Source organism: Cinclus cinclus, chromosome 8, assembly GCF_963662255.1.
Source record: "Cinclus cinclus chromosome 8, bCinCin1.1, whole genome shotgun sequence".
NCBI lineage: Eukaryota > Metazoa > Chordata > Aves > Passeriformes > Cinclidae > Cinclus > Cinclus cinclus.
This window is the reverse complement of record NC_085053.1, coordinates 30,225,581-30,286,528: the sequence shown is the minus strand read 5'-3', so window position 1 is coordinate 30,286,528 and position 60,948 is coordinate 30,225,581. Positions and strand designations below refer to the sequence as shown.

The window sequence follows — 60,948 nt, the reverse complement described above, 5'->3', positions numbered from 1 at the left end:
CGTGGTCCTTGAGTACAAATTCTAATGAAAATAGAGACAGGGGTTTTCATTTCTTCTTCCTGAGCGTACGTAGAATTTTAACACAAGCATTTTATTAAAAATCAGAGTTGTGAATCATTCGTGGCCAACAAGTGACTCCCACTCGTTGGCAGAATGACCCGAGCTTGGCTTTTCACTGACAACAAATAAAGCAGCACTTAATGAACACAGACAGGTTGTTCTGAAGGCACTGAAGAAGCAAAATCAGGTGGATTTTTAGGATTCAAAAAAAATTATATATTTTGTCAGCATCTCACTGGGTTGGTTTTCTTCCCCCCTTTTTTGAATAATGAATGGAGTTGTTTTAAGGCAGTGTTAATGGCAGCAGCGCTGGGTAAGGGATCCAATTGAGAGGCTGTCACGGGGCTCTGTTGTTTCCCTGACAAGGCTTGTCATGTCCCTGTGACACCTGACGTGCACAGCCCTGGCTGATAAACGGCTCAGAGATGGAGCTGTCACTCTGCATTACCTGGCACCAGCAATTACCTGGCTGGGCTCTCCGGGGGGACAGCCAGGGTGGGAGGTGTGGGTGCACCCAGGGAGCCACTTCAGGGCCTGGCACAGAGGGATGGATCCCAGCTGTGCTGGAAATGGGAATTCTGGGGAGGGTTTGTGTGGGGGAGAGGAGAGGAGAGGAGAGGAGAGGAGAGGAGAGGAGAGGAGAGGAGAGGAGAGGAGAGGAGAGGAGAGGAGAGGAGAGGAGAGGAGAGGAGAGGAGAGGAGAGGAGAGGAGAGGAGAGGAGAGGAGAGGAGAGGAGAGGAGAGGAGAGGAGAGGAGAGGAGAGGAGAGGAGAGGAGAGGAGAGGAGAGGACACAGTCCAGGCTGGGTGGGACTGGCACCCTGGGCTGTGGGAGCTGCCCCTGCCCATGTCCCTGCCATGGAAGCAGACGAGCCTTAATGTCCCTCCCAACCCAAACCATTCCAGGATTCCCTGATCCCTGGGTGCCTCCAGCTGCGATGGGGAGCAGTGCCCGTGCCTGTGGAAAGGAGCCCTGAGTGCTGGGCTGGATCCCTCCTGGGAGGTAATTTAGATGGAAGAGTTTCCAGCTGCCAGTGGATTTTCCGTTCCTTAGAGCCCGGCGGTGACACTTCCCTGCTCCCGCTCCTGTTGCTGTTCCTGGCAGCAGCAGGAACAGCTGAACCCCCCGTGCTCCTGGGGATTGCTGCCAGTATCCCTGGATTTGTCTCGTTCTTCAGGGGGGCTCTGGGAACGGCTCTGCCATAACCATGGCAACGTGCAGAGTGTGCAGGCGCTCCGAATCCCTGCTGGTACCTAAAGCAGAGCTGTGACACAGGAGGAATGGCAGTCACACCCTGCCTGGCCTTGGGAGGGACCCTGGAGGCTGCTGGGGATGCCCTGGGGCTCTGTGTGGGAGCCAGACAAAGCCTTGGTGACCCAATCCCCACTGGGGACAGAACTGCCTCACCTGGACGCCTCCACAACCCCCGAGCTCCCTCCTGCCTCCCCTGACACCTCCCAGGATCCCTCCTGCCTCACCTGGACACCTCCCAGGATCCCTCCTGCCTCACCTGGACACCTCCCAGGATCCCTCCTGCCTCACCTGGACACCTCCCGGGATCCCTCCTGCCTCCCCTGACACCTGCCAGGATCCCTCCTGCCTCACCTGGACACCTCCCAGGATCCCTCCTGCCCTCCCTGACACCTGCCAGGATCCCTCCTGCCTCACCTGGGCACCTCCCAGGATCCCTCCTGCCTCCCCTGACACCTGCCAGGATCCCTCCTGCACCCACCTCTACCTCAGCATCGTCCCCTTGCCTGCAGTTTGGACTTGGGATGTGATCCAACCTCGGGGCAAAGTGTGATTGATAGATCTCAGAAAGGTTTGGGGGAAGTTCTGTCCTGAGGAGGGGCTGAGATGCCAGCCCCCAAACCCTCCCGAGCTGGAGACTCTGCAGGGTGGGCTCTGGCTCTGGAGCCGCTGAACTCCTTTGCTTGGGAGTCACACATTGGTTCGAGCATGGACTGAGCTGAAACTGCGGCTTGAACACCTTGTTCTATTTAAAATGAGGAAAAACAAAGTGTCCCACGGGTTTTCTTTGCACAAAAAGAGAAGAGGTGGGAAAAGGAATTCTGCCACTCCTCTGTGTGTAAACAACACTCAGGGTGACTCTGGGAGTTGGTGTCACTGTGACAGGACACTCAGGGTAACTCCGGGTGTTGGTGTCGCTGTGACACTCAGGACACTCAGGGTGACTCCGGGTGTTGGTGTCGCTGTGACACTCAGGACACTCAGGGTGACTCTGGGAGTTGGTGTCGCTGTGACAGGACACTCAGGGTGACTCCGGGTGTTGGTGTCACTGTGACAGGACACTCAGGGTGACTCCGGGTGTTGCTGTCGCTGTGACACTCAGGACACTCAGGGTGACTCCGGGTGTTGGTGTCGCTGTGACACTCAGGACACTCAGGGTGACTCTGGGAGTTGGTGTCGCTGTGACAGGACACTCAGGGTGACTCCGGGTGTTGGTGTCACTGTGACAGGACACTCAGGGTGACTCCGGGTGTTGCTGTCGCTGTGACACTCAGGACACTCAGGGTGACTCCGGGTGTTGGTGTCGCTGTGACACTCAGGACACTCAGGGTGACTCCGGGTGTTGGTGTCGCTGTGACACTCAGGACACTCAGGGTGACTCCGGGTGTTGGTGTTGCTGTGACACTCAGGACACTCAGGGTGACTCCGGGTGTTGCTGTCGCTGTGACACTCAGGACACTCAGGGTGACTCCGGGTGTTGGTGTCACTGTGACAGGACACTCAGGGTGACTCCGGGTGTTGCTGTCGCTGTGACACTCAGGACACTCAGGGTGACTCCGGGTGTTGCTGTCGCTGTGACACTCAGGACACTCAGGGTGACTCCGGGTGTTGGTGTCACTGTGACAGGACACTCAGGGTGACTCCGGGTGTTGGTGTTGCTGTGACACTCAGGACACTCAGGGTGACTCCGGGTGTTGCTGTCACTGGAACACAGAGCCCTGCAGGAACAGGGACTGCTTGCCCTGCACTGTGCACAGCTGTGGCTGAATTGCCTGTGAAATCCAGGACATGGAATTGCTTTTGCTGGTTCACTGCCTTGTGTGGGATCCCCAAATTCTCCAGGAGCTGAGGAGGACTCGGGGATGTCCTTGGTCATCCAGAGGGTCAGGTCACAGGGATTCACCTCTAGGAGTGACCCAGCAAACCACAGAGGACCCTCTGGGCCGTCCCCTCTTCGGGGCTGTTCAGTTCCTTCAGCCTCTTTGGTTGGTTGTTTGGTTGTTGTTTTATTTTGTTAAAACACAATTTGGAGAAGCCAAATATTTCCTGTCAGGGAGATGGAAAAAGCAGAGAACAGCAGTGAACTCCAGGTGTGAGAAGTCACTTCAGCACCCAGAGGAGCCAAATCCTGCCCTCGGAGTTTGGTGAGATTCAATGCCTTCAACAAGAACAGGGCTCGGAGTAATAATATTTCAGTTAAAATTAGTGCAAAAACTTGTCGGTGCAGTTTCTTTTGGAAGTGTTCCTTACCCTTTAAATGTTCAACTGGCACATTCCCATGGACTGGGATCCGTGTGAACAGACTGTAGCACTTGTTTGTGGAGGCAGATTGCCAGAGGAAGAGATACTTTGGCAAATACATTTCATTTACAAGAACAAAGTAGAAAATTGTGGTTCAAACCGACTGCTGTGAAGGGGTTAATTATTTCTGTGTTACACTTTTGTCGACTTCACACCAAATTTCAAGGAGTAAACTTGAAATTTGCAGGAGTGGCTGGATCTGCAGAGCCTTGCTGCTGGTTCTGCCATGGGCAGGAGGTGGAAAGGAAAAGAGGAAGGTTTGAAAGCAAAGAAACCTCCCCAGGAAGAGCTGCAGCCTCCAGGGAGGGGCACATGGCAGCAGGAGCGGCTCAGATGCCAGGGATGGAATTCCTGGAGAGGATGAGCCAGGAATTTCAGGAATTCAGGGAAGGACATTCCTGGAGAGGATGGGCCAGGAATTTCAGGAATTCAGGGAAGGACATTCCTGGAGAGGATGGGCCAGGAATTTCAGGAATTCAGGGATGGACATTCCTGGAGAGGATGAGCCTTGAATTTCAGGAATTCAGGGAAGGACATTCCTGGAGAGGATGGGCCAGGAACTGCAGGAATTCAAGGATGGACATTCCTGGAGAGGATGGACCAGGAATTTCAGGAATTCAGGGATGGAAATTCCTGGAGAGGATGGGCCAGGAATTTCAGGAATTCAGGGATGGACATTCCTGGAGAGGATGAGCCTTGAATTTCAGGAATTCCTCCTTAGGAATTAGGTTAATCACATCTTGTTTTCCTGAGCAGGACACACTGATCCCAGAGCAGTGCCCGGCACAGCCCCACATCCCACATTCCTGTTTATCCCACTGACCCCAGAGCAGCCCAGACCCCCCTGCTCAGTGCAATTACAGCAGCTCAGAGCAGGCCCACAGCAGCCAGATCACTCTGCTGGAAGCACTGCACTCCTTTAACTCCCAGAGCTGAAATTATTATTATTATTGTGTCTTGGAAGGCATCAACAACGTATTAAGTGCTTTAAAGTGATGCTTAAGAACCTGGGAGCCCTGAGCTGCTGAGTGGAGAGCGTGGCACGAGCAGCACCCCAGGAAGGGCTGGGAAGGGCTGCAGGCACAACCTTCCTTTAATCACCTGCCTTTGATCTTCCCAGCCTTTGTACCATTTAGTTTTTCTTCAGGAAACTGATTTTCAGGGCTCGTTGGTAGGAATTGGCTGTCTAGAACTGGGCCAATTAAACAGTTTTGTGCACATTGATTCATTCTCAACTGCTCGCTTTCATTACGGTAAAATGATGGCTGATGTATTTCTCATTTACCGGGTTATTATCAATTCCTCACCCTCGTCTGAAGGCCAAATGTGCTGTGATAGAAACAGGAATCCAATAAAAGTGTTCACAAGCTATTGGGATATGGGGGGAAGATATTTAAATGGAGCTTTGTGGGAAGAACACAGGAAAAGAGGAGCAGCACAACAGAAATCCATGAGCAAAGCTGCTCTTTCAGTAAAAGGAATGTCCTGGACAGTCCCAGGATTGTGTCTGGGGACTCCAGGTCACCCCTTGTCCACCTGGACTTTGCTTTAGCCATAAATTTAAAGTTTGGGACTATTTTTCAGTTCCCAGTTGGATTTTCAGGTTTTAATCAGAGCTGTGGCTGCCCCTGGATCCCTGGCAGTGTCCCAGGCCAGGTTGGACACTGGGGTTGGAGCAGCCTGGGACAGGGGCAGGTGTCCCTGCCTTGGCAGGGGTGGCACTGGGTGGGATTTAATGTCCTTCCCAACCCAAACTACTCTGGGATTCCATTAAATTCCCTAAATATTAAATGAGTTCAGCTCTCAGATTTCCTCCCAGTGTTTTTTGATACAGAGGACATCACAGCAGAAGAATCCCTTCCATCACTCATTCATTTACTCCCTGGCCCCGCTGGTTCTCCCTCCCTGGAATGACACTTTCTGATGGATAATCCCACTTTTATGAAAGGTTTTTTTGCTGAAGGCACCCAGGAATGAATCAGCTCCAGGTTGTTCCCTCCCCGGAACCCTCGGGAGCAGCTGGGTGGTTCCTGTTGGTCAGGAGCAGGCAGGGAATATTGGGAATATCCTGCTGTCCACAGGAAAATCCAAAGTTTTGTTGCATTTCTTTTATAGGAAAGAGCTTTTATTAAAAGAGGCGATTAAAATGGGTCAATGGCTTGCACTGGTATGGTAAAAAGTATATTTTATACAATTGGCTTAAAATGAGATGGTTTTTAGCCAACTGTAAGGCAGCTCCTTTTCTGTAGATGCCTTTTTTGTTAATTAGGATTTTCAGCTGCGTTGCATGAGTAAAATTAATAGTTTTGCAGAATAAAAGTAATAGTTTTGCTGCTCCTGCTGCAACCAACAGCCCCGTGTCCTGCGCCAGGAGCGGCCCGAGGACAATCCCTGCTCCCAGGGCCAGCCCCACACGGTGACACCGGTGGTATTTCTTATTGATACATCGAGATTTAAAATATTCCAGGGAAAAGCAGGTGGTTTGGGTTTTTTTGTTTTTTTGTTTTTTGTTTTTTTTTTTTTTCCCATGGAAAACACACGTTCCTCAAGTGCCACCTGCTGTACTGACTGCACCAGGGCATGGCAGTGATGAATCCTTCCGGGAGCCTGTAGCTTCCTCATTCCAAATTCCAGCCCAGACCTTCCCCGGCAGCAGGAAAACACAGCTTTGTCCTTCCTCATTACTGGGGACATTCCCTAAGTGGGAATTTGCACGGCCCCCTGTGTAGAGCGGGTGCCCCAGCACTGCTTCACACTTTTATAAATAAACAGCAATAGCGCTGTCATCTCCTCATCACCCTGAGAGGGGAGTGATAAAAACCAGCTCCAGAACCAGAGCCCAGATGATTTTTCCACAGGATGGGACTACAAGAAGGAGAGAGAGAGTAAAAGCTGCCAAGAAGGCAACATCTGCTATAAACTATAAACAAACAAATTGCATGGACATGATTTGGGAATGCTGGGCCACCTAAGCACTGCAGATCTTGGCAGATCATCCCCAGTCCAAAAAATTAAATAAATAAAAAAAAAAAAGAAAAAGGCAGGGAAGGGGGAATCAGAGGTGCTTTGGAAGGAGCTCTGTGCATGGGCACAGCAGGGAACGGAGGACAGTGTCCCAGTGATGGCACAAACCCACCCAAAACCATGGCATGGGCCATTAATCCTAATTAAAAATATTTATTTAAATAACAGATTGCCTCCAACATTGATTGTTATCCCAAAGTATCCTTCAGATTTTGGGATATTTTGGGCACTGCCCAGATCACCAGGGAATGGTCCCGGCCCCGAGGCTGCCAGAGCAGCTCCAGGAGAGTTTGGACAGCGCTTCCAGGGAAGCACAGGGTGGGATTTTGGGATTGTCCCGTGCAGGACCAGGATCTGGATCCACGATCCCTGTGGGTCCCTCCCAGCTCAGGATATTCCATGATTCTGTGACTCTGTGATGGCTGAACGCTCTCTCAGTTCCCGTCGGGATTTCACTGGGACCGTGGTGAAGGAAAAACAGCCCCAGCCCGGAGTGTTTCCATCTGTGACAGCCAGGGCTTGTGGACGGCTCCTTGTGATCTGTCAGCAGCTGGGGCATTCTGGTCTGCCTTCCTGGGGAATAACTGGGAATATTCCTGTAAGGAATAACTGGGATCTTCCCGTGAGGAATAACTGGGGATTTTCTCGTGAGGAGTAACTGGGGATTTTCCCGTGAGGGAATAATGGGGGAGTTCCCATGAAGGAATAACAGGAGAGTTCCTGTGAGGGGCTGGGCAGGTGTGCCTGGGGGTGCAGGATGAGATGGGCAGAGACAGAGTCACGGGATGGGCTGGGTGGGAAAGGAGATTAAATCCCATGGAGTGCCACCCTGCCATGGCAGGGACACCTCACACCGTCCCAGGCTGCTCCCGCCTGGCCTGGGACACTCCAGGGATCCAGGGGCAGCCACAGCTGCTACGGGCACCAGTGCCAGGAATTCTGCCCTCTTTTAAAGGGTCCCATCCTGCCCCCTTCCTGTTCCCTTTTCCCTTTTTCCATTCCCCATTCCCCATTCCCCATTCCCCATTCCCCATTCCCATTCATTTCCCCATTCCCATTCATTTCCCCATTCCCCCATATCCCCATTCCCCATTTCCCCATTCCCATTCCCCATTCCCCATTCCCATTCATTTCCCCATTCCCATTCATTTCCCCATTCCCCCATATCCCCATTCCCCATTTCCCCATTCCCATTCCCATTCCCCATTCCCCATTCCCCATCCCCATTCCCCATTCCCCATTCCCCATTCCCCATTCCCATTCATTTCCCCATTCCCATTCATTTCCCCATTCCCCCATATCCCCATTCCCCATTCCCCATTCCCATTCATTTCCCCATTCCCATTCATTTCCCCATTCCCCATTCCCCATTTCCCCATTCCCCATTCCCCATTCCCCATTCCCCATTCCCCATTCCCCATTCCCATTCATTTCCCCATTTCCCCATTTCCCCATTTCTCCATTCCCCATTCCCATTCATTTCCCCATTCCCATTCATTTCCCCATTCCCCCATATCCCCATTCCCCATTCCCATTCATTTCCCCATTCCCATTCATTTCCCCATTTCCCCATATCCCCATTCCCCATTTCCCCATTCCCATTCCCCATTCCCCATTTCCCATTCCCCATTCCCCATTCCCCATTCCCCATTCCCCATTCCCATTCATTTCCCCATTTCCTCATTTCCCCATTTCTCCATTCCCCATTCCCCGGATCCCCCTCACTCCCCCTCTCTCCGTCAGGGGGCGCTCGAGGCCCGCTCCGCCCCCAGGGCCCGCGGCTGAGGCGTCCTCGGCGCTGCCTGAGCGAAGGGCGGGGCGGGGCAGGCCGCAGGCGCGCGGCGGGCAGCCCGCGCGGCGCAGGCCCCGGGTCCTGCGTGTGGCGGCGGCGCTCGGCCCGGCCCGGCTCGGCCCGAGATGGCGACCAAGAACTTCCGCGTGAGCGACGGGGACTGGATCTGCCCCGACAAGAAGTGAGGGCACGGCCGGCAGCCGGGCGGGGCGCGGGCCGGGAGCGGGGCAGGGAGCGCAGCGCACCGGGAATGGGGAGCGAGGCCGGGAACGGGACCGGGAACGGGGCAGCGCGGGCGCACCGGGAGCCGCGGCCGCCGGCTCGGGGGGCGACGCGGCCCGGCCTCGGGGAGGTGGCTTTGGGCGCGGGACAAAGTGGGGTTAAACTGGGTGAATCCGCAGCGCTGGAGCCCGGCGCTGGGCGGGTTCCAGCTCTGGGTGATCCCGGCCCGCGTGCTCTGCTCCGTGCCCAGGTGCGGGAACGTGAACTTCGCCAGGAGGACGAGCTGTAACAGATGTGGCAGAGGTGAGTTCCCACCAGCACGCGCCTTGCCCCCTCGTCTCCTTCTGCCCCGTAAAACGGCGTCAAAAATTCCTATCGAAACCGAAGCTGTTCGAGAAGTCCCAGTGTTTTTGTTTAAAAAACCCTTAAATGTTTCTCCTAAGTTCTGAGGCTGCTGTTTCAGACGCTCTTGTGTCTCTCCCCGCAGAGAAGACGACGGAGGCCAAGATGATGAAGGCGGGGGGGACGGAGATCGGGAAGACGCTGGCGGAGAAGAGCCGGGGGCTGTTCAGCGCCAACGACTGGCAGTGCAAAACGTAGGCTCCAAGCACACAGCTCCTGCCTTTCCCTGGAAATTCCCTGTGCTGCTGAGACAGCAGGGCTCAGGGCTGTGCTCTGGGGTTTGCGCTCGTTTGCTGCACAGCACTTCATTAATAGGGCAGCAGAAAGGTTTGAAACTGCAGCACTGCCCAGGTAAAAGGGCATGTTTGATAAGCTGAGACTCTTGCCACGTTTGGAGAGAGTGTGGAGGTGGAAGTGCCCCCTTCATGGCATGGGCAGGTGCTGCCTTCCCTGTGAGGGTGGGCAGGCCCTGCCCCAGAGCAGCTGTGGCTGCCCCTGGATCCCTGGCAGTGCCCCAGGCCAGCTTGTGAAAGCCTGTGACAGTGGGAGGTGTCCCTGCCATGGCACGGCTGGCACTGGATGGGCTCTGAGCTCCCTTCCCACCCAAACCAGCCATGACTCTGTGATTCTTGGATATGGCAATTCCAGCGAGCTCCTGGCCTGGCAGGTTACTTCCAGGGAAGGGAATGGAACTGGGAAGGGGGCTGGAGCCTCAGGAGAGGCTGAGGGAGCTGGGAAGGGGCCCTTGCTTTGCAGTTGTGCTCCTGCTCCTGCACACTGATTTGACATCTTCCCCAGATTTGTCCAGTGCTGCCACCTTTCCAAGTGCTGTGTCCCCACCCTTTTATCCTCAGTCTGAAGGGTGGTGCTTTATCTCCCTTTCTGAAGGAAAACCTTTTGTCCCCAGTCTGAAGGATAACATTTTTATTTCCAGTCTGAGTTATCCCCAGTGTGAAGGATAATATTTTATTTCCAGCCTGAATGAGAACCTTTTATCCCCAGTCTGAAGGGTAACATTTTATTCCCAATCTCAAGGGTGACCTTTTATCCCCATCTGGAAGGTCAGCTTTTATCCCCATCTGGAGGGTCACCCTTTACCCCCAGTCTGAGTGGTCACCCTTTGTCCCCCGTGTGAAGGATGAGCTCTCCCATGTCTGTTCTGCCCCTGCAGCTGTGGCAATGTGAACTGGGCGCGGCGGTCCGAGTGTAACATGTGCAACACCCCCAAGTACGCCAAGCTGGAGGAGAGGACAGGTGAGCTGGGGGTCCCTGGGGTGCTGGCACTGCTGCCAGAAAGGGCTCTGGAAGTCAGAGTGCACGCTCTGGTCTCCCAGCAGAGCTGGCACAGTTCTCACACGGTGAAGGTTCTTGGCCTCGGCGAGTTTCGGTGCTGTGGGAAGTGGGGGAATTCATGTGGGAAATGGGGGAACATTCAGCCTGAGCTGCCCCTGTGTTGGACTGGGATGTCAGGACTTTGGAAGCAATGTTTTATTAATCTGCAGAGGCCTCCTGTGGGCTGTCCAAGTGCAGAGGGCTGTGCAGATAAGGCTGTTATCTGCTCAGGAGGGCTGGGGCTCAGTTTCAGCTCTCCTGAGGGAACTGGAGCAGGATCTCCTTACAGCTCCTGCACTGCCCTCTGCACCCACCATCAGGCAGGGAACTGACTGCAGGACTGGGAGTTTAGAGCACAAAGGCACAAGAAATAAAGGAGCCTAGAGGAGAGCACAGAGCTCATTATTCAAAAGGAGAAACACTATTTCAGTATTGGATATTGTAAAGATGGTAAAGGATATTAAATAATATAATCGTATTTCATATAATTGTTATAATTGCAAATAATATATCCACGTATTTATTATTTAAATAATTTATTGAAGTGCTCAGTAATTAATTAAGTTGATACATACTCTTAGTGGTCCTAATCCATTATTTTAATTGGATTTCTGAGAAACTGCATTTCATAAACGTGTGTGGGAACAATTCATGTTCCTCCTGAGATCCTGTTACATCCTTATGGCAGATCTATAATTCCATGAGGGTTTCCAGAGCCCCTGTGGAAGTTTCTGTGCTCAAAGCAGCTGTATGTGCTGCAGCTGAAGGGAATGTGTTCTTCTGTCCCTTTTCAAGGCTATGGAGGAGGATTCAATGAACGGGAGAACGTGGAATACATAGAGCGGGAGGAGTCTGATGGGGAGTATGATGAGGTAAGGGAGGGGCAGGGATTGCTCTGGAGGGACTCTTGTTGTTTTTTAAGGATATCCCATCAAATTGAAATGTTCATATTCCCATCCATCACTGTGGAGTCTCATTGTCCCCAAGACCAGCATCTCTTTGAAAGTTCCTTGTTGCTAATTGACATTCTGTAGTGCTTCCCTTTCCCTTTGGGAAAGATCTTTTTGAAAATTGATGATTCTTTATTTCCTTATAGAAGTGTTATCAAAAGTACAGTTGGTGATTGTTTTTGATTAAATCCTGTTCTAATCCTGGTACAAAATTCCTCAGTTTGGGCGCAAAAAGAAAAAGTACCGGGGGAAGCCGGTGGGCCCTGCCTCTATCCTGAAGGAAGTGGAAGATAAGGAGTCTGAGGGGGAGGATGAGGAGGATGAGGATGAAGATCTCTCCAAGTATAAATTGGATGAGGTAGGCTGGTTTGTTGTTTGGAAGCAGTTTTTAATCATGATTTCAGTGCTGCCCGGGAGCAGGGGAAGGGCTGGTCAGTGTTTGCAGCTGCCTTTAGAGCAGAGCTCTGGCAATAACCGTGCCCAAAGCTGCTGGAAGAAGATTGCACAAGCTCTGCTTTGTTCCAAATACCTGCCCTCAGAAATGGGCAGCTTCTTAAGTCATAAATTACAAGCTTATCTGAGATCAGAACCCAAAACTCCGAGATCTTTATTTGTAAGCTGGGTGTGTGGTTACCATATATAGCAAGTGCTCTTGGGTTCTCTTCCTAGGGTTTTAAAACCACATCAGATTGATTTTTATAAAATATTTTGAGGGGTGGTTTTTTTCATCTTTTCTGAACTATATGAGCATCACTTATTGAATTTTCCACATCTTTGGGCAGCAGCCCTGCAGAGACACGTGCAGATGGTCATGTTTTACACAGCAGCCACCAAACTTTGCATATGAGATCAGTCTCTGCAGAGCTGGGCTTTGCTTAGAGATTCTGGGGGTGAAAATTCATTTAGAGTAAGTGGTAAAAATGTGGCTGTGTGCTCATTAACTCCACTAAATTACAAGGGGGGGGTTGCAGGGTTTTTATTTCTTTGGTCCAAAACACCAATTTTCAGTCATACAACTGTGGGCTGTCCTTAACTTCCGTTCCATTCTCAAAGGCTGGGAAAGAGCACGAGGTAAACGCTAGAATAAGTAAAAAACTGGAGGGAATCTAAAAGCACTGCCTGAGTTTGCTGTGTCGTGCTGTCCCAGGATGAGGATGAAGACGACGCTGACCTGTCCAAGTACAACCTGGATGCCAGTGAGGAGGAGGACACCAACAAGAAGAAGAAGGCGCCGAGGCGCAGCCGCTCCAAGTCCCGCTCCTCCCGCTCGCGCTCGTCCTCGCGCTCATCCTCTCACTCGAGCTCAAGGTCTAGGTCCAGGTAAACGGGTACAGGTTAACGCCAGGCAAAATGTCAGTATCTGACTTCCTTATTTACTTTGTCTTGATTGCCTTGCAGTTGTGTAATGATGTGAATAACTCTCCATTTACAGAGGTGGTGATGCTCTGCCCGAGCTGCGGCAGGGAGGCTCCGTGGGGCCTGGGGGTTGTTTGTAATGGTTTAAGTAGATGTTTGGTGAAATCCTCCGAAGAAATTGAATAATGCGATTTATTTCCAGGTTTTTCAGGCTCGTTGGCCGCATGTGGTTCTGTTGTTGAACGGAGGGGGGCACTGCTGGAGTGGGAAGGGGTGGCAGAAGAGGCAGTGGTGATGCAGCCCAAGGATTTGGGGAAAGGACACACTGGGAATATCCTGGGAATAAAGACTAGAAACTTGAACTTGAGTTAATGGCAAGTGACAAAACTTTAAATGCAGTGGCAGTGTTATCAGAATAATCCTATCAATGTTGTCAGAACCTTCCCATCCCTGGAAGTGTCCAAGGCCAGGCTGGACTTGGCTGGGAGCGGCCTGGTCTAGTGAAAAGTGTGCCTGCCCATGGAACAGTGAAATGAGATGAGCTTTAAGGTCCCTCCCAGCCCAAACCAGTCTGGAATTCTCTAATAACACTGAAGGTTTATATGGGACCTCACAAAGGTCCACTGGGCAGGCTTGAGCTCTCTCATCCCTGTTTAAATTTAGTAGTAAATGAACAGTTCAGTCAATGCTTTGAAATTGGGTGATGTCAGTAACACTGGAGCTTTTCAGCTGCCTTACAGCTCATGCAAGGAGGATCCTGATTAATCAGAACAAGCTCCCAGGATCATTTATTTAATTCGGATTTATAGAGTTGAAATTTCTTCTGATCTTCCCAGCTTCATCATTGCCCCTCTGTGCTCTCAGTGCCCAAATTCTGCAGCCCCTCGTGGTAACCAGGGGCCAGCCCCAGTCTCTGCCTTGGCTTCTCCCCATCACTGTTGGATCTTGCTGCTGCTGCCTCTTCTGTTCCTCAGCCTGCCCTCCTTCCCACTCCTCAGAGCAGTTTGAGTGCAGTGCTTGGCCAAGGACACTCAACAACCTCACCTGCCCATGACTTTGATCATGGATTCACAGATATTAACAGTGAAGTAGAAAGTAACCTGTGCTAACTGAGATTTCAACTTCCTCGTGAACTTTTTGCTTCTAGCTACAGATAATTGGAAATATCAGTTGCCATTTGTTTTGGTTGGTTATTTTTTGGTGGGTTTTAAAGAGGTTTAAATATATTTCTTAGCTAGGGAGTTTTCACACTACTGTGTCCTGCCCAGTAAAATGAGAAAGTCGTGGTAACAATATAAACTGAGAGGCTGACAGCAAGTAGAATATATTTTACCTGAAAATATTATTAGAATTTGTTTTCAATGCTTTTGTTTCCAGTGGTTGCTGGAGCCTGCTGCAATTGTTAATTTTTTCCTGTGGTTTGTGCTTTAGATAAAATCCATCAGTGAAAAATTGGGAAATAATTCTGGCCGGTTACAAGTTGTGTTGGATATGGCTGTATTTTAGCCCCAAATTAGCCACTTAATTTATAATGCAGGGGAAAATCTTTATGAAAATGTGAAGCCGATTACAAAGTGCTCGTGAGAGCTGGCTGGGGGGAAATGGAGTTGACCAATCCTAATGCCCTCATCTGCTCTGCCTGGCAGGGAAACTGATGGGTTTCCAGTTAAGGCACAAATTAAAGCATTGATTCCATGAAATGGTTAATAGATGGGAAGTTATTTCTATTTGCCAGGTAACTGCAATCCTGTTTCATTGTTGTGCTTTGTTTTAGGAGCCATAATCTCAAGATGACTTTACAATGTTTTTAATGCAAGATCTTGCCGTGTCCAAGTGTCTGGTTTAAAGTTGCTGTGGTGATGCTGGGGGGGCAGGAGGGGATTGGCATTTTAGGACTCAGACTGTGTTGCTGCCTCGTGTCTGCTGCTCTCAGGAGCAGTAACTCTTCTAAATGCCAGTCAGACACTGGAAAAAGATCTCCCATGTTGTTGCAGGTCCCATTCCAGGAGTTCTTCCAGTTCCAGATCGAGATCCCGCTCGAGCTCCAGGGAACAGTCCCGCTCCCGTGGGTCCAAATCCAGGTGAATGAGGTACCAGCCTGTCCTGCACTGGCAGGGCAGGGCTCCACTGCTCTGCTCCCACCCTAAGCTGTGCTGCTCAGACCAACATTAACTGCTTTTTATCTTGGAAGTCAGACTGGCTGGGTCTCTGCAGCAGTGCTGCCACCACAGATGTGTTCACTGAGGAGCAGAGGTTTTGGTGCAAGAGGTTAAGCCTGGCCTAAGCCGGGCGAGCGGACACCACCGAGCTGCAGTGGAGGAAGAAGGATGTGTGCATGGTTCCCTGCTGCAGGCATTTGGGTGCTTTTCCTGTTTCCACTGGGGCTGCTTGAGCTGGATGAACATTAGAAATGCCATTGTACTTCTGGTTTTGTGTTCAGTGAGAATTCTGCATCTTCCACGAGACAGGGCAGCTGTTCTGTGTAAACCTGGGAGACTGTAGGAAAATGTTGGTAGCAAAGGGTGGGAGAGGCTGGGAGCAGTCAGAGTGATCTGTGTGGAGCATCACTGAGCTGGGCAGGGCACAGGAACAAAAGCACGTTTGAGGTGTCCTTGCACAGGCATTCCACTGGCAGAACATTCCCTCTGTGATGGAGTGAAGGGCTGTCCCTTCTCCACGCGTGCAGAGAGTCCCAGAATTCTAAATCAGGAAGCTTGGTTTGGGAAAACAAGCCCAAATGGTGCCAGCACCCCTTGGGGGCAGGAACATGCTGTGGACTGTTCCGTGAGGGTCAGCACGGGATGGAATCCGTGCTTTTGGGAAGAGGAAAAGGGTCCCTGTCCCCCACCAGAGGGGCACTGTGTCCCAAGAGACGTTTTCAAATATTCTGACTCCATTCTGAGAGGCTTTTTGCAGTATTTTGGTTGAGGAAGGTTTTAGTCTCTTCACAAACTTGAGTTTGAGATGTGTAAATGTAACAGCTGGATTGGTCACTGTCTGGTCAGATGAACATGCAGTGTGCAGTGTCCATTAGGATAAAGTGAACCATGGTAAATCAGCTTTAGCTCTCTGGGTTCCAGGTTATTCTGATGTCTGAATTTAACTGCTGAGGAAGGTCCTTACAGAGCAAACTTCCCAGCAGTCTCCCAGTGCTTTTTTTTTTTTTTTTTTTTTTTTTTTTGCCAAAACGGCTCATTTTTGGTGAATGCTGGGAAGAGCTTTCCAAGCCATTGGTGGTCCATCTATCAGGAAACACTGCTTAGCAGTATTTCTTAGGAAAGCTGCCCTGGCAGTAGCAGAGTAAGTATGGAAGCCCCTCGTGTTTATTTTCCACACCCCTGGAGTAAACAGAGTAGTGAATTTTTCGTGAAAACTGTCTATGCTTGTTCTGTCTTTGTGCCTCCTCCACGATCCCAGAATTAAATGTGATTTATTTCTCAATCGATAAAGATCCAGCTCCAGGTCCTACAGGGGGTCTTCCACCCCAAGGAAAAGATCTTACTCCAGCTCTCGCTCCTCGTCTTCCCCCGAGAGAGGCAAGAAGCGAAGCCGCTCTAGATCCTCTTCCTCTGGTGATCGCAAAAAAAGGCGCTCGAGATCACGGTCACCCGAAAGGTTTGGGTTTATGTAGAATAAGAATGGCTGTATTGACATGTGTGATGGTTTATTGTAGTTATCCAAGGACTGAGATTCACTGGGAAGCAATTGAATCTGAGCAGTTATTCTCATAGTAAAAGTAGTTTCCTGACTTGTCCTACTCTAACTTTTGTTAACCCCTCTGTAATTGGTTTGTGGTTTTTTTTTAATAATATTCCTCCCTGCAATGAAATTCTTCCTGGTAGGAGCATGTTCCTTATAAAGACGTGGCTCACCCTTCTTTCAGTGTGTGACAGTGTTAATGTGTTCATTATTGAATTATTTTCTTAAGTAAATACTGCATCGAATTAAAAAAACTGCATTCTGCTCTCAGTATTAAACTTAGACATTCTTTATTAAATTAGTGGCTTAAAGTTACTTGTATACTCTTGTAAGGCCCCCATGAGAAATACTTGGCTTCCAGCTATGGTAGGATGCTGCTCAAAGTGGGTGCCAGGATGAATCTGAGCTCATTTCTGTGCATGCTTTCTCCATTTGTATCTTGCAGACGCCGCAGATCTTCCTCCGGATCCTCCCATTCTGGTTCCCGTACGAGTTCTAAAAAGAAATAATGTCTAAAAGCTCACACTTAACAAAAACCCACCAAAATTCCAGTCAGTGCATGAGACATTTTTAAGAAGTTGGTGTCTTACTTGGTCAGAAGTGCTCAATCTTCTAGTAGAGGTGCATGTCTGTCCTGGCTTTCTGGCAAGCTGCAGCTTTGTTCATCCATCACCCAAACCCGCAGTAGCATTTTAAGCCATAAACTCCCCAGCACAGGGGGAAGTTCTGTGCTCTGGGGTAGTGTGGGGAGGGTTGTTTATTATTTTTCAAGATTAGTTCCTCCGTTCCTGGCTCCCTCAGCTGGAGGAGCAGGTTGGGAATGCCCTGGCACAGCTCTCTGTGTGAGTTTTCCAGAGCAGGATGGAGCTCCCGTGGGACCAGAGCAGGGGCAGGGCCGGGGGCAGCCAGGGCCAGCAGTTGTTCTTTTGCCACGTAGCAGTGCCAGTGCAGATGGACACCCCTGTGTAGCAGCTCAGACCCCCTGGTCCATCATGATTCCAGAGGGAATGAGCTTCATTCCTGGCGAGGGAGGACGGTGCTGTGGCTGTGCTGGTTTCCAGAGCCTGGACTCCAGGATCCCTCCTTACAAACGGAGCAGTTGGGATCTGCTCTTGGGCTGGAGGAGTATGGAACTGGCTCCTTGGAATCAAGGGAAGCTTCTGCAGGCCGCCTGTAAAATTTCCTTTGGGGCTGACTAAAATTTTCAAGGTATCTTAATTTTATTTTTCTTTAAAAATGAGAATGAATAAACTGCGTAGAAAGTTCTGGCATCTTCAACGTCTTCTTCATGGATCATTGTTTTGCTCTTCAACATAATTTATGGCTTAAAATGCTTTATGGAATCCATTTGAATATAAAACTCGCTCTCTCTTGAGCTCCGTTTGGTTAAGAAAGGTTTAAGTTTCTTCAGTGCCATCACAAGGTAAGTATGGTAAGGAAAGTTCTTTTTAAGCAAGCAAAGAACAATATACCTTCTTTTATTTCAGTAATAAAACTGCCAGATTTGCTGCTTGTTTTGATAAACTGTGCAGAAACAAACGGAGCAAAATTGAAAAACTCCATTCTGCTTTTTTTTTCCTCTATTTTCTCTTTTTTTTTCTTTTTTTTTCTTTTTTTTTGAGCCACGTCTTACAGACTGGTCTAGAAGCAACATGTTTTTGGTGTAGAGGTATTTTGATAAATCTCTTTGCAGAAAAAATGCAGTTTCTTCTTTAATGCTTTCTTTTCTCTCTAATTTCCATGCAAAATGTGTGTAGGTTGCACAAGGGCAGGTTAGTCTGTAACTGTGCCTCTGACTTCAACGTCCAACTAAACTGTAAAACCAGATCAAGTAGACGCTCTGTTGTTAGCCTTGGGTTTTCTTGTGCTTTGTACTCCAATTGTTGCTGTACTTAACAGATGAGAGGTTTTAAATTTAGCGACTGATAGGCCACAGGCAAGGGAGGAGGATGCTTCATTTGGCTTAGAGAACGTGTAAGGAAAAATGACGCTGTAGACAAATGTAAATAAAACCTGTGAGTCACCTGTGCTCGAGTGCTTTGTCCTGGGGACACTGGGATTGCTGTGCAGACCCTGACCCTGTCACCTGTACTGATCCTGTCACCTGCACAGACCCTCACCCTGACCCTGTCACCTGCACAGACTCTGATCCTGATGCTGTTACCTGCAGAGACCCTGATCTGTCACCTGCACTGATCCTGTCACCTGGCTCATGGATTCCACGTGTTCGCAGCGTTGCAGTCCCTTAAGTTTTAATTTTTTTTTATTATTATTTCAACAGCAAATGAGCTTTTACAAAACTCCAAGGTGTTTTCACAGGATCATGGAATAGCTTGGGCTGGATGGGACCCACAGGGATCATTGATCCAGACACCCCAAACATTCCCACCCTGTGCATCCCTGGGAGCGGGCTCCAAACGCTCCTGGAGGTCTGGGAGCCTCAGGGCCAGGACCATTCCCTGGAGAGCCTGGAGAGAGCCGAGCACCCTCTGGGGGAGGAACCTTCTCCAAAATCCATCCTGAGGCTGTTCCCTCTGCTCCTGTCCCTGTTCCCTGGGAGCAGATCCCAAATCCCCCCGGCTGTCCCCTCTTCTCAGGGAGTTGTGCAGAGCCACAAGGTCCCCCTGAGCCTCCTTTTCTCCAGGCTGAGCCCCTTCCCAGCTCCCTCAGGAATTCTCCAGCCCCTTCCCACCTCCCTCAGGAATTCTCCATCCCTTTCCCATTTCTCTCAGGAATTCTCCATCCCTTTCCCATTTCTCTCAGGAATTCTCCAGCCCCTTCCCAGCTCCCTCAGGAATTCTCCAGCCCTTTCCCACCTCCCTCAGGCATTCTCCATCCCTTTCCCAGCTCCCTCAGGCATTCTCCATCCCTTTCCCAGCTCCCTCAGGCATTCTCCATCCCTTTCCCAGCTCCCTCAGGCATTCTCCATCCCTTTCCCATTTCTCTCAGGAATTCTTCAACCCCTTCCCAGCTCCCTCAGGAATTCTCCATCCCCTTCCCAGCTCTCTCAGGAATTCTCCAGCCCCTTCCCAGCTCCCTCAGGGATTCTCCAGCCCTGTCCCCGCTCCGTCAGCCTCTCTCCAGGCTCCGCTCCCTTCCCCGGGCCCTGCCCGCTCTCGCTCCCGCCCCGGGGCGGGTCTCTCCCGTCTCTCCCATAAAGCGGCCGCGCGGTGAAGCCGCGGCGCTGCCGGCTCCGTGCCGGGGTTCGTGCCGGGCTCTCTCCCGGGTCGTGCCCGCTCCGTGCGGGTTCTCCCCGCTCCGGGATGAGCCCCTGGCAGCAGCGCCCGCCCAACGGCAGCGCCGCCGGCGGGCCGGGCCCGCGGGGGAACGGCACGGGCCGGGCGGCCGAGCGCGGCAGCGCCGCGTCCGCGGCCATCCCGCTGACCATGATGCTGACCGGCATCGTGGGCAATGCCCTGGCCATGCTGCTCGTGTCCCGCAGCTACCGCGCCAAGGGCAGCCGCAGGAAGCGCTCGTTCCTGCTGTGCATCGGCTCCCTGGCGCTCACCGACATGCTGGGCCAGCTGCTCACCAGCCCCGTCGTCATCTCCGTGTACCTGTCGGGCCGGCCCTGGGCGGCCATGGACCCCTCGGGCCGCCTCTGCGACTTCTTCGGCTTCAGCATGACGGTGTTCGGGCTGTGCCCGCTGCTGATCGCCAGCGCCATGGCCGCGGAGCGGGCCCTGGCCATCCGCGCCCCGCACTGGTACGCGAGCCACATGAGCCCGCGGGCCGCCGAGCGAGGCCTGCTCGCCATCTGGGCCGCCGGCCTGGCCTTCGCGCTGCTGCCGCTGGCCGGGCTGGGCCGCTACGCGCTGCAGTGGCCCGGCACCTGGTGCTTCATCAGCGCGGCCGGCGGCAGCGCCTTCGCCGCGGCCTTCGCCGCGCTGGGGCTGCTGTCCCTCGTGGTCACCGGCGCCTGTAACCTGGCGACCATCGAGGCGCTGGTGGCTCGCTGCCGGGCCAAGGCCCGCGCGGCTCAGCCCGGATCGCGCTGGGGCCGCATCGCCACCGAGACTCTGCTGCAGCTGCTGGGCATCATGTGTGTGCTGTCCGCCTGCTGGTCACCGCTGCTGGTAGGTGCAGAGCCCCGGGCTGCTCCAGGAACCCTCCGGGGCAGGGACAGGGATACAGGGATATGGGGACGGGGGGATCCCTGCTGCTTGGGGACGTCATGGACAGCGGGGACAGCGACAGGAGGATCGCTGTTCATTGGGTTCATCTGTGGACATCCAGGAATAACAGGGACAGGGGATCTCTGCTCCTTGGGGATATGGACAGCAGGGACAGGGGAGAGACAGAGATAGGGACGGGGGGATCCCTGCTCCTTGGGGACATCCATGGACAGCAGGGACAGGGATAGAGGGATCCCTGCTCCATGGGTTCATCCATGGACAGCAGGGATTGGGGCAGGGGATCCCTGTTCCTTGGGTTCATCCATAGACAGCAGGGATAGGGACAGGGGGATCCCTACTCCTTGGGTTCATCCATGGACAGCAGAGATTGGGGCAGGGGATCCCTGCTCCTTGGGGACATCCATGGACATCAGGGACAGGGGGATCCCTGTTCCTTGGGTTCATCCATGGACAGCAGGGATAGGGACAGGGGGATCCCTACTCCTTGGGTTCATCCATGGACAGCAGGGATAGGGACAGGGGGATCCCTACTCCTTGGCTTCATCCATGGACAGCAGGGATAGGGACAGGGGATCCCTGCTCCTTGGGGACATCCATGGACATCAGGGACAGGGGCGGGAAGGTTGTAGGACAGGATCTGGGAGTAGAGGAGAGCAGAGTGCAGGGAAATGGGAACCAGAGTTAAAAGGAGGAGAAAAAGTGGGATGTGAGGAGTGGCTCTGGGAGCAGGACACTGCAGTCAGATGGGATTTAGGGGCTTTTATTTGCTCCCACCTTGCAGCAAAACGTCCTTCAGTGTTTTACGATGAGAAAAAGCACAACCCGTGACTGTGAGTGCCTTGTGGCTGGCAGCCTGCTGGGTTTGATTTACAGCAGCCTTCTGGGCTTGGCCAGGCCAGTTTTTTAAGGATCTTTGTATTACTTTCCACTATTTTATTATTCCTTCCTTAAGAACCCCTCCTGGTGATGGAGGAGTCAGGGAGGCAGAATCCACATCTTTGTGTGGGACTGGGGCACACCCGAGGGTCTGGAATGCTGTCCCAAATTCTATCTTACTCTATCAAGGAGTAGTAGGATTTTTGGAAAATTTGTGCTTGGGGTCTCTGAGCACAATGGGCTGAAGCTGGCTGAGGAAATGCTGAGGTTATGTGAAGGGTTCTTTGTGGCTGGAGAAGGATTTTTCTTCTTGTCCTGTCACCTCTGAGGGTTTCCCCAGCTTTGCAGCATGAGAGGAGATCCCTGAGATGGGGGAGGCATTTCTTCCTCATCACCAGGGCTCTCAGATGTATCAGTGAGGAATCAGGGATTTCTGTGGATTCAGAGGCAAAAGTCAACCCACAAGCACAAGGGAATTCAACAGCCCTTCCCTGCAGCAGCAACATCTGGAAGTGTGGGACTTCTTCTGTGGGGGGTCTCAAAATCCAGACTCGTGGCTGCAGGGCTATTTTTATAAATACACCTCCACTTTTATATCTGCATCCCAGCTTTTTCTGCACAGCTCTGAAGTGCAGGTCAGGAATTAGAGACCGGATTTTTGGAGAATGCAAATGCCTTTTCAGTGAAAGGCAGCTCGTAGCAATTATTTAACCTGTAGCTGCCGCACTCAGCAGTTGTAAGAAACAGAGCTGAAATAGAAATCCAGGGCTTTACAGAGGAGGTTTTTTTTTGTTTCTATGAGTTTTTTAAAGACGTCTGAGTTTTGTAACTGAGAAGTAATGGATCCTGGCAGCTGCTGCTGTGAGGTAAACAACGCCCTAGCCACACACGGTATTTTTAGAGCTGATTTGTTGATGTAAACGACAAAATCAAATGTGATTTAGCAGCAGAGGGAGAGCTCTGACATCGTGGCTGTGCTCTGGAGGGCTCCTTGGAGTGTCCTGCACGTCTGGCAGGGTGCTGGCTCGGGAAGGAGGGAGGAGAGCAGACAGGGCAGGAATTGTTTCCTTTCTCCAAGCACACAGGATGTTGTTGGGCTCAGCAGGGAGCACCTGGGAGAACGCTGCACTCCGGTGTGGCATTGCTGGTTTCCAGTTCCCACTGGTCTTCTGGTTATTGTGGAGCACGTGCTGACAGGACACAGGGAATGGCTTCCCACAGGGCAGGGATGGACGGGATCTTGGGCAGAATTCCTGCAGAATTCCAGAGCAGCTGTGGCTGCCCCTGGATCCCTGGAGTGTCCCAGGCCAGGTTGGACATTGGGGTTGGAGCACCTGGGACAGTGGGAGGGGTCCCTGCCGTGGCTGGGGTGGGATGGGTGGGATTTAAGGTCCCTCCCAGCCCAAACCAGTCTGGGATTCTGGGATAACCCCCGAGCTGGATGGCAGCAGACAAACGACTCTGAGGTTGAAATGGAAGAAGCTGTTCCTTGATTCACAGAAACACCACTGCAGCACAAACTGGAATTCTCACAGTGATAATTTTGGAGTTCCAGGCAACAAAATCATCCCTTCCCGGAGCTGTTTCAAAGTTATTTAAAGCCAAAATGCTCAGAAATTCTGCTGCTTCTCCTGTTAAAATTCTTCTGCTCCTTATCCCCCCTGGCAGACAGAAAGTAAAGACGTATAAAACCACACTCATGATAACAGCAAAGTTTTAGCTGCTCTTGTTGAATAAATCCAATCCCCAGCCATATTTCTATATGCATTTTGAGCCAGATTTTGAATGACATAAATTATGTTGACTTTATTCCACCTAATGCTGTTTCTCTGCCTTGTGCAGCCTTTTAATCCATTTAGAAGACCAATACAGGCCATGATAAGCAACCTCTAATGATATCAAACAAACAAAATTTCTAGTAGAGCAGCTGTTGGCCCAGCAAATACTCCAGTCAAGGGATACTATGTAATAAAACCAGAAAGGAGCAGCAGTTGTGTGCTTGGGAAATGTATTTTATTAGCCTGGTGGTTTTGGAGCTCCACCAAACAAAGAGATGGGAGAGTCTGGACAGGGACAGGGACAAGGACAGGGTGTGAAGAGCCAGGGAAGTAGTCAGGTCAGGTTCTGGCTTGTGGGTCTGGTATCCCAGTGGCTCATGATGTTCTTTGGGTCTTTATCTGTATTTTCACTAGGCAGCTGTATCCATATTTTCACAAAGCTCTATATCCATGTTTTCACTAGGCTCTATATCCATATTTTCACTAAGTGCTTTATCCATATTTTCACAAAGTTCTGTCCATGGCCACTTATGTCAATGAAAGGTCGTGGGTGGAATCCTCAGCTGCTTCTGTTTAAAGAAACAAAAACAATTCTCCTGTGCTGTCCATGCTGCCCTCCCCTCCAGACTCAGCCCAGGCTTTCCAAGGTCAACACATGGTTATTGATCTGGCACCCAGAATGTCCCTTTGAATGGAAAAATCCTCCCTGGAGCCTCTGCTCCTGGTCACTGTGGCTCCAGCTGTCCCTGCTGTGACCTTGGTGGTGACACAGCTCTGAGGAGCTTCCTGTGGGATTGCAGCTTCTTTCCAAAGGCTGGAGCTGGGGTTGGGCAGGACTGGCAGCGAGTCCCTGCAGGTCTGCTCCCTCGGGCAGCTCCCAGCACTTTTGGGACTCGCTGCCAGTTTATCCAGGGCTGGGAGTGCTGGAGGGGCTGGGCTGTGCCAGGACAGGGCTGGAGAGGCTGAACTGTGCCAGGACAGGGCTGGAGGGGCTGAGCTGTGTCAGGACAGGGCTGGAGGGTCTGGGCTGTGCCAGGACAAAGCTGGAGGGGCTGAGCTGTGCCAGGACAGGGCTGGAGGGGCTGAGCTGTGCCAGGACAGGGCTGGAGGGGCTGAGCTGTGCCAGGACAAAGCTGGAGGGGCTGAGCTGTGCCAGGACAGGGCTGGAGGGGCTGAGCTGTGCCAGGACAAAGCTGGAGGGGCTGGGCTGTGCCAGGACAAAGCTGGAGGGGCTGAGCTGTGCCAGGACAGGGCTGGAGGGGCTGGGCTGTGCCAGGACAAAGCTGGAGGGGCTGGGCTGTGCCAGGACAGGGCTGGAGGGGCTGAGCTGTGCCAGGACAAAGCTGGAGGGGCTGGGCTGTGCCAGGACAGGGCTGGAGGGGCTGGGCTGTGCCAGGACAAAGCTGGAGGGGCTGGGCTGTGCCAGGACAGGGCTGGAGGGGCTGACCTGTGCCAGGACAGGGCTGAAGTTGCCTCGGGGCAGTGCTGGCTGTTCATCCATCTCTCTGGCACTGGGAGCACACCCAGCACCATCCCAGATCCATAGGGATTGCACACTCCAACAGCTGGGGCCTCCCAGTCGTGCCCATGAAAAGTCTGTGAGCAAAAGAAGCATCTGTTGAGGGAAATGAGGTGTTGAGGGAAATGAGGAGTTCAGGAGCCCTCCCACAGAATCCCAGTCTGGCTGGGGTTGGGAGGGACCTTAGAGCTCACGCAGTCGCACGGGCAGGGACACCTTGCACCATGCCGGGCTGCTCCGGGCCCTGTGTGGGACGTGGCAGGGACGCACAGGCTCCCTGGTGGCACAGCTGTGGCGGCACGCATCCCCTCACCCGTGTCCCTTTTCCCTGTCCCTCCCCAGATCACCATGCTGAGGAGGGTGTCGGAGCAGGCGGCCGGGCCGTGCCGGGGCGATGCCCGGCGCTGGGAGCCACACGAGGAGTGGCACAAGGAGTGGCACAAGGAGTGTGACCTGTCCCTGACCGCCGTGCGCCTGGCCTCCCTCAACCAGATCCTGGACCCCTGGGTGTACCTGCTGCTGCGCAGGATCCTGCTGCGCCGCTTCTGCCAGGCTGCCAGCGCCGTGTCCAAGTGCTCCAACGCCGAGTGCAGGGACAGGGACAGGCACAGGGACAGGGACAGGGACAGGGACAGGGACAGGGACAGGGACAGAGCCATCACCCTGTCCCACCAGATCCGCCGCACCACGGCCTGAGGGACCTTCCCACAATGGCCTGAGGGCTCATTCCCACAGCTCCGGGAGCTGGAAACCCTCCTGGGGACCTGCTGGCACCCCTCACCGTGTCACTGCTGCACCCGGAGTGCCAAATTCCTCCTGCAGGGTGCAGAAGTGCTGGGATACAGCAGCACAGGACACTCCGTGGTCATCGGTGGCTGAGCTGCACCACGGGGTGAGGACGTTCCATGGTCACTGCAGAAAGGGATCAGGACAGTCCATTGTCACTGCAGAACCAGGATCAGAACAGTCCATTGTCACTGCAGAATGGGATCAGGACAGTCCATTGTCACTGCAGAATGGGATCAGGACATTCCATTGTCACTGCAGAACCAGGATCAGGACAGTCCATTGTCACTGCAGAATGGGATCAGGACATTCCATTGTCACTGCAGAACCAGGATCAGAACAGTCCATTGTCACTGCAGAATGGGATCAGGACAGTCCATTGTCACTGCAGAATGGGATCAGGACATTCCATTGTCACTGCAGAACCAGGATCAGAACAGTCCATTGTCACTGCAGAATGGGATCAGGACAGTCCATTGTCACTGCAGAATGGGATCAGGACAGTCCATTGTCACTGCAGAACCAGGATCAGGACAGTCCATTGTCATTGGAGAATGGGATCAGGACAGTCCATTGTCACTGCAGAACCAGGATCAGGACAGTCCATTGTCACTGCAGAATGGGATCAGGACATTCCATTGTCACTGCAGAACCAGGATCAGGACAGTCCATTGTCATTGGAGAATGGGATCAGGACAGTCCATTGTCACTGCAGAATGGGATCAGGACAGTCCATTGTCACTGCAGAACCAGGATCAGGACAGTCCATTGTCATTGGAGAATGGGATCAGGACAGTCCATTGTCACTGCAGAATGGGATCAGGACAGTCCATTGTCACTGCAGAACCAGGATCAGGACAGTCCATTGTCATTGGAGAATGGGATCAGGACAGTCCATTGTCACTGCAGAATGGGATCAGGACAGTCCATTGTCACTGCAGAACCAGGATCAGGACAGTCCATTGTCATTGGAGAATGGGATCAGGACAGTCCATTGTCACTGCAGAACCAGGATCAGGACATTGCACGGTCACTGCAGAATGGGGTGAGGACATTCCATTGTCACTGCAGAACCAGGATCACAACATTCCATGGTCACTGCAGAACCAGGATCAGGACATTCCATGGTCGCTGTCACTCCTGGCTGAGAAATTGGTTGGATTTCGGTGCCTTAAAACTGATCAGGGGTTGTGGCAGTGATGGAACATCACTGAAGATGTTCCAAGAACCAAAGGCAGCACGAGTCTCCTGACTCACAGATGTATCCTGATGAACCCTCATCCCTGGGGCAGCTGAAGGCAGCTTGGGGAGGATGCAGCACTGGGGCAAGGGCAGAAATTCCTGATCTTCCCCTGGCAGCCTGGGGAATGCCCAGGCAGGCTGGAATTGCTGCATGCACAGCACCCACAGAGCTGCTGGGGACAGGTGGAGAGGGGGAGAAACGGGCTGGAGAAGGGACTTTTCCAAGAAAGGCTTGCAGAGCCAGAGCCCTGCTGCCACAGGAGCTGTGTTCCTGGCAAGTGCCAGGGCTGCCATGAGCAGCAAAGGCTTCGTGAGGATTGGGCACCCAGGACTTCTTCATTCCTCCAGAGCAGCATCCCAAAGAGTTCAGCTCCTCCTCCAAAAACACAAACGTGGCAGCTCTGGGAGTTTCTGAACTGCAGCAGGCTGGAAGCAGTGGGTGGAGGTGTGTGAATTTGTCAGGTCTTCTCCCTTTTCTCCATGTTTTAGTTATAAACTCAGTTCCAGTCCATTTGTGCCACATCTGAGGCTTATTTTTTAAAAAAGCTGTGCCTTAAGGCATTTTCTTCACCCTTTTGGAGCTCACAGCCTCTCATGTCTCCTGTTTTGTGGCCTTCAGGGTGAAATTAAATGCAAATACAGTAAAATAAGCTGATATTCCATGTACCAGGTACTGTGGAATTCAGAGGTCTTACAGACAAATGAAGACCTGCATCTCTGAGGAATTTCTTGCACAAAACCTTTACTTTTACTCTTTTTACTCTGTTTATAAAAGTAACTCCTCGGCAAAGAATCTGTGCCTTCACTTTTGTTCTGCATTCTCTGATTCTGGTCCACATAAATCTGATTTTATCCAGGTGATGTCTGAGTCCAGCCTAAAAGCCCAGGTTTAGCTTTAATTGAAGACCCAGCATAAATTTAATGGATTAAACGCATTTTTCAGTTTGAATTGCTGGAGCCTGCTCTGTGCTGAGCTATTCCTGGGTGTAACAACTACAGGTTCATCAGTGCTTCAGTTACTGGTTGGTGCTTGGAGGGGAAAAACGGGCTCAAAAACTGCCTTGCAGGAGTCAGACTCTGCCTTGTTGGAATTATTTGGGACTGGAAAAAGCCTGCTGTGTGCAGAGGATCCCTTTTGTTCCCTCTGTGTACTTTTCTTTTGGGAAAGAGCTCAGCAGAGCTGCTCACTTGTGAAATATGTCGGGATGACCTCAGCTGCTGGATCAGCCCTGGCCAGCACATTCCTGAGGGGATGGAGGCAAGGAACAGGGAACCCACTCCTGTTATCTGTTCCTTTATGGGAACAGCAGGGTGCTGTGTCTCCTGAGCACCATCCATCCCGCATGGAAAACTGGGAATGTGGCACTGGGAAGGGTCCTGCAGCAGGTTCAGGGCAGCTTGGTCTTAATATCGGGGTGGCTTCACCCCAGCTCACACAGAACAAAGCCTTTTGTCCTGAATATTCAGTGTTTGGGATGGGCAGGTGTGTCCCTCTGTGCTGGGGTAAAGTGGAGAAGCTACTTCATCAAAATTGGAAGGAATGGGAGCCGTATCCAAAAAAAAAAAAAAAAAAAAAGAGAAGGAATGGGAGTTTTATCCAGGTGGGAAGGAATGGGGTTTCTATCCAGATGGGGAGGAATGGGAGCTGCATCAAAAAAAAAAATAAAAAAAAATAAAAAGAAGGAATGGGAGCTGTATTCAGATGGGAAGGAATGGGAGCTACACATTTGTTGTCAGGAGAGGAGGAGGAGCTGTTCCCTCCAGCCATGACTCTGTGAGGTGCTGCATTTTCTAAACCTGACCCAAGGGGCTGAAGTGCCCCTGGGAGCTCTCATTCCCATTTCCATGGGTTGGGAAGCTCTGTCTGTGCCACGTTTCTTTAACCACGCCGTTCCAGCCAGGTCTTTCTGTGTTGTCCCTCTGCCCGAGGCGTTTTGGGAGCTGTAGAGCACAGAAAATCCACGTGGAGATCAAGGTTTGCTTCAAAGCACTCGTGTGTGTCCCAGCCCTGTGCTGTTCCAGTGAGAATAAAATTCTGGAGTGACTCTGGCGTTGTTTATGCAGGAGCTGCTGGGATGGGGCCAGAGCAGATTTTATCTGCCCAGTGATCCAGGAACTACCTGTGGGAACTGCTCTGCTGGGAATTCCAGCCAGGTATCCCCTGGGGAGCACAGCACCTGCACCCCAAACCTGCCCAGGTATCCCCTGGGGAGCACAGCACCTGCACCTGCACCCCAAACCTGCCCAGGTATCCATTGGGGAGCACAGCACCTGCACCTGCACCCCAAACCTGCCCAGGTATCCATTGGGGAGCACAGCACCTGCACCTGCACCCCAAACCTGCCCAGGTATCCCCTGGGGAGCACAGCACCTGCACCTGCACCCCAAACCTGCCCAGGTATCCCCTGGGGAGCACAGCACCTGCACCTGCACCCCAAACCTGCCCAGGTATCCATTGGGGAGCACAGCACCTGCACCTGCACCCCAAACCTGCCCAGGTATCCCCTGGGGAGCACAGCACCTGCACCTGCACCCCAAACCTGCCCAGGTATCCCCTGGGGAGCACAGCACATGGGACTGGAACCTGCACCCCAAACCCAGCCCAGGATCTGGGGTGTCCCAGCAGAGGTGAATTGTCTGCAGCACCCCCATCCAAGGCTGTTCCCATTTTTTATCCCATTATTCCCATTATTTTACTGGGGTTTTGCATTTTGGAATTTTAATAGGAGATTTTTGAGCTCCTCGGGCAGATTGACACAGGGGAGCAGCACTGGGGTGGGCAACCCCAACCCAGCAGAACTGGGAAATCCCTGAGTGCCACTGGGTCTGAGATGACACAGGGGTCCAGGCAGGCAAATCTCAGAATCCCTGAGGTTGGAAAAGCCCTCCCAGACCACCAAGTCCAAGCTGTGCCTGATCCCCAGCTCATCACCAGCCCAGAGCACTGAGTGCCACATCCAGGCTTTCCTTGGACACCTCCAGGGGTGAGGACTCCACGAAATCCCAAATTCCATTTCCCAGGTAATGGCAGAAACACCTCAGAGCCAGCCCCAGCCCCCACTGAACAGCTGGGTTTGAGTTTCCCTTGATCAGTTTGATCTCAATTTAAAAAAATAAACAAAAGGTAGCACAGAAGCCGGGTTTGAAAACGAGCAGAGCACAGGAGAGCTGTGAAGGCAGAGAAAGCGAGCTGGGACCACAAAAGGCAAATCTGATCTTCAGCAGCAGCAGGAAGAGCCTGAGCTGATAGGTTTGGTTGCCCAGAGATAGCAGAAAGCTCCCCAAGACTGTGCTGGCAGGACAAACAGCTCCTCCAAGGTGCACCAGGCTCTGCCCAGGGTTACAGGAGCCTTGGAGGGATCCCACAGCATCCCAGACTGGGTTGGGTTGGGAGGGAACTTCAATCCCATCCCATTCCCACCCCTGCCATGCACAGGGACCCCTCCCAGTGTCCCAGGCTGCTCCAAACCCCAGTGTCAAGCCTGGCCTTGGGCACTGCCAGGGATCCAGGGGCAGCCACAGCTGCTCTGGGAATTGCACCCTGTGCCAGGGCCTGCCCACCCTCCTAGGGAACAATTCCTGCCCAAAATCCCATCCAGCCCTGTGTTACAAAAGTGTGTTTTCCAGGATCACACCCTGCTCCAGATCCTTCCTGGAGTTCTTCACCCCCCTCCAGTCTCTTCCCTGGCTACTGAGGTCCAGCACATTTCCCAAACCTGTTGAGGGCTGTAGGACTGGCCAGGTGTGTCCAGGCTGAGCCCTGCAGCTCCACAGGTTCCTGCTGGCTTAATTAATTAAATTAATGCAGCTTTTCCCTGCAGAACGTGGCTTACAAATTAACTCTGCTGCTGCTGCTCCATGGCTCGGCTGGCCCCGGGCAGGAGGAAGCGTGGGCAGCACCTGGGCACCACCTGGGCACCACCTGGGCACCACCTGAGCACCACCTGGGTTGTGCTGGGGAGGGTCTCTGCTGGTCCTGCTGCTGCAGCTCCATCCCAGCCCTGCATCCCAAGAACTTTCCCTGCTCCCCGTGGGCAGTTCTGCCCTTCCCAGCTCCACTGCCATCCCCAGGGAGCCCTGGATGTCACCTTGGTGTCACCCTGGGTGTGACCCTTGTGTCACCTTGGATCCCACCCTGGATCCCACCCTGGTGTCACTCTGGATGTCACCCTGGTGTCACCCTGCTCCCTGCTGCACACGCTGCTGTCCCTCCCTTCACTGTGTGTGTCTGTAATTCCTGGGAAGCACAGCAGCAGTTTTCCATCCAGCTGCTGCTGGGGCTTTGGGAAGGGACCTCAGGGTTATCCCAACATGCTGAAGGGAGTGAGCCCGAGCCCTGAGGAGGCTCGGGGGCTCTGTCCCCCCTCCAGCTCCCTGCCTGTTGTGCTCCTGCCTTTCCCTGTGGGAACAGGGAGCACCAGGACTGCCCCATGGCCCCCTCAGCTCTGGGCTGGCCACTGCAGCTCCCCTGGACCCTGCCCGCGGCAGCCCCTGGCTCCCTCCAGCTCTGCCTTCAGATTTTTCAGGGATGAAGTCAAAAGGAGAATTAATCCTGAGCTCAGCCAGGCTTGTCAGCAAGACAGAGCAGCCCCAGCAGTGCCGGGGGTGCAGGAGCTGAGCCCCCCCTGCACTCACAGGGCACAACATGAAAGAGCTGCTCTGAATATGAAATATGTCATATATGCCCAAATGCATTTTGTAAAAGACAATGTATTTATGTTTGGGGCTGCTTTGTTTGAAGAATCCATCGTGGCCAGGGATAGAAGCCCCAGTTATTTTTGTTTCTGTAAACACAGTGGTTGGACAGACCTTGCCCCCCCCTCCCCACGCAGGCTGTTTGCTCCGAGGAGCCACAGTTCTTCCATGCATCCATCAGGACAAATAAATTCAGCATTTATAACAGCTGTGGGGCTGGCAGATGAAAGGAAGTGTTCATCCCCTCTTGGAGTGGCTGTGCAGTGGAGGATGTCATTCCCAGCAGTTGGTTTGTGTGACAGGTTGGAGTCGAGCGGATTTTGTCTGATGTGTTTTAGCTCCCTGGCTCTGAACGTGAACAGGCCTCAAGGAACAGAGACAAAAACAGGCCTGGAAACCCTCTGCCCACATTTGGGCACGGTTTTGTCCCATCCTGGCCTCAGAGGGAGCTCAGAGCCTGGCAGTGCCACCAGAGAGCTGTGCCCACCCCAGAGGGGCTGCAGATCAGAGGAGGGTCTAGGACCCAAGCCCAGAGAGGGTTCACCGAGCCAGGGGACTGCAGCTGCAGGGGTTTGGGCTGGAGGTGCCCTGGCACAGAGCCCAACCACCCCAGGGCATCACCCCGGGATGGGGATGCTCCAAAACCCCCCTGGATCCCAGCCCCCTCCACCCTCCCCAGCACAGGCACTAGGACCTCTGCTCTGCTCTCTGGGACTGAGAGGGATCTGCAGCCTGTAAATGCCACAGCTTTAAACATTCAAACCCATGGAACTGTCTGGGGACAAGGTGGGGATCGGCCAAAGCTTGTGCTCAGTGACCCTGGAGGTCTTTTCCAACCTGGACAGCTCTGTGATCGTGTGGGTGTTTGGAACATGGAATCTCTTGTGGCACATGGCTGTCCCAAGGGCAGGGCAAGGCCACCAGCTCTGTGGGACATCTCCTGTGCCTGAGCAAACCCAGCAGGGCTCAGTGCTCAGACAGAACCAGCTCCACCTCCAGGCATGTTTACACTGCCACGGCCAAGAACTCCCTGTCCCTGTGTCCCCTGCTGCTGGTGACAGGCAGGGACACGCTCGGTGCCCGCAGCAGGACGTGCTGGTGGCAGTGGCAGCTGCCAGGGCTGCCCAGCCTGAGCGTGGCAGGGACAGTGTAGGAGTGATGGTGGGCAGGATGGAGGATGGACAGACGGAGACAAGAGATCTCTGAAGGCAGGTCTTGGAATTTGTGGTTTATGGCAAAGGGTGTGGGGGCAAGGGAGCTGCCAGGCACAGCTCGGAGCAGGCACCAGAGAGCAAGAGAGCAAGAGAGGGGAAGAGTAAGAGCAAAAACAAGAGCAAGAGTAAGAGAGTAAGAAAGCGAGGTTCCCGTTACAATACAGTAAATCTTCTGTGCTGAATATTCTAATTTTCACTGACCAATCTAGTACAAAATACAAATCCTACAGCATTTACACACAGCCTGTAAGAATCATTGCATTACCATGCTGTGTTCCATTTTAAACCCTAAAAACTCCTCTGTGGACCCTTCTGCCGAGCTGGCAGGGTCTGCTCTGACCCTTGGAGCTGTCTGCAAGCAGAGGGAATTGTTCAGTCCAGAGGGGATCACTCTCAGCTGCCCATACTCCTGTTTCCAGTTGTTCCATAATTAAGGCTTGGTATCTCAAAGATTGCTTTCATTTCAATCTCAATTATAGTTTCCATATTCTCAAAACCCTTTGCCAGGCAATCATATTGATAAGGTTTTCCTGTTTCATCTTCCCCAACAGGACAGCTTCCTTCCAGGGACACCCAATGCCACCTTTGCAGGGCTCATGCTGGAGGTGGCTCTGTCCCACCCCTCTGGTGGGGACATCACCCCCAGCAGCGTGACCATGGCACTCCATGGTCACATACAGAGGTATCCCCAGGACAGCCTGACAGCAACCTCCAAAAACAACCAAGGGTCAAACCCACTTAATACCACGGTTAAAATTAGGATTTCCTATAAATACATAACGGGGGGAAACCCCAGAGCATAAAGATCCACCCAAACCTGAATTTCTTCACATCAGCTTAACTCCCATCCTTCACAGGATGACTGAGTGCCGTGCCTCAGGCACAGCCGGAACCCAGGGAAGCACATCCTGGCTGATGGAAATGCAACCCATCCAGGAGCCACCAAACCTGTGCCAGGCTGCAAGGGGACAGCATTTAACCAGGGGACAGCATTTAACCAGGGGACAAAGCTGAGCTCTCGTTTGAACGTGGCCATTCCCAGGAATAAAGGGATCACCTGCGGCAGCGAGGGGACACCGGGGACAGCCTGGCCAAGGATGGGTTTCACAGGATGGGACAGCCTGTGCACACACCCAGCAGTGTCTGTTTGTCACTGATTGTCACTGATTGTCCCCATCCCGTGCTGGCATCACCAGCACAGCCCTCCCGGCCCGGCTGGCACAGCCGGAACAGCTCCATCAATACCCGGGGAGAGTTCCCAGAAACGGCACAGTTAATGAGTGCCAAAATCGGCACAGTTAATGAGTGCCAAAAATAGAACAGTTAATGAGCATTACCAATGGCACAGTTAATGAGTGCCAAAATCGGCACAGTTAATGAGTGCCAAAAATAGAACAGTTAATGAGCATTACCAACAGCACATTTAATGAGCACCAACAATGGCACAGCTAATGAGTGCCAACATTGGCACAGTTAATGAGCTCCTAACAATGGCACAGTTAATCATTTACAGCTGCTCACACTGGAGACATTCACAGCAAACACCTCCTGAGAACGGCACCGCTGTCCTCACTGTCCCCAGTGTCCCCAGTGTCCCCAGTGTCCCCAGTTGCCCCCCTGGGGCTGGGAGCTAGCACCGAGCTGTTTCCCAGGGCTGAATGCAGAGCAGGAGCTGTGGGACACTGAGGTGTCCCTTCCTTTGCATTTTTCACCCCAAACAGATGGAGGTGGATCAGAAAGTCTCCCATGGCTCCAGTGGTGACACTGAAGTGTCCCAGCCCCAGCCTGGGAACTGGGTTGGTTCAAAACGTTCTGAGGAGCAAGGGCCAGGCAGGGACAACTGCATTCCACGTTTGGGAATGTCCCTGCTCATGGTGACAGTGTCATTGCCCCCACGGTGTCACTGCCCCCACGGTGTCACTGCCCCCACGGTGTCACTGTACCCACGGTGTCACTGTACCCACGGTGTCACTGCCCTGCCGGAGCATCCCCCGTGTCCCCAGGGCCTGCTGGGCACTGGCACAGCTCAGAGCGGGTGCAGGTGAGCTCAGCACCCTGTGCAGTGCCCTGGGAAATGCAGTTCATGACTGGCAGGAGTTTCTCGGTGGCACTGCCCAGTGCTGGGTGGAAGATCCTCCTCGGGAAGGGTCAGTGTCCCCAGGTGTCTCCTCTGCTCTGATTGTCCCATCTCCACAGCCACCAGGCTCACCCCAAGCAGATGCCCCTGACCAGGAGGGTATTTTAATTCCAGTTTAATTGATCCAAAGGTCCCCATCCTGCCTGGACATGAGTTGTCCTTGGCTTATGCCACCTTGGAGTGGAAACCTGGAATTAAATCACTCAGTGCTGCTGGCTGATCTCGTGCTGTGACTCTGTGACCTTCTCCAGTCCTATTTAGAAATATTTCCCTCTTTCCTACACAAATGATTTTAATTAGCATATTAAAATAAAAGTCTAGACATCAGCCTGCCACCTGCCTTCAACTGCATTTACAATGCCCTTTTCCCATCCCCAAACTCTCAGCCTGGGATCCCCAGGGAGTGTCCCAGGGGTGTCCAGGCAGGCATTGCACATCGTGGAGAGTTCCCTGCCTGCATCCAGACCTCCGTCCTGCCTGTGGATGTGGATGTGGATGTGGATGTGGATGTGGATGTGGATGTGGATGTGGATGTGGATGTGGGTGTGGATGTGGATGTGGATGTGGATGTCACAGCCAGAGCTGTTCCTTAGTGCTGGAAATTCAGGGAGCTCTGTTGGGTTTGAAGGAAAAACACGGCGGGAGCTACACAGCCTCTGGAAAACCAGCTGCTCCCTCCTGACAAACAAGCATTTAGCAATGCCTGGCACCCCGATGGCCTTTTCCTTCCCAAGGAAACCAGGGTGAGCAACACCCCAAAAATGGAAGCTGTTATCCCACATCAGAGGCGTTTGTGCAAGCGTGACCCTGGATTTCAGGGTGGCAGCAGACACGGGGTGCCCATGGGACATTCCCAATCTGCTTCCCAGCATTGCCCCTCTGGAGACTCGCCCTGGATTCACACCAGGCATGACCCTTCCCGGAATGGGAGCTGCCACTGTTGAGAAAGGGTGGTGAGAGTGCAAGGGCTGATGTTCCAAAAGCTGCTGTTCCAAGGGCTGGCATTCCAAGGGCTGGCCTTCCAATGACTGGTGTTCCAGGGGCTGGTTTTCCAAAGATTGATGTTCCAGGGGCTATTTTTCCAAGGGCTGGCATTCCAAGGATTAATGTTCCAAGGGCTGGCATCCCAAAGATTGGTGTTCCAAGGGCTAGCATTCCTAGGGCTGCTGTTCCAATGACTGGTGTTTCAGGGGCTATTTTTCCAAGGGCTGCCATTCCAATGACTGGCATTCCAAGAGCTGCCATTCCAAGGATTGGTGTTCCAAGGGCTGCTGTGCCACAGCCAGCAGTGAGATGTCCCCACAGCCCCACCCAGGCTGGCCCTGGGGGCTGTCACTGTCACTGCCCTGCTGTAGCACAGCCCAGCTGCATTCCCAAAGCCCTTGGGTTTATCCATGCCGAGGTTGGAGCTGGTTGTCACCACGTGTTCCCAAACCCAGCCCTCTGGGGACACCAGTGCTGCAGTGCCACGTGTGGCCTTGTCATAAGTTTTCCTCCCTTTTGTGTCCAAGAGCACAGATCTGGAGCCAAAGCCCCATCAGATCCATCCTGGGATGTCCCTCAGGTGCCCCAGTCCCTGCTTTAGAGTCCAAAGCCCCATCAGATCCATCCTGGGATGTCCCTCAGGTGCCCCAGTCCCTGCTTTAGGGTCCAAAGCCCCATCAGATCCATCCTGGGATGTCCCTCAGGTGCCCCAGTCCCTGCTTTAGGGTCCAAAGCCCCATCAGATCCATCCTGGGATGTCCCTCAGGTGCCCCAGTCCCTGCTTTAGGGTCCAAAGCCCCATCAGATCCATCCTGGGATGTCCCTCAGGTGCCCCAGTCCCTGCTTTGGGGCGAGCTCCGTGTGTGCTGCTGTTCACTGCTGGTCCTGGCAGGGATTTACATCCTGCCAGGGGATTTGGGCACATCGGTGCAGCTGCAGGAGTGACCCCGGGGAGCTTCCTTGGTGTTTGCAGGGCAGAGCTGGTTTGAAATGCAGCTCCTTGAGGCTGATCCTCTGCTCAGGACACACTGCTGCTCTGGCACAGGGAGCCGTGCTGAAATCCTGGAGAGGTTTCCCAAGATCCCGGGTTGTGCAATGATGGGGACATCACTCCTTGTCTCTGTGTCACAGGGCTCACTGCTCCTGCCACCCCCTGGGCTCTGCCAGGTGTCCTGGAACCAGAGGGCTCTGAAATCCCTTCCAGCCCAGCCCGGTCTGGGATTCTGGGATTATCAATCCCTGAAGTTCTCATTAATTCCCTCTTCTCCTGGCTGCCCCTGCAGTCACACCTGGGTCAGGTGGGGCTGGGCTGAGCTCCCCGTGCCCGGGGACCTTCGGGGCCACCCCTGCAGCAGCGCCCCGAGCCCACGGGCACTTCCCAGGAAAACATCCCCGGCTCCCATCCCCAAATTCCCCCTCCAGCCGTGGGAGCCAGCACCGTGCTCGCAGCACCCGAGGCACTTTTCCCTTCTGGAGATGGATTTTGTGGCTCGGAGGGACCAGCCCAGCCTGGCCGACAGCAGAGTTCAGCTCTTCCAGGGCTCCCAGTGAAGTGTGTCCATCCCTGGGGACCAGGGCAGCTCCGGCTCTGCCGCTGGAATCGTGCAGAGCACGGGCGGCTGGACAGGAGCAGAGCCCCGGCCGGGCTTCCAGAGGCATTCCCAGCCCATCCAGGATCCCTCCGGGTTTCCAGAGCCATTCCCAGCACATCCAGGGTCCCTCCGGGTTTCCAGAGCCATTCCCAGCCCATCCAGGGTCCCTCCGGGTTTCCAGAGCCATTCCCAGCCCATCCAGGGTCCCTCCGGGTTTCCAGAGCCATTCCCAGCCCATCCAGGATCCCTCCGGGTTTCCAGAGGCATTCCCAGCCCATCCAGGGTCCCTCCGGGTTTCCAGAGCCATTCCCAGCCCATCCAGGGTCCCTCCGGGTTTCCAGAGCCATTCCCAGCCCATCCAGGATCCCTCCGGGTTTCCAGAGGCATTCCCAGCCCATCCAGGATCCCTCCGGGTTTCCAGAGGCATTCCCAGCCCATCCAGGGTCCCTCCGGGTTTCCAGAGCCATTCCCAGCCCATCCAGGGTCCCTCCGGGTTTCCAGAGGCATTCCCAGCCCATCCAGGGTCCCTCCGGGTTTCCAGAGCCATTCCCAGCCCATCCAGGATCCCTCCGGGTTTCCAGAGGCATTCCCAGCCCATCCAGGGTCCCTCCGGGTTTCCAGAGGCATTCCCAGCCCATCCAGGGTCCCTCCGGGTTTCCAGAGCCATTCCCAGCCCATCCAGGATCCCTCCGGGTTTCCAGAGCCATTCCCAGCCCATCCAGGATCCCTCCGGGTTTCCAGAGCCATTTCCAGCCCATCCAGGGTCCCTCCGGGTTTCCAGAGCCATTCCCAGCCCATCCAGGGTCCCTCCTGGTTTCCAGAGCCATTCCCAGTCCATCCAGGGTCCCTCCGGGTTTCCAGAGCCATTCCCAGCCCATCCAGGGTCCCACCTGCAGGATGCAGGGATGGGAGGGATGGCGGCGCTCCGGGAGCGGCAGAACAAAGCCGAGAGGAGAAATCCCGGCCGAGAGTTCCCTGCGTTGGCACCGGGAATGCCGAGGAATGCCAATGTCACAGCCCCGGGGCAGGAGCTGCTGCCAAGGGCTGAGTCCCAGGGAAGGGAGCCTCGCTCAGGGGCATCCAGTCCAGCACTGGGAACACTGGGAACACTGGGAACAGCAGGAATGGGGACGGACGGGGCTTGGCCCCCTCTGTGCCCAGCCCATCCCTCAATCCTGGCTCCTGGAGAGCCCCTCTCTCACACCAGACCCCAGGGAGCAGCTGCGCCTATCCCTGGATCCCTGGAGTGCCCCAGGCCAGGCTGGACATTGGAGCTGGGAGCACGCGGGACAGTGGGATGTGTCCTGCCATGGCAAGGGTGGCACTGGGTGGGATTTACGCTCCCTCCCAGCCCAAACCAGTCTGGGATTCCAGGATTCTGGCATCTTCCACCTTTTGATTTCACTTCTCATTCCCAGGGTTTCCTCCTGTGGGTGGGCTCAGGCTGCCTGGAGGGCTCTGCTGCCTCTGGAGCTGGGGACTGGGATCGATTTTCAGGACTGGGGATCACCAGGATTTCTGGGATCACCGAGGCTGGAGCAGATCCATACACAGGGCAGGAACAGGGACCTGGACACGAATGGGGCCCTTTTCCCTGTGAAACAAAACTCACCTCCCAGTTTCCTGATGTCAGTGTGGAGCAGGCATTTGGCACTCCAAAGGCAGCCAGGGTTCTACGTGATGGCACCTTGGGTCTGGGGAAATCCTGATCCACTCACAATTTTAGCAGGCAGAAGACCAGACCCTGGAACAGGGACCTGGACACGAATGGGGCCCTTTTCCCTGTGAAACAAAACTCACACTCGACTTTCCTGAGCCCCTCTTGGTGGCCTCACAGGGGTCTGGGGACCCCACAGAGCTCTGGGGACACCCCTGTGGGAAGGGGCTGGCTGGGTGGTTGGATACAAGCCCTGCCTGTCCCTGTCACATTTTCAGGCACGACTCCAGCAGCAATTCCCGTTTTCTGCTGGGATCTCCAGCGCCATTCCCAACACTCTGCTTGTCCTGGGAGCTGCTCCTGGCAGGGACTGGGGGCACAGCCGAGCCTCGGGGCTGCACCTTGCCTTTCCCAGCAGGGTCATGGAGCACCGTAAATTAAGCACAAGAGCCACAATTTATTCCTTTTTTGGGAAGCTTTTTTGTCTCCTCCAAAACATCCCTGCTGCAAATCCTCCCCCTGCGAAGGCAGAGGGGAACCCAGCCCACAAGGGCTGAGCCCGAGGTTTTATTTATGCTTTGCTCACTATTTATGGGGTTTTAAAATTAAGTTTTCTAATGTTACTTAATTCCCAAGTACGTTTAATTTCCTTGAGCTCTCAGTGAGGCTTTCCAAGGCAGCCAGTCTTTCTCTGGTTCATTCTGTGGCCTTGCTGAAAAAAAACCTCTGGAAAAGAATGTTTTTGTCCAAATCTCACCTGTTTTTTCCCTTTTCCCCCCTCAGTCTCAAGCACCTGCTGGGAGCTGGGTGAGCTCATTCCCTGTTCCACTGCTGGGAGCTGCAGCCATTCCCTGGGAACAGCAGCAGAATTCCACCCCTTCCACAGCATCCCACTGACCCAAAGCCGCTCAGGGAACAAAACAGAGGCTCGATGTTAGGGCAGCTCACGCTGGGAAGAGCCTGGAAGAGCCTGGCCTGGCTGAGGCTCAGAGGCACCAAATCGGGGCTGGCTCCTCGTGCCAGGACCTCGGGAGGCTGCAGAGCTCAGCTGAGCAGAGGAAGGATGAGCACAGACTGCAGAAGAAGGGGAAAAACTTTAAAAATAAACATAACATATGAAAAAGCAGAAAATCGACTTCTGTCACAGCGCTGTCCAGCTTCCAACCCTACTTGCAGTTCCAAGGCTTGGCTTTTACATCCAGCCATGGGAGAAGGGGAAAGGCTGAGCCCTGGAGGGGCATTTGCCAGGGAAGACGAGGGGTGACCCAGACATTCCATGGCAGAGGGTGCATCACGGTGATGTCACTGTGATGTCACTGTGACATCACTGTGATGTCACAGCAATATCACAGCGATGTCATTGTGATGTTATTTCAATGTCATTTTGACATCCCTGTGATGTCACTGTGATGTAACTGTGATGTCATTTTGAATGTCATTCATCATGGAATGCAGGAGCCCACTCCAGCACCTCTTCCCAACACCCTGGGGGGTTTGTGTTCCATGCTGGGTTTGGTTCCCATTTGGGTTTGGTTCCCATTTGGGTTTCGTTTCCATTTGGGTTTGGCTCCCATTTGGATTTAATTTCCATTTGGGTTTGGTTTCCATTTGGGTTTCGTTTCCATTTGGGTTTGGTTCCCATTTGGGTTTCGTTTCCATTTGGGTTTGGTTCCCATCTGGGTTTGGTTCCCATTTGGGTTTGGTTCCCATTTGGGTTTGGTTCCCATTTGGGTTTGGCTCCCATTTGGATTTAATTTCCATTTGGGTTTGGTTTCCATTTGGGTTTCTGTGTCCATGCTGGGTTTTGTTTCCATGCTGGCTCTGAGCACCCTCTGGATTTTGTGGGGCATGACCCAATCGATGACATTTTATGTCTGTCCCTTGTTTTCCTGATCTTTCGCAGAGATTTTCCCCCAGGGATTTCTGGACAGGAGTTTTGGGAAAAGCTGCTGCTCCCGAGGACTGGAGCCTCTCCCGGGCAGCGCTCGGAGCTCCAGCCTGGAGTGATGCTCCCCTCCTGTGCTGGGGTGTGCCCAGGGGACCCTGCCCCGCTCCTGCCAGCCCCACAGGCTCTGGCAGACAGGGCAGGTGGCCGTGGAGGGGAAAGGAGTTGGAATGTTTCCCATTTCCCAACAGGAAGGGCAGCTCAGGGAAACTCAGCCCCTGCTCCAGCGAATCATTCCGTGGGCTGGTGTCTGCAGCCTGGGAGAACACAAACAGCACATTTACCCCTATAAAGACATTAATAATTCCACAGGCTGGAGTCTGAAAGGTGTTTCTTTTATTCTAAGTGTTTGCAGAGTGAAATTAAACTGCTGTAAGCACCCAAGAAAGGCAATTTATTTTTGTTTCCATTTTCCCTTTCAACCATGGCATTAAATATTAACTGCAGTGTATTTTACCAAGCACATCAATTCATTTTCTGTAGGGGCAGAACCAAACAGCCTCCACAGGAGCTCTGATGGCCTTAATGAAGCCCTGCACTAATCAGAGCAGACCCTGAGCAGTGACCCTGCAGGATTTCCCTGGAGCTGCTCCCCTGCCTTGTGCCTGTGCGAGGGCTGGGCAGATGGAACTGGGGTTTGAGTGTGAGGGGGGACAGGAGCTGCTCCTCTGCTCCTTGGGGTCAGTCCCACGTGGGGAACAACCCCACAAACAGCCTGAGCCCCCCGGGGCCGGGCTGGCTGAGCCCACTCCTCGGCCAGGGACGGAGCTCCTGGCTGAGCTCAGCCCAGCCAGGCATTGCCCAGAACCCAAACCTGCTGCTGCTCCTGCTCTTGGGTTTAAATCTGGGCAAGGAAGAGGAAGAGGAGACCTCGAGCCTCACCTCCAGTGTCCCTGGGGTGGGCTTTGTGCCCCCTGAGCAGGGGAACAGGAAAGAAATCTTCATCGTTTTTAGAACGAGCCACAAGAAAGGAAGAACCTGCTAATTCACAGAATTAAAACGGTTGGGAAAGCTCTCCAAGAGCATCAAACCCAGCCTGTGCCAGTGCCCCATTCCTGTTCTCATTTCGATTTGATTTGTAACCACATGCGTACATTTCCACACTGCCCAGTGAATACTGAAGACTGGGATCCCTGTGGATCCTTTTCAGCTCGGGATATTCTGTGATTCCCTCTGGTTCCAGCTGTGCAGTTTCCTTCCAGGCTGGATTCTTAAACCAAAGCCTGAACAGCAGCATCCTCAAAAACCAAACCAAACCAAACTAAAAAGCAAAACCCCCAAACCAAACCAAACCAAACCAAAAAAAAAAAAAAAAGAAATAAAACCAAAACAGAGTTCCATCTGTCAGGCTTTTTTTTTTCCAATCTTCCACAGGGCTGTAGAATCACAGAACAGTTTGGGTTGGAAGGGACCTTTGGGGTTCCTCTAATCCACACTCCAAAATAGATCACAACAGGGTGGAGGTTGGTTTTGCTTTCCCAGCAGAGATGCACGTGGCTTGTCTGTCATTAACTTATTCTTTAAACTACTTTTTTTCTTGCAAAAAGCCCTGACTCAGGGAGCTCGTGAACAGGACAACTTCCCTCGTTCAAAATAGCCACAGTTCTTTGAAAAAAACCAACCCTCAAACCACTTCCTTCCCTCTGAAGTGAAAGCTCCTGGAACAGTGGTGTCAGGCAGCACTTGTGGTGTTTGGGGAGTGTTCCTGCTCCTGCTCCTGTTCCTGGCTGCAAACTCAGAATCTGAAATACTGGAGCCCCTAAAAGCAGCTGCTGAGATCTGCTGTGGATTTGTCGGCCTGACCTCCACCCTTGCAGCTCCTACAGGTCTGGAAAAGAAACGGATGGAGCCAATTCCAGCCCCCTGCCACAGCTGCAGTTGGGTTTCTGGAGTCTGGCTTTCAGGAGTTTGTGTTCCAGCACTTTGGCTTCCAGCAGTCTGGGTTTCACCAGTCTGGGTTCCAGCACTTTGGGTTCCAGCTGATTTCTCTCTCTGCACAGCAGCACTTTAACCTGGGGACAGCAGGTGCAGGCACTGCTCCCCATATCCTGCCTTCATTGCCATTTATTTATTTCCATTTGTTTATTTATTGCTCCTTTGGTACCAGCAGTTGCCATGGCACCAAACATCAGGGGCAAACCAGTGCCCTCCCCTGGTCCATAAATCCCAATCACAGCAGAGCAGCTCAGGGTTCTCCATCAGGATAATCCCACCCAGTTTCTCCCTCGCCTTCTCTCCACAGGACATTTTTTGCTTTCTAATCAGGATTTACCTTTGTAAGCTTCTTTGTTCCCATTTCCCTCAGTCCCTGGGCAGATGTGGGGCCATCCCATGGTCCAATGTCCAGCAGGATCCAGAGCCAGGAGCTGCCTTCAAGCTTCCAGTGGAGCAGGGGGAGGGAATCTGGGAGTATGGGGAAGGGAACACGGGTGGAAGTGGAGCTCAAGAAGCAAAGCTGGCAAAAGCTTTTGGCAATTTTCAGAAAGAGGGAATCCCAAAAACAGGGAAACCCAGAAGCAGGGAATTACCCAGAAGCAGGGAATTACCCAGAAGCAGGGAATCCCAGAAACAGGGAATCCCAGGCTGGTTTGGGTTGGGAGGGGCTCAAAGACCATCTCTTCCCATGGCAGGGACACCTCCCACTGTGCCAGGCTGCTCCAACCCCAATGTCCAACCTGGCCTTGGGCACTGCCTTGGCCCCCAGGGCTGGCAAAGGACAATTTTCAGTGTGAAATGATCTCCCAAGGCCCCTCAGCCACAGGAGTGTGCTGAGTGGGCAGATGTCCACCCTGCCCCAGCATGTGAGCAAAAAACCACATTGATGTTGATCTCCACCAACAACGTCCCCAAGAGCATCCCCTGCACCTCTCCACCCCAAACCTCGGGGAAATGGCCTGGTTTAAACCCAGCAACCTGAGCTGTCCCCTGGAGTTTATTCCTCCTGGCCAGCCTGGGTTGCTGCTTGTAATTCTGCAAGATGCAGGATGGAGGAGGCGGCAGAGGAGTCTGCAGGCACGGGAGTGGTTTAAAAGCTCTTCCAGAGCTGGCTTCTGGGGAGATTCAACGAGGGTTGCAGCACCAGGGATTGTTTTTGTCCCTGGATATCAACAACAGAGTGTTGGGTTCAGCAGGATCTGTGTACAGCACTGGGGATGGAAAGCAGCAGAGGAAGTTGTTTAAAATGAATAAATAAAAAGAAAACCCAAGTTTTTCCCCCTGCTAGGGAGCCAGGTTTTGTCCTCCTGGATATCCTGCCAAGATACACAAAATGTGACAATCCCAGGAGTGCAGGAGCCCCAGCAGCCTGAGCTCGGTGCACAGAGCAGGGGACACTCCTGGGCTGCTGGGGGGATTTTGGGGGTGTCAGACCCCAGAGCTGGGGGCTCTTCCTGGCACATCTGGGGCTCAGGTGAAAAACAGCAAGCTCAGGGATGTTGAGAGCACAAAGGGACCCCCAAACCCCAGGGATTTACTGAAAACCAGCCCCAAAAACCACCTCGGTGCTCTGATTTCCCTGAAGGAGGGGCTGGCAGCAGGAGGGTTTGTCCCACTCTGGAGCTGTGACACCCCCAGCCAGCCCAGCCCCAGCTCCCAGGCTCCTCCAAAGCCTGGAAAAACATCCCAGCCCACAGCCACAGGCTGAGAGTGCAGTTAATTAAATTGCATCCTTAACGAGCGAGTCTGGAGGGGTTTGTTCTAAAGAGCAAGTTAAAACCAGAGCAGAAGGCAAATTACAGGGCTTGGGCTTTGGGCTGGCAGGGACAGGGATCCAGCGCATCCAGGAGGTTCCTGGCCCTGGAGGGGCACAGAGGGGCAGGGACCAGAGGGCACCGGGGGTGTCCTGACCCCCGAGACCCTCAGGGCATCACCCCCGTGCCCCCAGCCCTGTCCTGGGGTTCAGAGCCCAGCCCAAACCCCTCCTCACGTGCTCCTGCTCCTCATTAACAGAAACCAGGAGCTCCTGTAATGAGGATCCCTTAATGAGGATCACCCTTAATGAGAATCACCTGTAATGAGGATCCCTTAATGAGAATCGCCTGATGATGATCACCCTTAATGAGGCTCACCCTTAATGAGGCTCACCCTTAATGAGGCTCACCTGTGATGACGCTCACCTGCGATAAGGCTCACCTGTGATGAAGCTCACCTGTGATGACGCTCACCTGCGATGAAGCTCACCTGCGATGAAGCTCACCTGTGATGAAGCTCACCTGCGATGAAGCTCACCTGTGATGAAGCTCAGCTGTGATGAGGCTCACCTGTGATGAAGCTCACCTGTGATGAAGCTCAGCTGTGATGACGCTCACCTGCGATAAGGATCACCTGTGATGAGGCTCACCTGTGATGACGCTCACCTGCGATAAGGATCACCTGTGATGAAGCTCACCTGTGATGAGGCTCACCTGTGATGAAGCTCACCTGTGATGAAGCTCACCTGTGATAAGGCTCACCCCTAATGAGGTTCCTGAGCCACACCCACCGAGGCTCATTCAGTTTGTTAAACAAGTTCAGCTGAGGAGGTGCCAACATTTGCTCAATACTGATAAAATAAACACCCCGAAGTGGAAAGTATGTTACTACTAGTGCTTTATGGACAGGTTTTAATTAAAAAAAAAAAAAAAATTCAGTCCAGAGGAGGCTCCGGAGCCAGGCTGGGAGAGCTGGGGGTGCTCACCTGGAGAGGAGAAGGATCCAGGGAGAGCTCAGAGCCCCTGGCAGGGCCTGAAGGGGCTCCAGGAGAGCTGGACAGGGACTGGGGACAGGGATGGAGGGACAGGACACAGGGAATGGATTCCCAGAGGGCAGGGATGGATGGGATTTTGGGAACTGGAGCAGCCTGGGATGGTGGAAGGTGTCCCTGCCATGGCAGGGGAATGGGATGGGATTTAAGGAGTGTTTTTCAGGGCAATGGAAATGATATAAATTAGAGACGTGAAGCAGCTCTATAAGCAGGGAATTTGATGAATAACAGCTCCTTGGAGCAGTGGAACAGCAGGAATTCAGGGTAGAGGAAATTTTTTTCCTGTGGAAGGGAGGTGCAGTGGGGGACGAAAACAAGGGAAAAACACAGCCTGAAACACCCCCAGGAACAAGGGGGGATTTTGGGGTGTCTGTGCAGGGCAGGAGAGTCGGATCAGTGATCCCTGAGGGTCCCTTCCGTCAGGACATTCCATGACCCTGTGATAAAACAGCCACAGCATCCATCAGTGCAGGATGACACCCCAAAAGCTCGTCCTGCAATCCCTCCCACTGAACCAGGCCTATCCAAGATGGGATTTAATTAATTGCTTTGTTTCATCAGCCCCCCGGGAGCCCGGAATTCCTGAGCACTTCCCCCCAGTTTTGGGGCACACGCCGTCCCGAATGAACGGCGTCATCTCAGCTGGAAGACGTGAGCACCAGTGGGCAGCCCATAAATATCCGTAAAAAAACATCCATGGAAAACAGAAATGTCTGCAGGAATCTGCACGTGGCCTCTGGCAGGAGGAGCCCCCACCCTCTGAGGAGCAGGGGAATTATTTGGGGCACGGCAGGAATGTCTCTCTCTTCATTCCATCCCTCTTATCCTTCTCCTGGGCTTTAGGATCCTTCAATAACAAGAGCTTGTGTTGGAAAGCAGAGGAATTTCCAGCACGGCAACAAGGGAAGGTCCAGGAGGAGCAGGCTGCTCCTTGGGGATTGCACATGGAGGTTGCGTGGGCAGCTGGATTCCCAGGGATTTTGGATATCGGGAACAACATCCCAAGACTTCCTCTGTGTCCAAAGAAGGCCTGGTGAAAAGCAGATCCTGGCATCCATAATCCCAGCACAGCTGGGCTTTCCAGCTCAGGAGCCCCTGGTTACAGAAACTCCCTGTCCCAGCTCAGGGCTGAGGACAGCGGCACCGTGGGGACACTCCCGGGGTGTCCAGGGGTGGTGGCAGGAGGAGCTGACCCCTGATCCCACCTGATCCCTGATCCCACCTGATCCCTGATCCCACCTGATCCCGCACACGGAGGGGTTCCAGCTGCAAAGAAACACTGAGACCCTAAAGGCCCCAACGTGGCATTTGGGGACCCTCAGCAGAGAGGGGACACAGTGGGACAGGTTTGGGGACACATTGGGCAGGTTTGGGGACACAGTGGGACAGGTTTGGGGACACATTGGGCAGGTTTGGGGACACAGTGGGACAGGTTTGGGGACACATTGGGCAGGTTTGGGGACACAGTGGGACAGGTTTGGGGACACATTGGGCAGGTTTGGGGACACAGTGCGACAGCTTTGGGGCAACCACATGGGGCAGGTTTGGGGACACATTGGGCAGGTTTGGGGACACAGTGGGACAGGTTTGGGGCACCCACATGGGGCAGGTTTGGGGCACCCACACGGGGCAGGTTTGGGCATGCAGGTGTCAGGGCCACCTTCCACAGCCCGAGGTGCTCCAACTACATTTGTATGAATTACCCTGGAGGTTTTTGACAGAGAAAAGACGCAGAAAAGCAGAGTTAAATCATTCCCCTGTGGCAAATCTGCCCAGGGGAGCAGGAACATCCTGTTTGCACTATTATGAGATAATAATGGCATTAAACAGGACATAATTATGGCCTCGTTAGTTATGGCCCTACACATTTATCTGAGGGATTAAATCTCTCTATTCAGACCACAGACTCTACCTGGCCTAAGAATCCCACAGAAATTAAAAAGTTTTCCCTTCAAGTAATGTCTGAGTTGATAAAACCCACAGGTAACCACACAAACACAATTCCTGCCGTGGTCTCAGTGCCAGGGCTGTGGCACTGTGGACGTGGCTGGCACAAGGTGACACTTCCCTCCTGGCCACAGGTGACACAGCACCAGGGCATGGTTTGGGGGGAAGGGACCCCTCAAAGGTCCCCATGCACGTCCCTGCAGTCACCCCCCTGCAATGGCATCTCTCAAATGTTATTTATGTCCTGCTCTGGCTTTTTTTAATAGAGGAGGAAAACTTCCCTCCCTTCCTCCTCATTTATTACAGGCATTAAGTTAAACATGGTTTCCTCTTAAACTCGACCTAATCCAATTAATATTAATATTGCCCTGAGCCAGGCTGATCTCATTAGTGTCGATATTTAATATCTTTTCTGCGAGTTGAGCTGAAAATGAGCTTCTTGCTTTTCAGCGAGTCTGGAAGGAAGGAACAGCATTTCCTCCCAGTTCAGGATGGGATGGGAATAAGGAATTGGATGGGGCAGGATCCAGCAGGGAGCAGCTGCCCGGGCAGGAAAAGTTCTTGGGATGTAACCTGGGGTCAGCCAAGGAGGGAATTAGGAGGAACCACCTGGAAGAAGTGAATCCTCCTCGGGGCATCCCCGGCAGGAGGGGACACTGGTGTGGGGAGGATGGTTCATTAACGGGGGGATAGTTCATTAACAAAGCACTCATAAACAGGCAAATTCGGGAATTCTGTTTATTCAGGGGTTCGCAGGGAACCCGAGCTGTGTGCTCAGCGAGAATTCAATCCAGAGAATCCAGGATTCCTGCAGGCTGCTGTCCTGGAGCACGAGGGGCTCGGCTGGAGCTGTTAAAGGAGTTTCAGCCCCGGTTGCTGTCATCCCCTTCCCTTCCCTTCCCTTCCCTTCCCTTCCCTTCCCTTCCCTTCCCTTCCCTTCCCTTCCCTTCCCTTCCCTTCCCTTCCCTTCCCTTCCCTTCCCTTCCCTTCCCTTCCCTTCCCTTCCCTTCCCTTCCCTTCCCTTCCCTTCCCTTCCCTTCCCTTCCCTTCCCTTCCCTTCCCTTCCCTTCCCTTCCCTTCCCTTCCCTTCCCAGCCTGGATTCATTCCACAGTCCCTGAACTCCCCGGGCTGGAGCCGAGCTGGGCTCAGGGGGACGAATCCCAGGAAGCAGCCACAGCCCAGCTCAGCAGAAGGGAACTCTCCCAGGACGTGAGAAGGAGCAGCTGCCGAGGTCAGGGGCAGGGTTTGGAGCAGAACCAGCCCAGATTTTGGTTGCGGCAATGTCAGCAAGCAAAACAGGATCCCTGTTATTCCGAGCAAAACTCCCTTTTTGTTTTGGATCCAGCAGCAAATAATTGGGACCCGCAGAATGCCACAAAACCATAGAATGGTGTGGGTTGGGAAGGACCTGAAAGAACAAAATGATCTTTAAAATCCCTTCCTATCCAAACCATTCCATAATTTACAAATAATCGCCTTTCAAGTGCAGAGCCTGTGGAGATGATGCAATGAAAACTGCCCAGGCTCAGTGTAAGATGTGTTCATCCTCCTCCTCCTCCCAAACCACAAAATGAATCTTTCCTTGCCGTGACCTCCTGCTTTTAGGCCAGGCTGCTTTTGTTCACCTCTGCACCCTCCCACCACATCCCGGCTGGGGCCCAGAACAGTTCTGGTTTAGCACAACAGCTCCATCAGCCCTGTCCTGCCCCAGCTCTGCTCTGCAAAGCCAAGATTAGATAATTAATAAATGCTCTGCCTCAGCCCCCAGTGGGACAGAGGCTGGGGACAATAATCGGGGTTTTGATTGTGGCTTTTCATAGAATAGCCTGGTTTGGATTGGGAACGACCTCAAATCCCATCCAGCTGCTGGATGGGGTGGTCCCTGTTCATGGGCAGGGAGAGCTCCCACTGTCCCAGGTGCTCCAACCCCAATGTCCAACCTGGCCTTGGGCACTGCCAGGGATCCACCTCTGCCCACCCTCCCAGGGAACAATTCCTTCCCTGGATCCCATCCTGAATGGATCCCTGCCGTGCCCCGGGGGCAGCCCCAGCCGCTGGATCCCACCCTGGGATCCCCAGGGGCCACTTGTGGAGCTCGCCCAGGACCCTGAGGTGCTAAAACAGAGCTGGCAGCGGTGGGATTCGAACCCACGCCCCCGCAGGGACTGGAGCCTTAATCCAGCGCCTTAGACCGCTCGGCCACACTACCCTGGCAGAGAGGATCCCGGGAATGACATTGGAGCCGGGATCTGTGACCTGGACACAGCGCCTTGGTCATCCCAGCCCCTTCTCCTGCTGCAGATCCTCTGGGTTCTGCTGCGTTCCCAGGAACTCCCCGGCAGGATGGAGCCCTGGCTGCCGCACCCCAAACCTGCCCTTCCAGTGTGGAATGTCTGCTCTTCCTTCCCTTCCCTTCCCTTCCCTTCCCTTCCCTTCCCTTCCCTTCCCTTCCCTTCCCTTCCCTGGGCAGCCTGGGTTAATTAAATGAACTAAATTAATTCAATCCATCAGCTCCACCAGATCCTTCCACGCCTCCACACTCACCCCTCCCCACTTTTCTCAGCAGTTGACAACCCCTCCATCCTGCTGGGAATGAGACCCCAAATCCAGTGACAACCCCTCCATCCTGCTGGGAATGAGACCCCAAATCCAGTGACAACCCCTCCATCCTGCTGGGAATGAGACCCCAAATCCAGTGACAACCCCTCCATCCTGCTGGGAATGAGGAGACCCCAAATCCAGTGACAACCCCTCCATCCTGCTGGGAATGAGACCCCAAATCTGACCTTCATGTTGGATTTGTGCCTTTCCCCCCGTGCCTGTGCCCAGTGATCCGGAGGGACGAGGGGCTGAGGTGACAGTGGCAGTGGCTGTGTGGCCCTCAGACATCCCAGGCTGCCACTCTGGGATCAGGGAAGGTGCCAAAATCTGCAGGAAACCTCCTGCCAAGAGCTGGGAGCCAGACCCAGGGAAGTTCTGCAGTTAGGTAAATATTTTTCTTCCCCGGGTAAACACAGCCACTTTCTCCTTCCTCAGCACGGCGATAAAAGCACATTTCAATAAACAGGCCTTCAAAGGGATGTTTGCATTTGGCTCCTCTTCCAGCCTTTTTCATTCACTGCAACAGCTCCTGGCTGTAGGAACTGCAGGAGAGAACCCCCAGCTCCCAAATCCTCCCATTCCCTGACACCTTCTGACTGAAAACATTAAAACAACCACTGATAAAAAAAAAAAATATGAGATGTCTGTAATTCCTTGCTCCGTGGATTTCTTTGATCCACGTTGCTCCAGTCCTAGGAGCTCCTAAACCCAAATCCTGGGATGGATCCCTGTCAGGGATCCCCTGCAGAGGTGATGAAATTCCAGGAGTAAATTGGTTATTCGAGGATAATAATTGGATTTTCATTGAGGGGAAACTCATGAACTGCTGCAGATTTCTGAAAGTCAATTTATTTCCAGCCAGCAGCTGCCAAATCATTCCCAAATAAATTCCAGCCCCATGGAAGTTTTACAGCTCCATTTGGGAGCCTGTGGATTTGGGGACCCTGATGTGCCCCAGGAGAGCTGGGGAAGTGCAGGATTTGAGGAATTTTTCACCTCATTGTGTGGCAGGGGTTGGGAAGCTTTCCCAACAAACATCCTGCAGTGCCGGGGAGGTTTGGAATTAAACCCCAAACCACTTTAATAAATCCAATACGATTATTTCAATTAAAAATAAGTGATTACAACAGCCCTTATTTTCCTATTAGGGCATTTAAGCATCCCCTATTAAAATATTATAAGATATTGAGCCTTTGTAGGATGCTCAAAAACACTGTTTGGAATATCCCTGGTTAAAATTATTGCTCTTTAAATACTACTGCCTAAAAATTACATTAATAAAATTGGACATCCCTGTCCAAATTTGGGACAGCAGCTTTAAGAAATCCTGAGACCTCCCCAGGCACCACCCATGGCCATGGAAAACCCACCTGGGTTTGTAGAAAATGTTTTTATTCCCCTGAAACAGAAGAAAAATCCCTTCAATATTCCCTTATCTGCTCGTTCTTGTGCTCTCCAGCCCAGCCCAGGGCCAGGAGCTGCCAAGAGCAAATAATTCCCATTTCCATAGATGAGGAGATGAATCATTCCTGGTATTTTTAGCAGGTCATTAAGGGCTGGCAGAGATATTTGCAAACCGACCTGTGAGGGTTTGGATTGGTGTGAGCACCTCAGAGAGAAAACATCAGCTGGGAGTCAGAACAGAGGGAATGGGAGGATTGGGAATTGCATCTCCGAGTCTGAAAATGCCAGGGAGGGATGGGGATAAATGGGGTTTGTGGGAGCCTGGGCCTCACTCCACTGAGAAGTGGGAGCAAAAATGATGGGATAAGGATTGGTCCCCAGCCCAAGGGCATTTACACACCCCAGGGAGGGATGCTGCAGGCACTGGGAACTGCTGGTTCCTGTGGGATTGGATGGAAAGGGAATTTTCCTGCTGGTTTGTGGGCAGGGAAATTCCTTGGCAGTTCAGAGGAGCATCAGGGCAACTCAGAGGAGTCATGGGATGGTTGGGTTGAGATGGATCTTAAATCCCACCCATCCCACCCCTGCCATGCACAGGGACACCTCCCACTGTCCCAGGGTGTCCCAGCCCCGATGTCCAACCTGGCCTGGGACACTCCAGGGATCCAGGGGCAGCCACAGCAGTGCTGGGAATTCTATTCCAGGGCCTGCCCTCCCTCCCTGGGAACAATTCCTGCCCAAATCCCATCTGTCCCATCTCAGTCTCCTCTTTAGTTCAAAACCATTCCCTCTTGTCCCATCACCATCTGCCAGCGGAGAATTCACTCTCCTGGCACAGGGGAAGAGCTGCTCACCCACCCATGGAGCAGAGCTTCCCAAAATGGGCATCTAATAAAGAACAAATACTCTACATATTAATATTCATATTTAACAGATGCCTCTCCTTGTCTGTGCTTTTGGGGGTACAATGAGCCCTGCTCAGAGGGAAATAATCCATCATCCATTGTCCATCATCCATCACTGTCCATCATCATCATCCATCATCCATCATTATCCATCATTATCCATCATCCATCATTGTCCATAATCCATCACTGTCCATCATCATCGTCCATCATCCATCATCCATCATCCATCATCCATCATTGTCCACCATTGTCCATCATTATCCATCATTGTCCATCATCCACTGTCCATCATCCATCATTGTCCATCATTATCCATCACTGTCCATCATCCATTATTGTCCATCATCCATTATTGTCCATCATCCATCATTGTCGTCCATCATCGTCCATCATCCATCATTGTCCATCATTGTCCATCATTGTCCATCATTGTCCATCATCCACTGTCCATCATCATCGTCCATCATCCATCATTGTCCATCATTGTCCATCATCCACTGTCCATCATCATTGTCCATCATCCATCATTGTCCATTGTTGTCCATCACTGTCCATTGTTTTCCATCGTCCCTCATCCCTCAGCAGCCAGAGCCACCTGCTCCTGCAGAGCCAGGACGAGTGCAATGCCAGCAAGGGGAGGAGTTTCTGCCTGTGTCACCCCCAGCACCACCTGGGGAAGGTGGCCCTGGGGCTGGGGTCTCTTCAGGAGCTGCTGCAGCAGTCCATCAGGAAAACGGGAACAGGCACCGGCTGCCCCCAGGGATTGTCAGCTGGAAAAGCTCCCTCACTCCCAGCCCGGGCTGGGCTCTGGTAGAAGCCCTGGAAGGGCAAATCCAGCCCCAGCTTCATCAGCTCCCACAGCACTTGTCAAGTGAAGGGCTCTGCAGCAGCAGGGAAGGGAGCACAGGGAACTGCAGGAGTTGGGATTGCAGGAGATGGAGTTAATGCCTTCCCTGGAGGGGGATATCTGCTGTCAGAGAGGAACAAGGTGATAAAACTCAGCTCAGGTGAGTGCCTTAACCCCTGAGAGGGCAGAGCTGGTGCCTCCTTATCTGCCACTGAACTGAGTGCCCAGGGCCTTCATTCCCAGGAAAACTGACCTCATTCCTCACCACGGAATGGAAGAGTTCCATCCACCTAGAGAAAATCAGGGAGTGGTGGAATTGGCTCTTGCCCTCCCCACATCCCCTCGGAGCCCAGTGCTTTTGTTTGGATTTTTCTTAGACAAATGGATTTAATATGCAGTCAGTTGAGTTGAACCTTTGCTGTAAATGCAGGCATTTGTTTCTTGGAGTCTCAGGGGAAGCTGGGACAGGAACAGGTTGTTCCTGCAGGATGGCAGTGCCCGGCCTGGGCTCAATCCATTCCTGCTCATGATCCTGCCACCCCGAAACCCACCATGGCTCCTCCTGCCAGGTGTCCTGGGGCTCCCCTCCAGCCCAGCCCAGAGCCTGGGGTGGCAAAACTCCTTTTGCAGACTCCTCTTTTCTCCTGAGCAATGCTGAGCTGGAGCTGAGCCCCACCAGTGCTCCGTGGTCCTTCACCTTCTGCTTTGCTCCATCAGGGGCTGGAGGTGCAAGGAGGGCTCTGAGCTCTCCTCAGCTCCTGCCAGAGAGTGCCTGGAGCTCCTGGGAAGAGCTTCCAGAGAATCCATGCTGGCTGCAGGCATCAGTGGTGGGAATGCAGAGCTGTGGCCGCAGGCAAAGGCACGGCTCTGGCTGAAGCTCCTGGGAACTGCTGCCTGTGCCTCACGTGAGATTCGGTGTTAGGAACCAAAGTGGGTACAAAATAAACCTTTGGAAAAAGCAACAGGATGGATGAAAAGCTGGAAAAAGAGGAGACCAGCACAGTTCTCCAAGTTCAGACATTTCTGGGAGAAAGGCAGGGAGCAGAGACTGGGGGAGCTGTGGCTGTCCCTGGATCCCTGGCAGTGCCTCAGGCCAGGTTGGACATTGGGGTTGAAGCAGCCTGGGACAGTGGGAGGTGTCCCTGCCATGGCAGGGGTGGCACTGGGTGGGCTCTGAGGTCCCTTGTTATTCCTGGCCCCTCAGGGAAGGGGGGAAGGACAAGGGGAGCTCTCCCCCACCACAGGCAGGACACGCCCTGAACCCGAGGACAGCACAGCACATCCCAAAAACAACCACAGAAACCCAAGGTCAACGAGCCAAATAGCTGGGAACAAGCAGGAGCAGCTCCATGGACAGCCTGGGGCACTTCCCTCTTCAGACAAGTGTTTGTTGTGCAATCCCGAATGGCAGAGTCCCGAAATGCTGAATCCAAATTTCCCTTTTCCTGATCCAAGATGCTGCAGGATTGAGTTGAGAGCTGGCTGCTGGGATGAAATCCCTCCCCAAAAGCAGCCCATGGGTTTCACACGGAGCCTGGGAACAGAGGACATGGCTTGTGGCTGGAATGGCTCTGTTTCTGCTCTTCCCTGTGTGTCCAAGCGAGAGAATTCCTTTTACGTTCATCTGTCCTCATGGAAGCCTGCAAGAGGAGAAGAGATAAATGATTATAAATTATTAACATCATCTAAATATAATTCCTTCATTCTCAGAGCCTTTGTGACACGCTCCCTTGGGAAATATTCCCAACTGAAATGGAATTCCGCTCCGTTCCTCACAGATCTCCCATTGCTCTTGAGAAACACACGAGGCATTAAAAGTCAGCAGCAACAATGTCAGTAATGTCCTGGTGAGAGCCCAACAGGCAGCTTGGAAATGCAGACAGACAGGGAAACACTGGGAAAAACCCACCCTAAGGGTTAAACTTTCCTTCCCAAGCCCTGCAGCTGCTCTGGATAAAGATCCGTCAGGGATCAGGGATATGTGTGAAGAATGGAGTTTGCAAAAGAAGGAAAATGAATTTTTAGTGGTGTTTAAAGAGTTAGAAATGATGGCTGAAAACTTGGAAGGAAACACATTTCAATTCCTACCCTGCTCCAACATTCCAGGACCCAGCTGGTGGGACACAAGGTGGGATTGTTGAGGTGTCTGTGCAGGGCACAGACCCTATGGGTCCCTCCAGTCCTGGATACTCCATGATTCTGTCAGGCTGCCAGGGTGGGAGCCACGGCTCCAACTCCATTTCCCAACATCCTTTAGCAAGACAGGAAAGAATCAATATTTTCCTAGTGATTAGATGATAAAAGGGAGATGATAAAAGGGAGAATAAAAATTGCCTTTGTCAGTCAGCTACTGCACACAGCAGCAGATAAAATAATTACAGAGCACTCACAGGGCTCAGGCTCATTCCAGTGATTCATGGGGATGTTGGGAAGCTGAGCTGGAACCAAAGGGCATCTGGAGTTTGTGCTTTGGAGTCCACTCAGTCCATAAATCTGTGGGATGGGAGCTGTGATTCCCAGCCCTGCAGCAGCAGCAGCACCCCCACATTCCCGTGCCCAGGGCCAGTGGCACAGTGAGGGGCAGTGCCAAAGCTCCCAAAGTGGCCCTGGATGGGGAAGTGTGAGCTTGGCACTCCTGGATGTCAGGAGTTCCTCTCCTGGGGACACGGGAGTGTGGTGACAGAACTTTCTGGTAAATGAAAGCTGGAATTTCTAAGAATTCTTCTGACTAATGTGGCTCAGTCTTGGCTGGAGAACACAAACCCTTCATCACACACAGTGAGAAATGCCAGAGGAAGCTCAAATCCAGGGAATGTGAGGCTGGGAGGGAGCAGGCTGACCCCAGCACTCAAGCCTGGGGCCAGGAGCCAGGCCCTGCCTCGGGCTTAGCTGGGCTGGACTCAAGGTTTAGTGCTGGTCCTTTGTTTCCAAGGGACATAGGCCACCATGAGGGATCTGGGCCTCAACATGGAAAAGGAATTCTCCTGGAAGAGCAGTGAAACTGAATCCAATCTGCAACATCAAATCCACGGAAAACCACACCCTGTGGGCTATAGAAAGATGGAATATGGGAAATACAGCCCAGAGCAGGGGCAGAGAGGTGGCTCCAGGGAAGTCGTGAAGCAGGAGATATTGAAATATCCCAAAAGATTCTCTCCTGCTCAGAGAAACAAAATCATGGAATATCCTGAGCTGGATCCCACAAGGATGACCCAGTCCAAGCTCTGGCCCTGCACAGACATCCCAACATTGCCACCCTGTGCTGAGCATTGTCCAAACAGCCCCTGAATGTTGGGGAATGTGAGATAAACTGTGACAATCAGTCCATGAGGAGCTCACTGCATTCTCCCACAACCTCCCTGAAAAGAGCAGGACCTGGCAGGTCCGTGCTCAGAGCCAGCCTCAGGCTGATATTCCACATGCCAAGAAAACCATGGAACAATTCATTGAGAGTTTCCCTGTTTGGCAGAGTTATCTGTCCTTTCCCCAAATAAATGGGATAAGGGAAACCCAGGGCAGCAGGACGCTGAGGAAGCACAGCAGCTTTTCATTTCATGGGAGACAGTGCTGTGACACAAACCAGAGCCTTCTGCTCCCCCCAGGCAGCACAGGCTGGGCTTCCTGGAGAATCATCTGGAGCTCAGGGACTTGACAAACTGACCTGGGGTAAGCAGGAACCCAGCCCCTGGAGGGACAAGGGGGAATGGCCTCACACAGACACAGGGCAGGGATATTGGGCAGGAATTGTTCCCTGGGATGGAGGGCAGGGCTGGCACAGGGTGCCCAGAGCAGCTGGGGCTGCCCCTGGATCCCTGGCAGTGCCCAAGGCCAGGCTGGAGAGTGGGGTTGGAGCAGCCTGGAAGGTGAATGGTGTCCCTGCCCTGGCAGGGGGGGCTCGGGATGGGCTTTAAGGTCCATTCCAAGCCAGACCAGTCCGGGATTCTGTGGAACGAGGTTTGAGAGGGAACACCTTCACTTGGGTTTTGTCAGGATTTCATCCCCCTGTGTGATGAAGAGTGTTCTGGCTGTGGCCAATACAGAATTGTCCTGCCTCAGCTCCATCCCTCTCCTCACCTCCATCCCATTCCCCTCTCCCCTCAGCTCCATCCCCTCCTGCCTTCCCACAGGAAAATTCCAACAGCTCCAGGGTCACTGCAGCCCCTGATTCTGAACACGAGGAGCACGTGCTAATGGAAACACAAGCAAGGAAAGGAAAAGCGTGTTTTAATTAAAATTATTCCAATAATTCCCACAGCACATTATTTTTTTTTCAAATGACAAAGACTCCTCTTCAGGTGTTGGATTTCACTTCTTTTTCAATGTTGCATAAAGTCACAAAAGAAGAAACAGCTTTTAAGCAAATCTCCAACCTAATTAAAATAAATCTGAGGTCAATCAAGATTTTGAGCTGAGCTGATGGGTGAGAAGAGAGAGTAGTGACTGATGAGTGAGATGATCTGAGAGTAATAAAGAAGAAGCCCTCATGCCCCAAACCCTGCAGCAGCAGGGGAAACACTGAGCTCTGCTGGCAAAGCCAAGGCAAAGCAAGAGTGGTTTGGTTTTCCATGTCCTCATCCACAGCCATGTCCAGTTCCGAGTTCCGTTTTGAACCTCGAGGTTTATTCAAACTGCAGGAAGGAAAGGGAGGGTTCATTGTGCTCTGCCCCTCTGTCAACCACATATTTTTAATTTCCTTTTCATAAATTAAAGTCACATTTTAGCATTAGACTTTGTCTTCATGCTAGCAAAGAGAAATACATGGAGTTACCGATGAAAATTTTTCCTCTTGTAAAAGAACCCCAACATTCCCCCCACAGTAAAAAACACCCCCCTCCCCCCCCCCACACACACACAAAAAAAAGAGCAAATAGAGGAACAAACCTTTCCAACACCCTCTGAAACTGTGCCCTGATAAACCTGGAGCTCACCCTGAGCTGTCACGATCCACCAATGCAGGTGGGGGTCCTGATGGTTCCTTTTGATCTCGAGGTACAAAATGTTGTCCTTATTGTTGGAGCGTGGATATCAGCAAACCTCCTTGCACATATAACATTGTCCCATCACATTCAGGGAAGCCACAGAAACGTAACCTGATCAAAATCGTCCCTCACTTTATAACTGGAACATAATCAAATCTCCATTTGTAGGCACAGAGGCCAGAAGTGACCACGCAGGCACTCTGTGGAGCAGGAGAAGTCTGCTTTAGTCACTAGGTGGATTTTGGGGGTGCGTCCCCCACATCCCACGATCTCAGAAATGCTCAGCCTTGGCCAACAGCCCCTGGGCTCAGCTCTTCTGGAGCTGATCTCAAACACTGTCTGCTCCCAGGCACTGCTGCTGCCCAAGGAGCTCCAGGTTCCTTTAGGAGCAGCCCTTGGAACTGATTTTCTTGCCCAAACAGCACAACATCCCCATTCTCACACTTTCAATGGAAGTGTGGCCAGGATGAAGCACTGCTGTGACTGCAGCCCCTCTCTTGGGGCCCTACAAACAAAAGGAGCCCCTTGGAGCTCTCCTGGACAGGTGACTTCCCTCTGAGTGGGGCCTCTCCGAGGTGGGAACTCTCCCATTTGCTGCACTCGGAGGAGGCCCAGAAAATATCACACACAGAATCACAAGGTTGGGAGAGACCTCCAAGATCATCAAGTCCCAGCCCAACACCTCAACTAGACCATGGCACCCAGTGCCACATCCAGTCTTTTTTAAACACACCCAGGGATGGTGACTCCACCACCTCCCGGGGCTGACCATTCCCATACTTTATCACCATTACTGTAAAAAGCTTTTTCCTAATATCCAACCTAATTTTCCCTTGATGCAACTTGAGGCTGTGTCCTCTGGTTCTGTCAGTGCTGCCTGGAGAAAGAGAGGAAGCCCACCTGAGCACAGGCACCTTTCAGGGAGTTATAAAGGGTGATAAGGTCACCCTGAGTCTCCTTTTCTCCAGGCTGAACAGCCCCAGCTCCCTCAGCCCTTCCTCACAGGGCTTGTGTTCCAGGCCCCTCACCAGCCTCATTGCTCTCCTCTGGATGCACTCAAGCATCTCAAAGTCCTTCCTAAACTTCCAAAATGACGAGTGCCGGGCTGGCCCCCTCGCTCCTCTCCTCAAAGGCTGCCCCGCTGGGGAGATGCCAAAGCAGAGTGAGCATTTCCCTGCCCTCCAGGGGCATTCCTCACAGGTACCTCACCCCGGCTGTCCCTGTGCACACACCAGAGCCTGTGCCAGACAGAGCTGGCAGAAATGCTGCTCTCTGAGGTGTTCCAGCTCCTCAAGAATCTCACTAAGTTAGGCCTGTGGGCGAGGTTAAGCCATGACTTAGAAGCAGAGTGAAACTCTGCCAAGCGTTGTTCTTTGTGAAGCTGCTCAGTTCCACTTGGATTCCCTCAGTTCAGTTAAGAGCTCTTGTCATTCCTCTGTTCCACTGCTAGGGTTAAGCTCTAAGTTAAGTGAGTTATGAGTCAAGTGTTGTTCCTTTGTTAAATTGTTAGGTTTAGGGTATAACTTCAGCACTATTAAGTCTGAGTACTACAAAGCTTTGGGCCACGTTCATTTTTATCTCTGCCCTCACTGTCCTATGTGGACAACATCCAAACAAAATCCACAACATCCGCAGCCTTTCCTGCATCCACCTGGTCAGAACGGGAGATCACATTGGTCAAACATGACCTACCCTTCCTAAACCCATGCCGGTTACCCTGGCCATCTGTTGGAACCCAGAAACCTGGGATTTTTGAGCTTTCTGTGCTTTCTGACACTGACCCCCAGCAGAACACTGCTTCTGACTTGGGGCTTTGGAAAAGGCTTTCAGATTTAAGTGATGGAGTTATAACCACAGGTGTGTAGTTAAAATAAAAGTATGTAATTTCACACAGTGAAGAGTTTTGAATTTAGGTTTTTGGAATATAGTAATAGGTATGGGACAAGATGGAGGTTTTTTGGGTGCTGTCTCTCTCTCTTCCTTCTTCTTCCTTCCTCTTGAAGTAGTAGTTTTAGTAGTAGTAGTAGTAGTATGTTTTAGTAGTACTTTAGTTTTTAGTAGTTTAGTAGTTTACTGGGTTTTTAGTAGTTTTAGTAGTAGTAATAGTATGCTTTCAAGTAGTAGTTTTTGGTTGGATAGTTAGAGCCACACTGCAAGTCACAGGAGTTTGGTTATTAAGTCAAAAGTATAAATAATAGAAGTGTTAGTTCTTTATTGGACTGTTTAGCATTAAAAAAAACCTTGTAAGTAACTAAATTAACCTCCATTTTACTCACTTTTAGCTAGTAGCTGAAAGTGCTCAGTGATGGAGGGGTGATGCCAGAATATCCTTTAATTCTTTCCCTGGTCTTAGTTCTGTACCCCTCATACAAATTTCTTAGTAGCTCTTCTACAGAGTTTTATAAAACCAAATGAATGTGCGGCTGGTTTGTAAAATCATAAAGAAAAACCTTGGAGTCATGAATAATACAACAATTTTTATGTCTGTAAATCCCTTAACCTTGTAGGCATTGAATTTATCTGCCTTTTATTACTTGAAGGATGTAAATACTTTTTGGAGTGTAAAATTC

The 60,948-nt window shown here is 52.7% G+C and overlaps 2 protein-coding genes and 1 non-coding gene across 4 annotated transcripts; 2 read left to right on the top strand and 1 right to left on the bottom strand.

The window, feature by feature from the left end:
- The first annotated feature begins 8,516 nt into the window (after positions 1–8,516).
- ZRANB2 (zinc finger RANBP2-type containing 2) lies at positions 8,517–18,418 on the top strand. Of its 2 annotated transcripts, XM_062497186.1 has the most exons (10): positions 8,517–8,609; positions 8,901–8,953; positions 9,138–9,246; positions 10,224–10,306; positions 11,180–11,256; positions 11,555–11,692; positions 12,482–12,654; positions 14,685–14,771; positions 16,141–16,305; positions 16,835–18,418. In XM_062497186.1, exons 1-10 carry the CDS (start codon positions 8,554–8,556, stop codon positions 16,896–16,898), a joined length of 1,005 nt encoding a protein of 334 aa, XP_062353170.1. In that variant the 5' UTR covers positions 8,517–8,553; the 3' UTR covers positions 16,899–18,418. The 2 variants fall into 2 exon arrangements, with proteins under 2 accessions (XP_062353170.1, XP_062353171.1); XM_062497187.1 differs by lacking the exon at positions 8,901–8,953 and having other exon boundaries at positions 8,579–8,609.
- Positions 18,419–19,652: 1,234 nt separating this feature from the next.
- PTGER3 (prostaglandin E receptor 3) lies at positions 19,653–25,394 on the top strand. Its single transcript, XM_062497779.1, has 3 exons — positions 19,653–20,465; positions 25,041–25,285; positions 25,340–25,394. Exons 1-3 carry the CDS (start codon positions 19,653–19,655, stop codon positions 25,392–25,394), a joined length of 1,113 nt encoding a protein of 370 aa, XP_062353763.1.
- Positions 25,395–49,766: 24,372 nt separating this feature from the next.
- TRNAL-AAG (transfer RNA leucine (anticodon AAG)) lies at positions 49,767–49,848 on the bottom strand. Its single transcript has one exon. It is a non-coding gene; the product is annotated as a tRNA-Leu (tRNA).
- Positions 49,849–60,948: the final 11,100 nt, after the last annotated feature.

Excerpts from the sequence above, each read along its gene's own strand:
- ZRANB2 (XM_062497186.1), top strand. The coding sequence starts at position 8,554 with ATGGCGACCAAGAACTTCCGCGTGAGCGACGGGGACTGGATCTGCCCC. Across the intron at positions 11,693-12,481 it reads CCAAGTATAAATTGGATGAG|GATGAGGATGAAGACGACGC; the intron begins GTAGGCTGGTTT and ends GTGCTGTCCCAG. Across the intron at positions 16,306-16,834 it reads AGATCACGGTCACCCGAAAG|ACGCCGCAGATCTTCCTCCG; the intron begins GTTTGGGTTTAT and ends TGTATCTTGCAG.
- PTGER3 (XM_062497779.1), top strand. The coding sequence starts at position 19,653 with ATGAGCCCCTGGCAGCAGCGCCCGCCCAACGGCAGCGCCGCCGGCGGG. Across the intron at positions 20,466-25,040 it reads CCTGCTGGTCACCGCTGCTG|ATCACCATGCTGAGGAGGGT; the intron begins GTAGGTGCAGAG and ends GTCCCTCCCCAG. Across the intron at positions 25,286-25,339 it reads TCCAAGTGCTCCAACGCCGA|GGACAGGGACAGAGCCATCA; the intron begins GTGCAGGGACAG and ends GGACAGGGACAG.